General features: G+C 42.8%; 1 protein-coding gene across 1 annotated transcript; it reads right to left on the reverse strand.

Moving 5' to 3' along the window:
- Nucleotides 1-10,791: 10,791 nt before the first annotated feature.
- Nucleotides 10,792-59,292, reverse strand: LOC311105567 (prostacyclin receptor-like; the record flags this gene model as incomplete). Its single annotated transcript, XM_084147752.1, has 2 exons — nt 10,792-11,082; nt 58,465-59,292. 2 exons carry the CDS (start codon nt 59,290-59,292, stop codon nt 10,792-10,794), a joined length of 1,119 nt encoding a protein of 372 aa, XP_084003878.1.
- Between the last annotated feature and the right edge of the window lie 12,797 nt (nt 59,293-72,089).

Here is a 72,089-nt window from a genome sequence, read left to right on the forward strand (position 1 = left end):
TAGTACGATTCAATCTTAGTCCTGTATTGATGCTTTGCCTGTTTGGTTCGTCGGAGGGCATAGCGGGATTTCTTATAAGCATCCGGGTTAGAGTCACACTCCTTGAAAGCGGCAGCTCTACCCTTTAACTCAGTACGGATGTTGCCTGTAATCCATGGCTTCTGGTTGGGATATGTACATTCGGTCACTGTGGGGACGACGTCATCAATGCACTTATTGATGAATCCGGTGACTGATGTGGTGTACTCCTCAATGCTATCTGAAGAATCCCGGAATTTATTCCAGTCTGTGCTAGCAAAACAGTCCTGTAGCTTAGCATTTTAAAAAAAAATGTATTTAACCTTTATTTAACCAGGTAAGCCAATTGAGAACAAGTTCTCATTTACAACTGCGACCTGGCCAAGATGAAGCAAAGTAGTGTAATAAAAACAACAACAATACAGAGTTACATATGGGATAAACAAAAACGTACAGTCAAAAACACAATATATAATCTATATACAGTGTGTGCAAATGTAGTAAGTTATGGAGGTAAGGCAATAAATAGGCCATAGAGCAAAATAATTACAATTTAGTATTAACACTGGAGTGATAGATGTGCAGAAGATGATGTGCAAATAGAGATACTGGGGTGCAAATGAGCAAAATAAATAACAATATGGGGATGAGGTAGTTGGGTGGGCTAATTACAGATGGGCTGTGTACAGGTGCAGTGATCGGTAAGCTGCTCTGACAACTGATGCTTAAAGTTAGTGAGGGAGATAAGAGTCTCCAGCTTCAGAGATTTATGCAGTTCGTTCCAGTCATTGGCAGCAGAGAACTGGAAGGAATGACGGCCAAAGGAGGTGTTGGCTATGGGGATGACCAGTGAGATATACCTGCTGGAGCGCATACTACGGGTGGGTGTTGCTATGGTGACCAATGAGCTAAGATAAGGCAGGGATTTGCCTAACAGTGATTTATAGATGACCTGGAGCCAGTGGGTTTGGTGACGAATATGTAGTGAGGGCCAGCCAACGAGAGCGTACAGGTCACAATAGTGGGTAGTATATGGGGCTATAGTGACAAAACGGATGGCAATGTGATAGACTACATCCAATTTGCTGAGTAGAGTGTTGGAGGCTATTTTGTAAATTACATTGCCGAAGTCAAGGATCGGTAGGATAGTCAGTTTTACGAGGGCATGTTTGGCAGCATGAGTGAAGGAGGCTTTGTTGCGAAATAGAAAGCCGATTCTAGATTTAACTTTGGATTGGAGATGCTTAATGTGAGTCTGGAAGGAGAGTTTACGGTCTAACCAGACACCTAGGTATTTGTAGTTGTCCACATATTCTAAGTCAGACCCGCAGAGAGTAGTGATTCTAGTCGAGCGGCGGGTGCAAGCAGCGTTCGATTGAAGAGCATGCATTTAGTTTTACTAGCGTTTAAGAGCAGTTGGAGGCTACGGAAGGAGTGTTGTAAGGCATTGAAGGTCATTTGACCATCTGACCATTTCTTTATTGACGAGTCACTTTTGCTTCCTGCTTTCGTTTTTGCTTGTAAGCAGGATTCAGGAGGATAGCGTTATGGTCAGATTAGTCAAATGGAGGGTGAGGGAGAGCTTTGTACACATCTCTGTGTGTGGAGTAAAGGTTGAGTCTTTTTTCCTCTGGTTGCACATTTAACATGCTGGTAGAAAAAAAAAAAATATATATATATATATATATTTTTTTTAAATAAGGTCAAACGGATGTGTGTCCCTGCATTAAAGTCCCTGGCCACTAGGAGCGCCGTCTCTGGATGAGCATTTTCCTGTTTCCTTATGCCCTTTAACCAAAAAGCTCTTTGTTAAGGGAAGTGTCTAGCCTCTATGCACTGAAAGGAGTGATGTCCTCTGTTCCAAGTTACAGAAAACAGATGCCTACCTTTCACTGTAGGTTGACTTATTATCGCTGATGGTCATTCTAATTATGCCATGGGTCATTGCCAGAACTGTAATTTCCTGGAATGGAACACCGTCTCTATTAAACACATCACCTTTGGTAAATTAGGTAACAAGCATGTTGCACAGAGAGTAAGACTGTATTGTCCTCAAGTCAGGATATCAGTGTTTGATTTTGTATTCTCGATCAAAAGTGTCTAATCAGCAATGAGGTATGATATCTATGTGTAAAAGTAGAAAACTAGTGTGATTCTCATTCCTGTCAAAAATGTCCAGTGGTTTTGAAAATGAATCTGGAAATAGCCGCAATGATAAAGTATAACAATAATTTTGGTGTTATTAGAACACAGGATGTTCACTCTGAAAATGAGGATCTTATGTGAAATCAGATTAAAAGTGAGTCATACTCGGAGGATCATGGCCTTTTGATCAATAAAAGACATAGACAAGGGGCTCCCCATGTAATAACACTTAGAAAACTGCTGTTTGAAAATCACACTTTGGTAAATGTTCTTTCAACATAAATTCCCTGTTAATCAATAAGTCAATGAATGTCTATTTCTGCTAAGCTTCCCAGTAAAGCAATGAAAACAAGCAAGCATCCCAGAAAACATATGTAGCTTAAGAAACAAGGTTAATGAAATAAATAAATCACTAGTAACAGATGTCATTCATATTTTGACTATCCCTGAAACTCACTTAGATAATACCTTTGATGATACAGTGGTAGCAATACAAGGTTATAACATTTACAGAAATGCCAGTGGTGGAGATGTTGCTGTTTTATATTCAGAACCACATTCCTGTAAAGCTTAGAGAGGATCTCATGTTAAATACTGTTGAAGTAATATGGCTACAGGAATCATCTGCCTCACCTAAAGTGTATTCTTGTGGGAAGCTGCTTTAGACCACCAAGTGCTAACAGTCAGTATCTGGATAACATGGGTGAAATGCTTGATAATGTATGTGATATCCACAGAGAGGTATATTTTCTGGGTGATTTTAAATATTGACTGGCTTTCATCAAGCTGCCCACTCAAGAAAAAGCTTCAAACTGTAACCAGTGCCTGCAACCTGGTTCAGGTTATCAGTCAACCTACCAGGGTAGTTACAAACAGCACAGGAATGAAATAATCAACATGTATTGATCAAATCTTTACTAATGCTGCAGAAATGTGCTTGAAAGCAGTATCCAGATCCATCGGATGTAATGATCACAATATAGTAGCCATATCTAGGAAAACCAAAGTTCCACAGGCTGGGCCTAATATAGTGTATAAGAGGTCATACAATAAGTTTTGTAGTGATTCCTATGTTGTTGATGTAAATAATATTTCTTGGTCAATGGTGTGTAATGAGCGGCAAACAGACGCTGCGCTTGACACATTTATGAAATTGCTTATCCCAGTTACTAATAAGCATGCACCCATTTAGAAAATGACTGTAAAAACTGTTAAATCCCTGTGGATTGATGAGGAATTGAAAAATGGTATGGTTGAGAGGGATGAGGCAAAAGGAATGGCAAACAAGTCTGGCTGCACAACCGATTGGCAAACGTACTGCAAATTGAGAAATCATGTGACTAAACTGAATAAAAAGAAGAAGAAACTACACTATGAAACAAATATAAATGACATAAATAACGATAGTAAAAAGCTTTGGAGCACCTTCATTGAAATTTGGGAAAAAAGGCAAACATCATTCATTGACTCAGATGGCTCATTCATCACAAAACCGACTGATATTGCCAACTACTTTGGCAAGATTAGCAAACTTAGGCATGACATGCCAGCAACAAACACTAACACTACACATCCAAGTATATCTGACCAAATTACAAAAGACAAGCATTGTAATTTTGAATTCCGTAAAGTTAGTGTGGAAGAGGTGAAACAATTATTGTTGTCTATCAACAATGACAAGCCACCGGGTTCTAACAACTTGGATGGAAAAGACCTGAGGATAATAGCGGACGATATTGCCACTCCTTTTTACCATAACTTCAATTTAAGCCTACTAGAAAGTGTGTGCCCTCAGGCCTGGAGGGAAGCAAAAGTCATTCCGCTTCCTAAGAATAGTTAAGCTCCCTTTACTAGCTCAAATAGCCAACCAATCTGCAACCCTTAGTAAAGTTTTTGATTTTTTTTTTACAGTAAACAAATTAACAACAGACTTTCAGCACGCTTATAGGGAAGGTCATTCAACAAACACAGCACTTACAAAAATGACTGATGATTGGTTGAGAGAAATTGATGATAAAAAGATTGTGGGGGCTGCTTTTTACATAAAAAATGTATGTGTTATGGCTTTACATCCCCTGCTATATTGTGGATAAAGAGTTACCTGTCTAACAGAACACAGAGGGTGTTCTTTAATGGAAGCCTCTCCAACATAATCCAGGTAGAATCAGGAATTTCAAAGGGCAGCTGTCTAGGCCCCTTACTTTTTTGAATCTTTATTCATGCATACGCACACACGATAACATACGCACTATACACACACATACACATGGATTTTGCATTGTAGATATGTGGTAGTGGAGTAGTGGCCTGAGGGCACACAGTGTGTTGTGAAATCTGTTATGAACGTGTTGTAATGTTTTTAAAATTGTATAACTGCCTTAATATTGCCGGACCACAGGAAGAGTAGCTGATGCCTTGGCAGCAGCTAATTGGGATCCATAATAAATACAAATACAAATACAAATACAATGGAGTGATTTCGGACGAGAATTCTCCATAGAATCTAACATTGTACTTACGACCCTTTTCAAAGACTCTAAGGCTTCCTTTGCGATGTCACACAATGACACATTAGGGTGCGATTCAATCCATATTGCCGAAGTTCAGCTCTATAGCATGCTTGAAATGTAAAGGTAATTTCCGATTGACCCGACATATGTAGCGTTTACCATGAATGCAGTCTCCGCGAATGCGGAAACATTGCCTTTAAATTTAAATCGCGCTGTAGCGCGGATCTTCAGTGCTACAGATTGAATCAAGCCCTTAGTCTTTGTATCTCTTAACACACCCCCAAGCTGAGGAGGTCAGAGGTCAAAGTATGATCACTGTTTCACAATACAATTTATCAGGAGGAAAGGGAAAGATGTAGACTGAAGGTCTCAGGTGAGGGTCAGGGTCAGGGTTACTGACAGATTAAGTGGGGAAGTTCACCCACTGTAATTAAAATGTGAGTAAGACTGCGAGTTCTGAGGAAGAAAGAAAATGTAAAAAAAAGACAGACAATGAAAGAACAAGAAAATACTCATGTCGAAGTGTATGCTGCTACGTATCAGTCTGGTTCATCTCAGTTCATCACTCCCTGTTCTGTTCGTCCATTCTATTTCCCTCTGGTTAATCAAGGAACACTTTTAATTACAACCTCAGTGAGGGCCAGGACGGCTGTTCATTAGTGCTCTGCTTCAGATAAAGATCCATCACTGTCAAGACTCTGGTGAATCACAGATAACCAGAGTGATGGGCTTCCTGTCTGTACAACAGACCAGGCCGCTGTTCCAAAACTAGAGCCAAGCATCCTTCCATCCTTCTGATCCTCTGTAGCCCAGTTGGTAAAGCATGGTGCTTGCAATGCCCACCAGGATAGTGGGTTCAATTCTGGGACCACCTACAGTGGGGAGAACAAGTATTTGATACACTGCCGATTTTGCAGGTTTTCCTACTTACAAAGCATGTAGAGGTCTGTAATTTTTATCATAGGTACACTTCAACTGTGAGAGACAGAATCTAAAACAAAAATCCAGAAAATTACATTGTATGATTTTTAAGTAATTAATTTGCATTTTATTGCATGACATAAGTATTTGATGCATGACATAAGTGTACCTATGATAAAAATTACAGACCTCTACATGCTTTGTAAGTAGGAAAACCTGCAAAATCGGCAGTGTATCAAATACTTGTTCTCCCCACTGTATATGTAAGTCGATTTGGATAAACGCTACATGGCATTCATTTTTAATCATTGACTTGTCATGACTAAATTAATAAAAGTATTGTGATACATCAGTGATGACCTCAATGAAGGGAGGATGCATTTAGAAAATATTGTAACACTGCCGATGGACCTGGGCACTGCATTTCAGACACATATTTGTTTATAGAATCGTTATATTATGTTAATGAAATTCCTCAGATGTAAAACACTTCTCCAGACATCGCAAGATCTAATCATCTGTAGAGACCTGCGTCAAATGAGTATCTGGAATGCTACTGTCTCAAAGGACAGGCCTGCTGGTTCTACAGACTTGAGCACACAACACACTACTAAACCAGAGTGGTTACATGAAGTATCAGCTATGTGAATAGCCTGTACAAATAACATTCACATTACTTAAGGAGCATTCGTTCGACAAAGTCTTCGTGATAATGATGATAATGAAAGACCATGAAGACAGGCAGAATGCTTTGATGGTATCAGAGCGTTGGCTCTTAGTGGTAAATACATGTAGCTATTGTATGACCATGAAAAGTTATTTTACAAATGAAGGACCATCTTCAACCACTTACTGGAATCACATTACATGGGAATATGATATATGGAATTTGTTGCTGTTTTATGTATGAGCATAAAGTGCTTGTGGCTTGTAAACTAGCTCTCTCCCTTTCTCTTACGCATGCATGCACACGTGCACGCATGCACACAAACACTGCTGGGAAATTAAGCATCTACATCAGTTTAATGTGTCAGTAAAGTTGCTCTACTTCCTACTCATGTTCAAGGTTTTTCCGGTAAGGCTTTGGTAAAGGAGTAGGCTTTGTGGTGACATAATCTATGGTATGTGTTGGGTATGTTTCCTGTTCTCATTCAGATGATAGTCCTTCTGGTGAGGTATGCTGTGGTCTGTGCTAACTCTATACTGTCAGTTCTGTCTTTTAATGACCTATTTTTAGTAGGTTATATACTGTGTCATTGTTATACTATACTGTAACTACCTTTCCTATATGCTCTGCCTGCTTCTTATGCAATCTTTTGAGATGGCATATGGGGAAGTGAAGTTTTATGAATACTTTATGACCGCATATTTATACTTACTGTAAACCATAGAAGTTGATTTGGTGCTAAATGGCATTTCCCTAGTCAAAGTTTGATCTATATTTCTAAGAATCGTAAACATTCATGTCATTATCTCCCAGATGCCATTTTTTTGTGTGTGACTGACTGGCAAGGTCAAAGCATCTGTGTTGTCTAAACCCCAACTAACCCAATTTCCTGTTTATCTTGTCTTGTTCGGGTTTCCTTTATCTGTAAACATATAGGCATACAGTCTTCAAGCTTTGTGAATTCTACAAGACATACAGTATATTTTCCATGTTTCATTTCTGTATGGCCACACAGCATATAACGTTCCCTCCACTTGCCCATCATCACAAATTAAGACATACATGTGGAAAGTAACTCACACCATATACTTTCAATCTTTATTTTGCATTTTAATATTTTTACATAGGAACATGTACAGCAACCTATACATAACATGTCTGTAACATGTATTCACTTTTATTACATTTGTTACAATTGATCCCAATACGGCAAGAACGTATCTGATACCGTATATTCTCAAGTGCAAGAAGCAACACTGGGCACGTGGCACATCATATCTCCGGAAACAAACCACTACAACACACCACGAAACACAACACACTCACATACACAAACACCACAAAACATCCATACAACACAACTGAGAGAACACATAGTAACGTACACAAAAAGGACTTACAACAAGCAAACACAAACGCAGCACTCTTCATGCAATCACTATCAGAGGCTGCGTTTACACAGGCAGCAATCAGATCAGCGCCGAAAAATATCTGATGAGAAAATATCAGAATTGGGCTGCCTGTGTAACCGCAGCCATAGTGACGGGGGAGAAAGTGGACAAAAAAAGCAACAACTTCAAACATCGTTTTGTGAGCTTTTCCAACGACAGAACTACAGATACAGGAGCAGTTCTTATAATGACTACATTCAAACAGACTCATACAGATGTAAGATCTTAATTTGATCACTGCACTGCATTAAATGCAGATGAGCATCGTGATTTACATAAATTCACAGAAAACCCACACTAACACACGGTTATATTAACAGTATTGCACTTTTCATGTAGCCTACTTTTGGCCAGCTAATATCCTAACCACCGATCAAGCAACATTATGAACTAAACATTCAAATCCTGTTGCTGCAGGGTTATTTTGCTGTGACAATATAGGTCAAATTAATTAGCTTGATGAGAAAGAGAGGTACTCTCTTGGGTGAGGAATGTCCATGCAATATATTGTACAACAGAATAGCTCCATAGACACAGGTCGTTCTCAATGAGCCAATAATACACTCTAGCTGTGATGACCTACAACAGCGTATTGATGACTGAAGTGTTGGATGTAAAGGTCTGGAATTGGATTTAAGACATGTCACATGCACATGCATAGGATCCATGATCCATTCATCCTTAATAAAGATAAAGAGATTGACCTTCATTAAAACTTGACCATAGATCCAGGGGACATGCATACATTTACATTTACATTTTTAGTCATTTAGCAGACGCTCTTATCCAGAGTGACTTACAGTTAGTGAGTGCATACATTTTCATACTGGTCCCCCAGAAGAAGAAGCCATCATGTTGTATGAAGGTGACCTGCAGTGACCTAGCCTCGTACGAACCATTCTGATCTCACAAGCTTGCATTCTGTTTCACTACACGGATCCAATCAAAATGGTTCGTACGAGGCTAGCTGTGACCTGCATCCCACACTTCAATTATGTGACAGATCAAAGAGCCATTTTAAGAGCTAAGAGGGCAAAGAGGTTGTCACTAAAACACAGCATAACAAATCACATCTTACTCATTCCTGCATGTTGATTTACTACACGGTTGTGAATGTCATTTGAAGTTAATGACCTGATTGCCTTTGGCATATGCCAGGGCATACTGTCTGTTTTTGATGTATCGTTTTGTACATTTACAAGATGTGAAATAATTCAGGAAGTGAGGAAATCTAAATTCCATAAGCTAGTAAAAGTGGACACCACCATACCATCTTTGGTAAGCTAACGGAAAGATTAGTAGATCTTTTAACAGGAACATTCTCTCCCCAGTTTGGAAATGGTGTCCAGTGATACCTGGACACAAGACCTACATTAGTGCATTTCTTTTCACGGGCTTCACTGTGTGGGTATATACAGTGCCTTCATAAACTATTCACACACCTTGACTTTTTCCACATTTTGTTGTGTTTCAGCCTGAATTGAAAATGAATGATGTTTTTACAAATTTTTACAAATGAATTACAAATGAAACACTTAAATGTCTTGAGTCAATAAGTATTCAACCCCTTTGTTATGGCAAGCCTAAATAAATTCAGGAGTAAAAATGTGCTTAACAAGTCACATAATAAGTTGCATGGACTCACTCTGCGTGCAATAATAGTGTTTAACATGACTTTTACCACACACATACAATTATCTGTAAGGTCCCTTAGTCGAGCATTGAATTTCAAACACAGATTCAACCACAAAGACAAGGGTTTTCCAATGCCTCACAACGAAGGGCACCTATTGGTAGATGGGTACAAAAAAATGGCTGTGATAGGAGAAAACTGAGGATGGATCAACAACATTGTAGTTACTCCACAATACTAACCTTAATGACAGAGTGAAAAGAAGGAAGCCTGTACAGAATAACAAATATTCCAAAACATGCATCCTGTTTGTAATAAGGCACTAAAGTAAAACTGCAAAAAATATGGCAAAGAAATTAACTTTATGTCCTGAATACAAAGCGTTATGTTTGGGGAAAATCCAACATAACACATCACTGAGTATCACTCTTCATATTTTCAAGCATGGTGGTGGTTACATCATGTTATGGGTATGCTTGTCATCGGCAAGGACTAGGGATTTGTTTTAGGATAGAAATAAACGGAATAGAGCTAAGCACAGGCAAAATCCTAGAGGAAAACCTTGTTCAGTCTGCTTTCCAACAGATACTGGGAGACAAATTAACCTTTCAGCAGGACAATAACCTAAAACACAAGGCCAAATATACACTGGAGTAGCTTACCAAGATGACATTGAATGTTCCCGAGTGGCCTAGTTACAGTTTTGACTTAAATCGGCTTGAAAATATATGGCAAGACTTGAAAATGGCTGTCTAGCAATGATCAACAACCAACTTGACAGAGTTTGAAGAATTTTGAAAATAAGAATGTGCAAATACTGTACAATCCAGGTGTGCAAAGCTCTTAGAGATTTACCCAGAAAGACTCAGCTGTAATCACCGTCAAAGGTGATTCTAACATGTATTGACTCAGGGGTGTGAATACTTATGTAAATGTAATATTTCTGTATTTCATTTTCAATAAATTTGCAAACATTTCTAAAAACATATTTTCACTTTGTCATTATGGGGTATTGTGTGTAGATGGGTGAGAATTAAAATATATTTAATCAATTTGGCATTCAGGCTGTAACACAACAAAAAGTGGAATAAGTCAAGGGGTATGAATACTTTCTGAAGGCATTGTACGTCGGCAGAGAGCTCTTTGCCCTGACCTTTGCCCTTCCAGGGATGGTTGTCCATAATGAATCTCTCTTAGTGGTCCTCTCCTGCATACATTCAGTTCAGAGCAGGAGCTTCTGTCCATTTCAGTTGCTTTGAGTTTTTGAGTTTTCAGTGTGTTTGGAGGCACAATCACTCACTTTATCCACTCCTTTGCCGTCTTTTGGTCAATAAAGTTAATTCTCCAAACCCTCTATTCGGAACCCCTTCCCCCATTGTCTGCTGTCCCACATCCATCCATCCCTAACTCCCATCCTCTTTCCTGCCACGGGTCCCCCCCCCCACATCAGAGGGGCTGGCTGGAGTATAGCTTGGGCTGCAGGGATACGGAGGGCGAGGGGTTGGGAGACTCCCTGTGGTCGTCAGGGGGTAAGGAGAAGGTGCAGTGGGCCGTGTTCTTCACCGCTCCCCCAGTGAAGTGGCAGCGCAGCAGCGAGCGGAGGTGGCGGAACACGGACTTGCGGAAGATGATGAACACCCAGGGGTCCACGATGGGGTTGAGGGCCTGGAAACGGAACGCCAGCAGGTTCTCCTGGTCGTCACCCACCGGCTCGATGGCATTGGCGAAACCGGCAATCTGAGGAGGAGAGACAGAGAGAGAGAGAGAGAGTTAGATATTGAGGAGTTTAGTTTATTAGGATCCCCAGTAGCTATTGCACATGCAGCAGCTACTATTCCTGGTCAACATAAAATGTAAAATACGTCTTATGTGTAGGGAGAAAAATCTAGTGCTGGACACTATGGGGTGGTGGAGAGAGTGTTAAGGGGGCGGGAGAAAGAGAGAGAAAGAGAGGAGTAAGGACAAGACACTTGTATAAAATACCATCACATGACAGGACACATGACAGGACAGTACGGAATAAGCCAGGCAGACAGAAAGACAGGCAGACAGGCGGACAAACAGACAGACAGACCGAGGTATACTGGCCACAGAGAGCAGCTGGCACAGAAAGCATCTCAGCCACCCCATTCCAATCCCTTATTTCCTGTGATATATTCAACAAACAGTCCCATAATTGATTACATGGCCTGATTGAGTGTTATTGTGTCACAGCGTAAATGTTTCCCTGTTGCTAAGGCCTGGGAGTGAAAAGTAATAACCCAAAGACGGAGTGGGAGCAGCCCAGAGACCATTACAGGCCTGAGCCTTGCCAAATCACCATCCAGGAGGGAGCAGGAGCAGCACTGCGCTCTCTCCTCTCCACCATGGGCTAACAAGCCAAAACAGACACAATGTCCTGTAATGCACTAACAGACATTGGAGATTATCAAAAGGCGGAGAACATTGTGCAAACACTGTATTTGCATTGCCATATCGCCACAACCACAGACACCGTGGTCCTCTGTAGCTCAGCTGGTAGAGCACGGCGCTTGTAACGCCAAGGTAGTGGGTTCGATCCCCGGGACCACCCATACACAAAAAATGTATGCACGCATGACTGTAAGTCGCTTTGGATAAAAGCGTCTGCTAAATGGCATATTATTATATTATTATTATTATTATACACATTGAACTGATGTTTCTGTAGAAATGTAGTAATGCCTTTTGGAGGGAAGTGAATCCTCACATTGCACAACTGATGTTGTCGAAAGAGTCACTGTACATTTGAGGACACCTCATCACACACACACACACACACACACACACACACACACACGTTATGTTTTTCTATCCTCGTGGGGACCTAAAATGTATTTCCATTCAAAATCCTATTTTCTCAAACCCTTAATGCTAAACCTACCATGACCCTAACCCGTAACCCTAACCCAGACCCTAAACCTAACTCCTAACACTAAACCTAACCACTAACCCTTTACCCTAACCCTAAACCTAAACCTAAACCTAACCCCTAAGCTTAAAATAGCCTTTGTCCTTTACTATCCTTGTGGGGACCTTTGGGGATTTTAGGTCCCAACAAGGATAGAAGAACCAACCCCCACACACACACACACACACACACACACACACACACACACACACACACAGAGAGAGAGAGAGAGAGCATAGCCTGTCTTCCCTCTCACTAGGACCCTTTCTTCCTCTTCAAAGCTGACAAACTCCACTGTGCAGGAAAGCTTCCTAATTAAGGACTAATGATGGCTATATGGGACCACAGCTATTATAATTCATTGCATTCATAGGAGTGGAGGATCAATTATAAACGCAGCATGTTTTCCCTGATTCAGCTGTTGGTCCCATGGCTTGGTGCAGGGCTGCAATGTCACTTATTCATTCACAGTGAAAGGATGAAAGGATGGAAGGATGAAAGGATGGCCTAGGGGTGAAATATGTGTCATCCAATGTAGCACACTGAGGGATAGTGAAGTAAATCTACCGTGCCTCCTGTAGCTCAGTTGGTAGAGCATGGCGCTTGCAACGCCAGGGTTGTGGGTTCGATTCCCACGGTGGGCCAGTATGGAAAACGTATGCACTCACTAACTGTAAGTCGCTCTGGATAAGAGCGTCTGATAAATGACGTCAATGTAAAATTACTGCCATTACTGTAGCCCCAGGCTGAGTTAGAGGAGGTATATGTTATATGGGCTGTTCTCAGAGTCTGAACAGCGGCAGTAAGGGTCAGACACACAGCTTCCAAGACAGTAGAGAAGTTAAGAGGCCTTATACTGTACAGGCTGACCATTGTGGTCCTCTGTAGCTCAGTTGGTAGAGCATGGCACTTTGCTATGCCAGGATAGTGGCTTTGATTCCCAGGACCACCCATTTGTAAAATATGTATGCATGCATGACTGTAAGTCACTCAGGATAAAAGTGTCTGGTAAATGGCATATATTACTACCCAGGCTGACGTGCGACCCTGTTGACTACTCAGCGAGCCGTGACTTGGAGAGCTGGTGACAGCCAGACTAGTATATTACAGCCTGTCCATTGTTGGCATTACAAGGCTTCTAAGAATGATGGTTACAAACTGGGAACCTGTTTAACAGTGATAGATTAATACATAATAAAAACAGTTTTATGGTGACAGTGTCTGGGTGGGATGTCACACATCAGACATACTGACACACACCTAGTGATTGTCAACTCATATTTAATTTTATTTGTAAACTTTATTTGGGTAGGGGAGTCCCATTGAGGTCTCTTTTTTTAAGGAGCCCTGCATTATAAGACCAAGCAATTATACATTCAAGGCAGGAACCTAGGAAACACACAGAAGAATATACAAAAAAACACAATCATGAAAAAGGAAAGAAAATGCAGGAAATGTGATTTGGATGTGTACTGTGAAAAAAGCTTAAGATGGTGTTTGTTGTTACACGTTGCCAAAACATCTCACGAACAACACTGCTTCTGCTGCCACCTTCTCCTTGCCACCCTGCCACATATGGTCCTCTGGGCAGACCTGGTATCCTTTAAAAGGGACACAAATCACGGGCACTGTCACTGAGTGTGGGTTTGGAACGCAGAATAGATGAGAGGCATCAGCTACTCGTTAAACATGCTCCATACTGCTGAATGTGTGTGGTTTATAAGGCTCTGTGACAGACTGCAGCAGGGCAGTCTGGGGGGGGGACGATCCATCAGTAGGAAAAGGCATATACAAGAATAATAAAACACACATACAACCCCACAGACAGCTAAGGATGCATCTACCTGGGTACATTCTGTCTGTGTGGGGGCAAATCAGGGAGGCATGGACACATTATAGGCCATTTGGTGCTGGTGATGGCCTTTGCTATCAGGAAACAGGCCCCATAATGGACGTCCATAGTGGCCTATTAGTCTCCATCTTGGCTCCTGAAGGACTGTTACTCCCCTTCCCCTCAGATCCTGTTTCAATGGGAGGATAAAGTTATGTGTCTGTCCACCTCAGAGACAGCAAAGCAGTGGATCCCAGAGAGAGAGAGAGAGAGAGAGAGAGAGAGAGAGAGAGAGAGAGAGAGAGAGAGAGAGAGAGAGAGAGAGAGAGAGAGAGAGAGAGAGAGAGAGAGAGAGAGAGAGATCACAATGAGTGACCGCATCATTCTTACTTTTTGTATGACATGCAACTCTCTGTGAAAGCAACCACGCAGAGTACCACTTCCTGTTTTCATGTATCTTTTTGTGACTAATGTCTGGATGATACTGTGTTAGTTTGCAGTCTAATGATAAGACAGAGTGACTTTCCTGTGTTTGTAGAAGAGGTTATAGACCAAGGTATGACACCATGGTGTCACTGTCAGTAGCTCAGTGGGCAAATGCAGCATTGACACAACCAGAAAACCAGGTTTGATACCCAGTTGGTGTCAACTCTGTCTCCATCTTTCCTCACTCGTTAGACTTATCAGTCACCACATTGTCTTTGATCTGTATTAGATCTGTGACTCTCTCACTTCCCTCCTTTCCTCAGCCTGTTATTACGGTTCATCCTTTGAATGCAGGCTGAAAGGTCACAAACAAGGGCTAACTTTTGCATCAACGCAGGCGTTCCCCAAGCTTGGAGACTGGCTCATTCAGGGGAGACTTATTCTTATACAGTGGCCATTAATCTATGGTGGTCCATGGGGGTCTTTCTATACACTATTCTAGGAAGCCTGATTGCCTGAGAGTTTTTATCTACTTAGTACTGAGAAAATGTTGTGTGTGTGGGTGGGTGGGTGGGGAAGGTAGCTGGACTTTGTATGATCAATACCCTTTTTAACCCTATTCCCCATAGCAAAACGATTATGGAGGAAAATGTCTAGACGTCTAGCTCTCAGACAACGTGCATGTGCGATCTGTGTGTATGTGCATTCTATCTGTGGAATCACTTGGTCTGTCAATACATTCCGTCTGTCCATCAAAATTAGAACCAGTCTACACAATCCTTTTGTCATCTGTCTGGGGAATCATTGTGTGTGTATATGTATATATGTGTGTGTGTGTGCGTGCATGTGTGTATGCATGTGTGTGTGTGTGTTAGAAAGGCCAAAGGCTATAGAGAGTACAATGCAGCCATTAGACTTAACACGTGCTCTGCAGGCTTCTGTGTATTGACTGGTAACAATAGGAGAGTTATTACCCGGAAGGCTCAATCCCCAGGTGGGGACTGGACCTGCTGTGTATACACCAGCAAGGAACTAAAGCTTTATTTAAGTATCCAACTACACGATACATGGATGACCTGTTAAAGTGGAGGGTGTATATAGCCTCTAATGTACCCTTACTGGAAAGAGTATTATGCTCTAAGGAGGGGCACAGTTATAGAGGTAGGCACAATATCGATCAGGCAGGCGCCAGCACAAATATACCATCAGTGCCTGTGGTCTGTTCATAACTCTACTGAACCTGGCAATAATACAGATACTGGCCATCGCAGACCAGAGCTAATACAAGGTCGATATCTCCTCAGTCAAAGGGCAACTTCAGAAAGAGGGAGAGAGGGAGGGAGAGCATTCTCCTTCAGCTCATCACAGATTATTATGACTCAACCCAATTAGGAAACCGCAATCAAGCTCCATTGTCATCCTGTGCTTTCTTGGCAACTATCTGCATATTGTTGATAATTATTGGATAATTATCCTTGTATGATAAATCATTGTTACGCAGTCTTTCTAACAGATGCATATTGAAGTAACAAGGAACAGGTGTTTTCCAGTAAATATGACACTTTCACTGACTTTATAGACCCATGTTTTCTCCCATCACAATGTTTTTGAAAACATCTACTTAAGTCTTGTTTTTCTAGCCCTGGGAACATGTATGCACGCAACCGCTCTCACACTCACACAGATGTGATATCACTCTCAGTGAGTTAGGAGTGGTGTGACAGCTTGGCTTTGACATCTTTCCACCCACTCAGACTAACCCCTCTTATTGTGTTTATCTTCTTTCAGTTCCCGCTCTCTTTCTTCTCCCCTATTCTCTAATCCCCCTCTCTCACTCTGCTTCATTCCCCATCTCTTCCCTCCTTACAAGTCTCTCCATCCTCTCTCCTCTGTTATGATCTCCTGTTTTTTTATTGTTGCCATTATCATGATCTCCTCTCACAAGCTCATCCCTCTCTCCTCTCCTTCCACTTCCACTTTCTCTCAATCGTACCTTGGTCTGCTTACACTCTCCCCTTCAGAAAGCCAGAACGCTCCTGTTCTCTTTTGTTACCACTAAGGGGAACTGAGGAAGGTGTTGTAAAAAAGGACATTAAAGAGGAAGAGAAACTTTAGCACATGTCATTATGGTGGCGAATGAGGAAGACTGGGTGTACCATAAGAACGTACAGTGGCTTGCGAAAGTATTCACCCCCCTTGGCATTTTTCCTATTTTGTTGCCTTACAACCTGGAATTAAATTAGATTTTTTGGGGGTTTGTATCATTTGATTTACACAACATGCCTACCACTTTGAAGATGCAAATTACTTTTTATTGTGAAACAAACAAGAAATAAGACAAAAAAAAAAAGAAAACTTGAACGTGCATAACTATTCACCCCCCCAAAGTCAATAATAATAATAATAATAATAATAATAATAATAATAATAATAATAATAATAATAATAATACTTTGTAGAGCCACCTTTTGCAGCAATTACAGCTGCAAGTCTATTGGGGTATGTCTCTATAAGCTCGGCACATCCAGCCACTGCTCCAGCTCCTTAAAGTTGTGTGGGTTCCGCTGGTGTACAGCAATCTTTAAGTCATACCGAAGATTCTCAATTGGATTGAGGTCTGGGCTTTGACTAGGCCATTCCAAGACATTTAAATGTTTCCCCTTAAACCACTCAAGTGTTGCTTTAGCAGTATGCTTAGGTTCATTGTCCTGCTGGAAGGTGAACCTCTGTCCCAGTCTCAAATCTCTGGAAGACTGAAACAGGTTTCCTTCAAGAATTTCCCTGTATTTAGCGCCATCCATCATTCCTTCAATGCTGATGAGTTTCCCAGTCCCTGACGATGAAAAACATCCCCACAGCATGATGCTGCCACCACCATGCTTCACTGTTGGGATGGTGTTCTCGGGGTGATGAGAGGTGTTAGGTTTGCGCCAGACATAGCGTTTTCCTTGATGGCCAAAAAGCTCAATTTGAGTCTCATCTGACCAGACTACCTTCTTCCATATGTTTGGGGAGTCTCCCACATGCCTTTTGGCAAACCAAACGTGTTTGCTTATTTTTTTCTTTAAGCGATGGCTTTTTTTCTGGCCACTCTTCCGTAAAGCCCAGCTCTGTGGAGTGTACGGCTTAAAGTGGTCCTATGGACAGATACTCCAATCTCCACTGTGGAGCTTTGCAGCTCCTTCAGGGTTATCTTTGGTCTCTTTGTTGCCTCTCTGATTAATGCCCATCTTGTCTGGTCTGTGAGTTTTGGTGGGCGGCCCTCTCTTGGCAGATTTGTTGTGGTGCCATATTCTTTCCATTTTTTTATAATGGATTTAATGGTGCTCCGTGGGATGTTCAAAGTTTCTGATTTTTTTTTATAACCCAACCCTGATCTGTACTTCTCCATAACTTTGTCCCTGACCTGTTTGGAGAGCTTCATGATCTTCATAGTGCCGCTTGCTTGGTGGTGCCCCTTGCTTAGTGGTGTTATAGACTCTGGGGCGTTTCAGAACAGGTGTATATACAGTTGAAGTCGGAAGTTTACATACACTTAGGTTGGAGTCATTAAAACTGGTTTTTCAACCACTCCACAAATTTCTTGTTAACAAACTATAGTTTTGGCAAGTCGTTTAGGACATCTACTTTGTGCATGACACAAGTAATTTTTCCAACAATTGTTTACAGACAGATTATTTCACTTATAATTCACTGTATCACAATTCCAGTGGTTCTGAAGTTTCCATACACTAAGTTGACTGTGCCTTTAAACAGCTTGGAAAATTCCAGAAAATGATGTCATGGCTTTAGAAGCTTCTGATAGGCTAATTGACATCATTTGGGTCAATTGGAGGTGTACCTGTGGATGTATTTCAAGGCCTACCTTCAAACTCAGTGCCTCTTTGCTTGACATCATGGGAAAATTAAAAGAAATCAGCCAAGACCTCAGAAAAAAAATGGTAGACCTCCACATGTCTGGTTCATCCTTGGGAGCAATTTCCAAACGCCTGAAGGTACCACGTTAATCTGTACAAACAATAGTACGCAAGTATAAACACCATGGGACCACGCAGCCATCATACCACTCAGGTAGGAGACGTGTTCTGTCTCCTAGAGATGAACGTACTTTGGTGCGAAAAGTGCAAATCAATCACAGAACAACAGCAAAGGACCTTGTGAAGATGCTGGAGGAAACAGGTACAAAAGTATCTATCACCACAGTAAAACGAGTCCTATATCGACATAACCTGAAAGGCCGCTCAGCAAAGAAGAAGCCACTGCTCCAAAACCTCCATAAAATAGCCAGACTACGGTTTGCAACTGCACACTCTGGTCTGATGAAACAAAAATAGAACTGTTTGGCCATAATGACCATCGTTATGTTTGGAGGAAAAAGGGGAAGGCTTGCAAGCCGAAGAACACCATCCCAACCGTGAAGCACGGGGGTGGCAGCATCATGCTGTGGGGGTGCTTTGCTGTAGGAGGGACTGGTGCACTTCACAAAATAGATGGCATCATGAGGAAGGAACATTATGTGGATATATTGAAGCAACTTCTCAAGACATCAGTCAGGAAGTTAAAGCTTGGTCACAAATGGGTCTTCCAAATGGACAATGACCCCAAGCATACTTCCAAAGTTGTGGCAAAATGGCTTAAGGACAACAAAGTAAAAGTATTGGAGTGGTCATCACAAAGCCCTGACCTCAATTCTATAGAAAATGTATGGGCAGAACTGAAAAAGGATGTGCGAGCAAGGAGGCCTAAAAACCTGACTCAGTTACACCAGCTCTGTCAGGAGGAATGGGCCAAAATTCACCCAACTTATTGTGGGAAGCTTATGGAAGGCTACCCGAAACGTTTGACCCAAGTTAAACAATTTAAAGGCAATGCTACCAAATACTAATTGAGTGTATGTAAACTTCTGACCCACTGGGAATGTGATGAAAGAAATAAAAGCTGAAATAAATCATTCTCTCTACTATTATTCTGACATTTCACATTCTTAAAATAAAGTTGTGATCCTAACTGATCTAAGACAGGGAATTTTTACTAGGATTAAATGTCAGGAAATGTGAAAAACTGAGTTAAAATGTATTTGGCTAAGATGTAAACTTCCGACTTCAACTGTATACTGAGATCATGTGACAGATCATGTGACACTTAGATTGCACACAGGTGGACTTTATTTAACTAATTATGTGACTTCTGAAGGTAATTGGTTGCACCAGATCTTATTTAGGGGCTTCATAGCAAAGGGGGTGAATATATATGCGTGCACCACTTTTCCGTTATTTATTTTTTTGAATGTTTTTTCATTTCACTTCACCAATTTGGACTATTTTGTGTATGTCCATTACATGAAATCCAAATAAAAATCCATTTAAATTACAGGTTGTAATGCAACAAAATAGGAAAAACGCCAAGGGGGATGAATACTTTAGCAAGGCACTGTATATGACATGTTGCAATGTCAGTAGAATGTTTCAGCAATAGGCTGGGTAGGTGTTTGCCATTTGATCTTCTCAGGGGTTTTTCAGATCTGATGATCAGAGCAACTTTCATCTTCCTAAAAACTGCTGTCTATTGTTTTCCTGAAATACTCCTTCACTCACAGGACGATGATAATGGGAGAACGCTGAGGCACAAATCACATCCAGAAGGAAGGAGGAGGGAAGTCTGACTGAGTCACAGAGGATGAGGGAAATGAGACAGAGATCATAGCCCATCTACTCCAGCTACACAGGGTGGGACTAGGACAGACAGACAGAGACCGGAAGGGACAAGAACAGACCAGGAGTGACCAGGACACCCCAACAGAGGGAAAACGGGAGAAAACATTTTAACACACGGAGGAAGGTTGTCCAATAAAAACGCTCATGTTTGTTTTGTGATTGAAAATGCTTTCTCCAGTTTTGTGCCCAAATTAGACTAGAAGAAACCTGGCAGGAAATAGCAGAAATATAAATATTTTGAGGGGTCACAGAGGAACACCAGACCGTTCCCCAGAGTCCCTTCCTCTGTAGCATAGAATCTCTATACATAGTAAACCCTGTGGTGCTGATTTCTGACTGTCACTCTGATGTACAACTGTGATTACCTAGCAGGTACATGTCTTTGCATGTCTTTTGCTATTAAAACTGTTGGCATGTGAGAAAGGCAGGTAGTATGTGAAGAGTTTGTTACATCACAATCTGTCACTGTACCCACTTCACAAGCCCTGACATGTAGACTTTCGTTAGGATTTTCTGTGACTAATGGCTTCCAGAACACACCAAACTTGTCCCTGCACCTCAACACACTACTACAAACAGGGCTAATATAGGGGTGTGTTAAGTAGGACACACCGTAGCAAAATGTTTTGAAATGTTCTGCAACAGAAAATGAAAATGGTTGTTTCTTATTTGAGTAGTTCTCGTAGCACCTCCCCCTTTCACTCAGTTTCTAAACGTTTTCTCGCTACTGAACACGAACCAGGGTTACCATTAGGCCTCTTCAATATAACAACTGCAACAGCCACCCACTGACTGCCTCAGTGACAGGGCTGCTCCAAAACATGTGCTACAGTCTTCCTGAGTTTGTGTTGGCATTGGGCTGGTCGTGGAGTAACAACGAGTTTTCCCTACAACTAATTGATGAGTAAACTTTACAGCTGTTTCACATGTTCGCTCAAATTAGAGACAGCTACAAATGTAAACAAAGAACCGCTATGAAGAGGGAAAGAAAGTGTGAGAGACAGAACAAGGCTTTAGGGCTTGGCAGGCCATTTGTTGTGGTATGCAGAATACATAATCGACTCAATAATTTGCCAAGGCGCAGTGATGGGGGAAAGACAGAGCATGAAAAACAACCATACAGTGAGGGAAAAAAGTATTTGATCCCCTGCTGATTTTGTACGTTTGCCCACTGACAAAGAAATGATCAGTCTATCATTTTAATGGTAGGTTTATTTGAACAGTGAGAGACAGAATAACAACAAAAAAATCCAGAAAAACGCATGTCAAAAATGTTATAAATTGATTTGCATTTTAATGAGGGAAATAAGTATTTGACCCCCTCTCAATCAGAAAGATTTCTGGCTCCCAGGTGTCTTTTATACAGGTAACGAGCTGAGATTAGGAGCACACATTTAAAGGGAGTGCTCCTAATCTCAGTTTGTTACCTGTATAAAAGACACCTGTCCACAGAAGCAATCAATCAGATTCCAAACTCTCCACCATGGCCAAGACCAAAGAGCTCTCCAAGGATGTCAGAGACAAGATTGTAGACCTACACAAGGCTGGAATGGGCTACAAGACCATCGCCAAGCAGCTTGGTGAGAAGGTGACAACAATTGGTGGGATTATTCACAAATGGAAGAAACACAAAATAACTGTCAATCTCCCTCGGCCTGGGGCTCCATGCAAGATCTCACCTCGTGGAGTTGCAATGATCATGAGAACGGTGAGGAATCAGCCCAGAACTACACGGGAGGATCTTGTCAATGATCTCAAGGCAGCTGGGACCATAGTCACAAAGAAAACAATTGGTAACACACTACGCCGTGAAGGACTGAAATCCTGCAGCGCCCGCAAGGTCCCACTGCTCAAGAAAGCACATAAACAGGCCCGTCTGAAGTTTGCCAATGAACATCTGAATGATTCAGAGGAGAACTGGGTGAAAGCGTTGTGGTCAGATGAGACCAAAATCGAGCTCTTTGGCATCAACTCAACTCGCCATGTTTGGAGGAGGAGGAATACTGCCTATGACCCCAAGAACACCATCCCCACCGTCAAACATGGAGGTGGAAACATTATGCTTTGGGGGTGTTTTTTCTCCTAAGGGGACAGGACAACTTCACCGCATCAAAGGGACGATGGACGGGGCCATGTACCGTCAAATCTTGGGTGAGAACCTCCCTCCCTCAGCCAGGGCATTGAAAATGGGTTATGGATGGGAGGAGTGGGACAAAATCCCTCCTGAGATCTGTGCAAACCTGGTGGCCAACTACAAGAAACGTCTGACCTCTGTGATTGCCAACAAGTGTTTTGCCACCAAGTACTAAATCATGTTTTGCAGAGGGGTCAAATACTTATTTCTCTCATTAAAATGCAAATCAATTAATAACATTTTTGACATGCGTTTTTCTGGATTTTTTTGTTGTTATTCTGTCTCTCACTGTTCAAATAAACCTACCATTAAAATGATATACTGATCATGTCTTTGTCAGTGGGCAAACGTACATAATCCGCAGGGGATCAAATACTTTTTTCCCTCACTATATGTGGTAGACTGCTTCCCCTTTAACTGGGATATATTGTCTCTGTGCTTTGGTTTAGTATTCAATTACCTCTACTCCTCCATGTCCTCTCTGTCTTATCAACACTAAGAGGATAGTATGTGCAGTCTATATTCACAGAAAAACGAGTCAGAATTTCACCCTGTAAAAGTGAGGAAATGCTTTCATCAACTGCGCACAGATGTAAATTCAACGTGTATTCAAATCAAATCAAATTTTATTGGTCACAGACATGTGTTTAGCAGATGTCATTGTGGGTGTAGCAAAATGCTTGTGTTTCTAGCTCCAACAGTGCAGTAATATCTAACAAGTAATATCTAACAAATTCACAACAATACACACAATACACACTCATCTAGAGTAAAGGAATGGAATTAAGAATATATAAATATTCGGACGAGCAATGTCAGAGCGGCATAGACTAAGATACAGAATAGAATACAGTATATACATATGAGATGAGTAATGCAAGATATGTAAACATTATAAGTGACTAGTGTTCCATTATTAAAATGGCCAGTGATTTCAAGTCTATGTGCTTGTGATGGCTATTTAACAGTCTGATGGCCTTGAGATAGAAGCTGTTTTTCAGTCTCTCGGTCCCAGCTTTGATGCACCTGTACTGACCTTGCCTTCTGGATGATAGCGGGGTGAACAGGCAGTGGCTCGGGTGGTTGTTGTCCTTGATGATCTTTTTGGCCTTCCTGTGACATTGGGTGCTCTAAGTGTCCTGGAGGGCATTATAATCTTCCCACGGTGATGTGTTGGGCAGACCGCACCACCCTCTGGAGAGCCCTGTGGTTGCAGGTGGTGCAGTTGCCGTACCAGGCGGTGATACAGCCCAACAGGATGCTCTCAATTGTGCATCTGTAAAAGTTGTGAGGGTTTTAGGTGCCAAGCCAAATTTCTTTAGCCTCCTGAGGTTGACGAGGCGCTGTTGCGCCTTCTTCACCACACTGTTTGTGTGAGTGGACCATTCCAGTTTGTCAGTGAGGTGTACGCCGAGGAACTTGAAGGTTTTCACCTTCTCCACTGTGGTCCCGTCGATGTGGATAGGGGGGTGCTCCCTCTGCTGTTTCCTGAAGTCTACGATCAGCTCCTTTGTTTTGTTGACGTTGAGTGAGAGGTTATTTTCCTGGCCCCACACTCCTAGGGCCCTCACCTCCTCCCTGTAGGCTGTCTTGTCATTGTTGGTAATCAGGCCTACTACTGTTGTGTCGTCTGCAAACTTGATGATTGAGTTGGAGGCGTATGTGGCCACGCAGTCATGGGTGAACAGGGAGTACAGGAGGGGGCTGAGCACGCACCCTTGTGGGCCCCCAGTGGGGACAGCAGACTGGGATAGGGAGAGATTGAATATGTCCGTAAACACTCCAGCCAGCTGGTCTGCGCATGGTCTGAGGACGCGGCTAGGGATGCCATCTGGGCCGGCAGCCATGCGAGGGTTAACACGCTTGAATGTCTTACTCACGATGGCCATGGAGAAGGAGAGCCCACAGTACTTGGTAGCAGGCCTCATCGATGGCACTATCCTCAAAGCGGGCGAAGAAGGTGTTTAGCTTGTCCGGAAGCAAGACGTCGGTGTCTGCGATGTGGCTGGTCTTCCCTTTGTAGTCCGTGATTGTCTGTAGACCCTGTCACATACGTCTCGTGTCTGAGCCGTTGAATTGCGACTCCACTTTGTCTCTATACTGGCGTTTTGCCTGTTTGATTGCCTTGCGGAGAGAATAACTACACTGTTTGTATTCGGCCATATTCCCAGTCACTTTGCCATGGTTAAATGCGGTGGTTCGCGCTTTCAGTTTTGCGTGAATGCTGCCATCTATCCTCGGTTTCTGGTTAGGGTAGGTTTTAATAGTCACAGTGGGTACAACATCTCCTATACACTTCCTGATAAACTCTGTCACCGTACCAGTGTATATGTCTATGTTATTATTGAAGGCTACCCGGAACATATCCCAGTCCACGTGATCAAAACAATCTTGAAGTGTGGATTCCAATTGGTCAGACCAGCGTAGAATAGACCTTGGCAGGGGTACTTCCTGTTGGAGTCGTGATCAGATTTGCTGAAGGGAGGGCAGGGGAGGGCCTTGTAGGCATCCCGGAAGTTGGAGTAGCAGTGGTTGAGTGTTTTAGCAGCGCAAGTACTACAATCAATGTGTTGATAGAACATCGGTAGCGTTTTTCTCAAATTTGCTTTGTTAAAATCCCCAGCAACAATGAATGCAGCCTCAGGATATGTGGTTTCCAGTTTGCATAAAGTCCGGTGGAGTTCTTTGAGGGCAGTCGTGGTATCGGTTTGATGGGGAATATACACGGCTGTGACTATAACCGAAGATAATTCTCTTGGGATGTAATACGGTTGGCACTTGATTGTGAAGTGTTCTAGGTCGGGTGAACAAAAGGACTTGAGTTCCTGTATGTTATCATGAAACAAACACCCCCGCCCTTCTTCTTCCCAGAGAGATATTTATTCCTGTCTGTGTGATGAACTGAGAACCCAACTGGCTGTACAGACTTAGACAGTATATCGCGAGAGAGCCATGTTTCCGTGAAACAGAGTATGTTACAATCGCTAATGTCTCTCTGGAAGGAAATCCTCGCCCGGAGCTCATCAACTTTATTATCCAGAGACTGAACATTAGCGAGTAATATACTCGGAAGCGGTGGGTGGTGTGCCCGCCTCCTGAGTCGGACTAGAAGACCACTCCGAATACTTCTTCTCCGCTGCCGATGTTTTGGGTCAGCCTCTGGGATCAGTTCAATTTCCCTGGGGGGTACAAACAAAGGATACGATTCGGGAAAGTCGTATTCCTGGTCGTAATGCTGGTAATGCTGGTGAGTTACAGCTGCTCTGATATCCAAAAGTTCTTCCCGTTTGTATGTAATAACAGAAAAAAAATCTTGGGCTAATAATGTAAGAAATAACACATAAAAAAACAAAATACTGCAATGTTGACTAGGAGCTAGGAGCACGGCGCCATCTCTATCTATTCCACGTTAGTTGAAAGTAATTTAATTGAGATGACATGGAAACAACGTTGATTCAACAGGACCAATTACTATATTGGCACAATGTGTATATTCTGTTAACACATACTCAAATAATGTTGTTGACCCGTCCTATACTTGTATTTGTTGCCAAAGCATAAATTGGAGAAAAAACACTTCAAAAACCCCACCTCATTTAAAAAATGCTTGCTATTTCCTCATGATGTCATACTTCTGAGGAGGATGAGCTGGCCAAAATCAAATCAAATCAAATTGTATTTGTCACATGCGCCGACTATAACAGGTGGAGGCCTTACCTTGGAATAATTACTTACAAGCCCTTAAACAACAATGCAGTTTTAAGAAAATAGAGTTCAGAAAATATTTGCTAAATAAAATTAAGCAAAACATAAAACAAAAAAGTAAAAAATAAAATAACAATAACGAGGCTATATACAGGGGGTACTGGTACCAAGTCAATGTGCGGGGATTCAGGTAAGTCGAGGTAATTTGTACATGTAGGTAGGGCTAAAGTGACTATGCATAGATAATGAACAGTGAGTAGCAGCAGTGTAAAAATAGTCTGGGTAGCCATTTGATGAATTGTTCAGCAGTCCTATGGCTTAGGGGTAGAAGCTGTTAAGGAGCCTTTTGGACCTAGACTTGGCACTCCGGTACTGCTTGCCGTGTGATAGCAGAGAGAACAATCTGTGACATGGGTGACTGGAGTCTTTGACAATTATTTTGGGCCTTCCTCTGACACTGTCTAGTATATAGGTCCTAGATTGCAGGAAGCTTGGCCCCAGTGATGTACTGGGCAGTACGCATGTCACGCCCTGGCTCTGGGGACTCTAATATGTTGAGCCAGGGTGTGTATAGTCTATGTGTGTTCTAGGTTTCACTTTCTGGGTTTGTATATCTATGTTGGCCAGGGTGGCTCCCAATCAGAGACGGCTGTAGCTCGTTGTCTCTGATTGGGAGTCATACTTAGGTAGCCGTTTGGCATTCATTTGGTGTGGTTTCTTGTTCGTATTTGGTTTGTGTATTACCATTGACTGTCACGTCATCGTTTTGTTGTTTTGATCGTGTGATCAGTCTATAAATAAATATGTTCGCCTTCAACGCTGCGCCTTGGTCCTCCTCTATATATGACGAGCGTGACAGAAGAAACCACCAAGACTTGACCAAGCAGCGTGTCCAGGAGCCATCGCCAGGGAGATCTCTAGCAGATCTCCTTCGCCTCCTCGACTGGGTCAAGCCGAGTGAGGAAGAGAAGGGCTTGACATTGAGGCAGAAGGGCGAAAGGCTGGCGAGGGACATGGAGACCTGGTCCACGGGTAGGAGAGACGCCCAGAAATTTTTTAGGGGGGGGCTAACGCCGTGGACGACGGGCCAGCAGGAGACCGCGGCAGAGCGGCCCAGCGGGTTGGCAGAGGAGGCCGCCAGGTTACGGGGGCCACTGGTCGAAGAGGGGGTGGAAGGTGTAGAGGCACGGTGAGAGGTACTGGGGTGTGTTACCAGTCCGGTCCGGCCCATTCCAGATCCCTGCGTAGGACCAGTGGTGTGTGTCCCCAGTACGGTCCGGCCTGTTCCTGCTCCCCGCACCAAGTCAGTGGTGCGCTTCGTCAGCCCGGCTCGGCCCGTTCCTGCTCCCCGCACCAAGTCAGTGGTGCGCTTCGTCAGCCCGGCTCGGCCCGTTCCTGCTCCCCGCACCAAGTCAGTGGTGTGCTTCGTCAGCCCGGCTCGGCCCGTTCCTGCTCCCCGCACCAAGTCAGTGGTGCGCTTCGTCAGCCCGGCCCGTTCCTGCTCCCCGCACCAAGTCAGTGGTGCGCTTCGTCAGCCCGGCTCGGCCCGTTCCTGCTCCCCGCACCAAGTCAGTGGTGCGCTTCGTCAGCCCGGCTCGGCCCGTTCCTGCTCCCCGCACCAAGTCAGTGGTGCGCTTCGTCAGCCCGGCTCGGCCCGTTCCTGCTCCCCGCACCAAGTCAGTGGTGCGCTTCGTCAGCCCGGCTCGGCCCGTTCCTGCTCCCCGCACCAAGTCAGTGGTGCGCTTCGTCAGCCCGGCTCGGCCCGTTCCTGCTCCCCGCACCAAGTCAGGGGTGCGCTTCGACAGCCCGGCTCGGCCCGCTCCTGCTCCCCACACCAAGCCAGTGGTGTGCGTCGTCAGTCCGGCACGGCCCGTGCCTGTTCCCCGCACCAAGTCAGGGGTGCGCTTCGACAGCCCGGCTCGGCCCGCTCCTGCTCCCCACACCAAGCCAGTGGTATGCGTCGTCAGTCCGGCACGGCCCGTGCCTGTTCCACCGGTGGCCGTGTGATAGCAGAGAGAACAATCTGTGACATGGGTGACTGGAGTCTTTGACAATTATTTTGGGCCTTCTCCGGCACCGGTCAGATGCTTCACGCCGGAGCTAGAGCAATCCGCTCCACCAGTGTGCAGTCCAGCTCCGGCCAGCGGGGCCAGACCGGACCAGGGGTACTTTGGGGGGTTGGAGAGGGAGCGGGGTTCAGGCCCGGAGCCGGATCCGCCGCCTAAGCGGAGTGCCCACCCGGTCCCTCCCCTGTGGTATTTGGTGGGCGCGGTCGGAGTCCGCGCCTTTAGGGGGGGGTACTGTCACGCCCTGGCTCTGGGGACTCTAATATGTTGAGCCAGGGTGTGTATAGTCTATGTGTGTTCTAGGTTTCACTTTCTGGGTTTGTATATCTATGTTGGCCAGGGTGGCTCCCAATCAGAGACGGCTGTAGCTCGTTGTCTCTGATTGGGAGTCATACTTAGGTAGCCGTTTGGCATTCATTTGGTGTGGTTTCTTGTTCGTATTTGGTTTGTGTATTACCATTGACTGTCACGTCATCGTTTTGTTGTTTTGATCGTGTGATCAGTCTATAAATAAATATGTTCGCCTTCAACGCTGCGCCTTGGTCCTCCTCTATATATGACGAGCGTGACAACGCACTACCCTCTGTAGAGCCTTACGGTCGGATGCCGAGCAGTTGCCATACCAGGCGTTGATGGAACCGGTCAGGATGCTCTCGATGGTGCAGTTGCAGAACTTTTTGTGGATCTGGCAACACATTCCGAATATTTTCAGTCTGCTGAGGGGGAAAAGCCGTTGTAGTGCCCTCTTCACGACTGTCTTGGTGTGTTTGGACCATGATAGTTTGATGGTGATGTGGACACCAAGGAATTTTAAGCTCTCGACCCGCTCCACTACAGCCCCGTCGATGTGAATGGGGGCATACTCTGCCCTGTTTGATGGTTCGTCTGAGGGCATAGCAGGATTTCTTATAAGCGTCCGGATTAGTGTCCCACTCCTTGAAAGCAGCAGCTCTAGCCTTTAGCTCGGTGCGGATGTTGCCTGTAATCCATGACTTCTGGTTGGGGTACGTACGGTCACTGAGGGGACGACGTCATCGATGCACTTATTGATGAAGCCAGTCACTGATGTGGTGTACTCCTCAATGCCATCGGAAGAATCCCGGAACATATTCCAGTCTGTGCTAGCAAAACAGTCCTGTAGTGTAGCATCCACATCATCTGACCACTTCCGTATTGAGTGAGTCACTGGTACTTCCTGCTTTAGTTTTTGCTTGTAAGCAGGAATCAGGACGATAGAATTATGGTCAGATTTGCCAAATGGAGGGCGAGGGAGAGCTTTGTACGCGTCTCTGTGTGTGGAGTGAAAACTCTCTTGGTAGATGGTTTGGTCAATAGCTTATCATGAGGTACTCTACCTCAGGCGAGCAATACCTCGAGACTTCTTTAATATTAGACATTGCGCACCAGCTGTTATTGACAAATAGACACACACCACCACCCCTTGTCTTACCGGACGTAGCTGTTCTGTCCTGCCGATGCACGGAAAACCCAGCCAACTGTATATTATCTGTGTCGTCGTTCAGCTACGACTTGGTGAAACATAAGATATTTAAGCAATAAGGCACGTGGGGGTGTGGTATATGGCCAATATACCATGGCTAAGGGCTGTTCGTAGGCACGACGCATCGTGGAGCGCCTGGATACAGCCATTAGCCGTGGTATATTGGCCATATACCACAAACCCCTGTGGTGCCTTATTGCTATTATAAACTGGTTACTAAAGTAATTACAGCAGTAAAAATACATATTTTGACATACCCATGGTACACTGTCTCATATACCACAGCTGTCAGCCAATCAGCATTCAGGGCTCGAACCACCCAGTTTATAAAACAGTTTTTAATGTCCAGTTGGTAGGATAGTCTCGAACGGAGCTCATCCAGTTTATTCTCCAGTGATTGCACGTTGGCCAATAGAACAGATGGTAGAGGCGGGTTACCCACTCGCCGATGAATTCTCACAAGGCACCCAGATCTGCTCCTCCTGTATCTCCGTCTTTTCTTCATGCGAATGACGGGGATTTGGGCCTGGTCCGGGAGCAACAGTATATCCTTCACATCAGACTCATTAAAGAAAAAATATTTGTCCAGTTCGAGGTGAGTAATCGCTGTTCTGATATCCAGAAGCTCTTTTCGGTCATAAGCGACGGTAGCAGCAACATTATGTACAAAATAAGTTACAAACAATGCGAAAAAACACACAAAATAGCACAATTGGTTAGGAGCCCGTAAAATGGCAGCCATCGCCTCCGGCGCCATTCACCAATCAGCGGTCTAGAAGAGGATGAGCTGGCCAATCAGCGGTCTACTCGCTTGAATATTTTTAATGACCGGTACAGTATATTCCAGTCTTCTGTGATGTATATAAAGTGTGATATTGGGATACAAACTCAAAGTGTAATACATTTCAACTCTACATCTGGCATGGTACAGGTGTCTTCTTTTTTTTAAGCCTATAACTATGAGTTGTATACTTTTGTTTCCAAGTAGATTTGTTTAAGACTACCAATAAACACTGTGTGACCCTGATTTAGCCCACTGCAGTAAAAGGTTTTAACTACCATTTTGTGGAAGGAAAATATTTCAAGGGGGGGGGGGGGGGGGGGGGGGTGTACTTGTACATCAAGCTGCCTCACTCTACAGAAACAGGATAAACAGGCTTCTGCTCCTATGAGCCCTTCTGGATTGCACAAGCCAAGCCTTGTGCAAGGCTTATCAGCTGGGTGGAGCTGGCAGCACACAGGTGCTGTGCTGGAGTACAGGGGCATCTCAGGTGAACTCACACACACACATTTACATTTTACATTTTAGTCATTTAGCAGACGCTCTTATCCAGAGCGACTTACAGTTAGTGAGTGCATACATTATTTTTTTCATACTGGCCCCCCATGGGAATCGAACCCACAACCCTGGCATTGCAAACGCCATCCCTGCCGGCCAAACCCTCCCCTAACTTGGACGACGCTGGGCCAATTGTGCGCCGCCCCATATAATGATGACACATGGAGGGCATAAGGGTGAGTGTGGACCAGAATGATACACACATTGACTGTCACACACTAAAACAAACACACAGACCTATAACTTTCCTCCTTCACATGCACACACATACACACAGTGGACACCTGAGGTGATTGATCAGGGACATAAAGTGTGATCCAAACACACAGTTACTGATTAACACACAGCAGGTACACAGGAACAAACCTGGTGTCATTAACCTGATGCTGGTGTAAAAACCTGATCACAGTCTCCATCTGTCACATAGATGACATCCCACTGGGCACAGACGTCAATTCAACGTCTATTCCACATTGGTTCAACGTAATTTCATTGAAATGACGTGGAAACAACGTTGATTCATCCAGTGTGTGCCCTGTGGGATGGCTATGAAAGGAATTGTTGAGAACTCAGGGACATGTCCTCTGCAATGCCCACCCATTACCCTCTGGACCTCTTCATTACTGATGGTTTTACTAAACCTTCCCTTTAAATACAGCCACAGCCACAGCCACACACATCCCTGAAGGGATTTAGCTTGAAACCAACTGAAACCAACAGTCTCATGTTAGAGCAACTATGCTTGGTTGTTTATTGCTATGTATTTAGCAACATAAAAATTAGTATCTCATAATTAAGTTGAATTTCAAGGGAACTGAATGATGGTCCCTTGGCTCCTTTCAGGGGGAGGGGGCACATAGCAGCAGTTTTGGCAAGGCCAGTAATGGGATGTGTAAGGGGGTGAGAGGGTTTTTAGCTGGAGTGTAGTAGTAAACAACAACTATGGGTCTGTGGTCCCTAAAACCCAAAGACGCAGATTCCGCTATGGGTTCCTGGTTGCATGGTTCCAATTATTAGAATCGTGCAGTCCCCGCTGTCTGCATTCTCTAGCTCTGAGCGTTCTACGGGCGGAACATGTGTTCGCCACATGAACCAATACTTCTACAATGATCAGAGAGATTTAATAAACAGAGATTTAATAGAAACACTCCCTAAACAGCCATTAAATAAATCTGCATGTACAATGTAAGAGATGAAAATAAAGGGCACAGTATTCCCTGCTGGTTTTACGATATAGGATTAATGGACCGGGTCCATCTATGTTTTAATGGTATGCTTGTTTACTAAATGCAGGGAAACTTAAAACCTAATATTGAACTCGGAAATGACATAATATTTGTAGCTGGGGAATTTCTTTTAAGCCAATATTCCAATAGGACATGCCATGGTGAATCATTATGACTGATTGACTGTTGGAATTCCTATGTCTTTTTACAAGGGTGTAAGTGTTACGGACATGAGTCAGGCTCATAGTCTGTGATGAAGTAGTCCTTTGATAATGGCGAATTTCCTCTTGGTCTAGCGGTCAAGACATATAACTCAATATTCCAATAGGACATGAAGAGTTTCATTCAAAAACACTATATGTCCATTTTCAGAAATGTTGGTAAATTAGCTTTTATTGTTTAAAGAAATTATGAAAGAGATTGGTTCATTTTTCACTCTCTAATCATGGCATGGGGTTGTTCAATGACAGACATGTATTTGTTTAAAATCTTTCACTTTCAGAGAGACAAATAATAATGCTTTTTTTTGCAAAATACTATATATCTGCCTCACTCTCAGAGAAATAAGTAGTACTGCTCAGTTTTACACAGTCAAATGTAATAAATAACTACATTTTTTATAAAGAAATGTACAAATTATACATTTGTGACATCAATATAAAAATTGTACATTTACATTTGACATTTTAGTCGTTTAGCAGATGCTCTTATCCAGAGTGACTTACAGTAAGTGCATTCATCTTAAAATAGCTAGGTGAGACAACCACATATCACAGTCAAATATACAGGATGCAAACATTCCGTTCCAGGTAACCAATAAGGATGTATAGCGTTTTGCAAAAAAACATATTTCATACACATCTAAAAGATATAAATAAAATATCTGAGAAAAATTATATTTTTTGACACACATGAAGGTACCCATAAGCAATCACTTCTGATGAAAAAAACATAAATGTGAAACATTTTTGAAAATAGCGTTTTGGAAATGAACTCTTCACATGGTGAATCATTATGACTCTGTTTGACTGTTACAATTCCCATTTCCCTTTACAAGGGTGTGAGGAAATCCAAGGAAATCCACAAAACTTCCCACACTTTCGCCAATAATTCAGAGAAACCTGGATTATTTCCTAACAGAGAAATGCTCGCAGTAACTCGCGGTAAAAAGAAAAAGCTAACTGCAACAAGGTCTGTACTGCAGTGAACTCAAAACCCAGAAGTTGTCCATATCAGACAGTATTGCATGCTGCTTTATAGCAGTGGTTCACGTGACTTGGCCACATGACTCCTGGGTTAGTTATAGGGTTTGTTTAATGTGTGTGTGCAGTATTTCACTTCTATATGTGCATGTCCTGGGATAAGGAGGGTGAACCAACACCTCATACAAGTGGCCTATTGCTCTACACCTACCGCTGTATATCCTGTCGTAGGGCTTTTTTTTACTACTGTAAACATTGACTGTTCTTGTCTGCACCAAGGTGAATCTTAGTTTTGCACGCTGTCAAAATGTCCTCCCACCTGTGACGAGTTGAGTTCCCACAAAAGTTAAAAGTCTACAGCCACAACAAAGTGCAGCATCAAATAGAAGCCCTTGGTGGTGGCCAAACAGATGCTCATGCTTTTTTCTCTCAGTCGGGAAAACAGGTGACGGTCCAGAAAAATAATTCAGTGTCAGATCTGATTGATGACTGCTTCCTGGATGAGACTATGAGGTCATCACTTTATGCCAGCAGCTGCCACTGTGGACTCTACACAAACCAGCTGTGCTCCTTCTTAACTGTTACCATCTCGCTCACTCTCTCTCTAACCTCTGATTCCCTCTAACTTGACTTTCTTCCTCTCTCTGTGTATGCCGTATCTCTTCTAAACCCTCTCACAGTCTTTGTCCCCCACTCTTTGACAAAATCAACCGTCTGTCCTGCTGCACCCTCCTCTACACACTAGTTTGAACCAGGATTCTGCTGTCGTACTGTTCTTATTGCAGTCAAATACCAGTAAAGGTAAACACAGGGACAAATCCTCACAGGTGTGGTGCTTCAAGGTGCAGACGACTGTGCTAACAACCTCTGTTTTGATGGATGAACAAAAGGCTCTGGAAAAATGTGTATGAGCCAAAGGAGAATAAAAGGAGCATAGAAATTGAGTGATGGGTTTCTGTGTGGGAAACTAAAGAGTAGGAGGGAGATTTCACACTCTCAATCATTTGAGCAGCATAGTCAGATGAAGTGCTATGAAACTCCCCATCTGTCATAAAATGTCCCCTAATCTCATCCATAAAGCTACACTTCATCTCCCACACTAGCCTGCAACACTAAGCTGGACTTGCATCACACACAGCAGGGACGGGTCTATGAAGAGCTTTAGCTTGGGCAGCTAGTATCAATACAACCAGTCACTACAAAGATACAGGCGTCCTTCCTAACTCAGTTGCTGGAAAGGAAGCTCATGGATTTCAACATGAGGCCAATGGTGACTTTAAAACAGTTACAGAGTTTAATGGCTGTGATAGGAGAAAACTCAGGATGGATCAACAACATTGTAGTTACTCCACAATACTAACCTAACTGACAGAGTGAAAAGAAGGAAGAAGTATTCCATGCATCCTGTTTGCAACAAGGCACTAAAGTAATACTGCAAAAAATGTGGCAAAACAATTAACTTCTTGTCCTGAATACAAATTGTTATGTTTGGGACAAATCCAATACAACACATTACTGAGCACCACTTTCTATATTTTCAAGCATATTGGTGGCTGCATCATGTTATGGGTTTGCTTGTAATCGTTAAGGACTGTTTAAAGTGTTTAACATGACTACCTCATCGCTGTACCCCACACATACAATTATCTGTAAGGTCCCTCAGTTGAGCAATGAATTTCAAACACAGATTCGACCACAAAGACCAGGGAGGTTTTCCAATGCTTCCCAAAGAAGGGCACCTATTGGTAGATGGGTAAAAAAAAGCAGACACTGAATATCCCTTTGAGCATGGTGAAGTTATTAATTACACTTTGGATCAATACACCCAGTTACTACAAAAATACAGGCGTTCTTCACAACTCAGTTGCCGGAGAATAACGAAACCGCTCAGGAATTTCACAATGAGGCCAATGGTGACTTTAAAACAGTTACAGAGTTTAATGGCTGTGATAGATAATAATGGCGCCGGAGGATATGGCTGCCGTTTTATGGGCTCCTAACCAATTGTGCTATTGTGTGTGTTTATTCGCGTAATTTGTAACTTACTTTGTACATATTGTTTCTGCCACCGTCTCTTATGACGTAAAAGAGCTTCTGGATATCAGGACAGCGATTACTCACCTCGTACTGGACGAATATTTTTTTTAATGAGTCGGATTTGAAGGATTTACTTCAGACACCTGACAAGGCCCAAATCCCTGTCATTCGCAGGACAAAGAGACATCGGGGACGTAGGTCGGGGTGCTTTGTAAGGATCCGACGGCGAGTGGGTAATCTGCCTCTACCATCAGTCCGATTAGCCAACGTACAATCATTGGCTAACAAAATAGACAAGCTACGATCATGAATATCCTACCAACGCGACATTAAAAACTGTAATATCATGTTTCACTAAGTGGTGGCTGAACGACGACATGGATAACATACAGCTGGCGGGGTTTACGCTGCATCGGCAAGATAGAACAGCTGCCTCCTGTAAGACAAGGGGTGGCGGTCTGTGTATATTTGTAAACAACAGCTGGTGCACGAAAGCTAATATTAAGGAGGTTTTGCTCGCCTAAAGTAGAGTATCTCATGATAAGCTGTAGACCACACTATTTACCAAGAGAGTTTTCGTCTATACATTTCGTAGCTGTATATTTACCACCATAAACCGATGCTGGCACTAAGACCGCACTGAATGAGCGGCGCTCCTAGTGGCCGGGGACTTTAATGCAGGGAAACTTAAATCCGTTTTACCTAAAAAACACTCTAGACCACCTTTACTCCACACACAGAGACGCGTACAAAGCTCTCCCTCGCCTTCCATTTGGTAAATCTGACCATAATTCTATCCTCCTGATTCCTGCTTACAAGCAAAAACTAAAGCAGGAAGCACCAGTGACTCTGTCATTAAATAAGTGGTCAGATGACGCAGATGCTAAGCTACAGGACTGTTTTGCTAGCACAGACTGGAATATGTTCCGGGATTCTTCCGATGGCATGGAGGAGTACACCACATCAGTCACTGGCTTCATCAATAAGTGCATCGATGACCTCGTCCCCTCAGTGACCGTACGTACATACCCCAACCAGAAGCCATGGATTACAGGCAACATCCGCACTGAGCTAAAGGGTAGAGCTGCCGCTTTCAAGGAGCGGGACTCTATCCCGGACGCTTATAAGAAATCCGCTATGCCCTCCGACAAACCATCAAACAGGCAAAGCGTCAATACAGGACTAAGAATAAATCGTACTACACCGGCTCCGACACTCGTCGGATGTGGCAGGGCTTGCAAACTATTACAGACTACAAAAGGAAGCACAGCCGCGAGCTGCTCAGTGACACGAGCCTACCAGATGAGTTAAATTACTTCTATGCTCGCTTCGAGGCAAACAACACTGAAGCATGCATGAGAGCATCAGCTGTTCCGGATGACTGTGTGATCACGCTCTCCGTAGCCGATGTGAGTAAGACCTTTAAACAGGTCAACATTCACAAGACCGCAGGGCCAGACGGATTACCAGGATGTGTCCTCCGAGCATGCGCTGACTAACTGGCAAGTGTCTTCACTGACATTTTCAACCTGTCCCTGACTGAGTCTGTAATATCAACATGTTTCAAGCAGACCACCATAGTCCCTGTGCCCAAGAACACTGCCTAAATGACTACCGACCCGTAGCACTCACGTCTGTAGCCATGATGTGCTTTGAAAGGCTTGTCATGGCTCAAATCAACATCATTATCCCAGAAACCCTATACTCACTCCAATTTGCATACAGCCCCAACAGATCCACAGATTATGCAATCTCTATTGCACTCCACACTGCCCTTTCCCACCTGGACAAAATGAACACCTACGGGAGAATGCTATTAATTGACTACAGCTCAGCGTTCAACACCATAGTGCCCACAAAGCTCATCACTAAGCTAAGGACCCTGGGACTAAACACCTCCCTCTGCAACTGGATCCTGGACTTCCTGATGGGCCCTCCCCAGGTGGTAAGGGTAGGTAACAACACATCTGCCACACTGATCCTCAACACAGGGGCTCCTCAGGGGAGCGTGCTTAGTCCCCTCCTGTACTCCCTGTTCACCCGTGACTGCATGGCCAAGCATGACTCCAACACCATCATTAAGTTTGCCGACGACACAGCAATGGTAGGCCTGATCACCGACAACGATGAGACAGCCTATAGGGAGGAGGTTAGAGACCTGGCAGTGTGGTGCCAGGATAACAACCTCTCCCTCAACATGATCAAGACAAAGGAGATGATCGTAGACTACGTGAAAAAAAGGGGCAAGCGGCACCGGAGCGCCAAGTCTATCTCCAAAAGGCTTCTTAACAGCTTTCTTTGGAAAGGGTTCTACATGGAACCCAATAGGGTTCTACCTGGAACAGAAAGGGTTCTACCTGGAACCAAAAGCGGTTCTTCAATGGGTTCTCCTATTGGGACAGTCGAAAATCCCTTTTTTGTTTCTAGATAGCACCTTTTTTTCTAAGAGTGTAGCGCTGAACTGCGCATGTGCAGGCCATCAAATCAAAGGCACTCCTTTGATATAAAGTTGTTTTTGACAAAAATGAAAACGTGTCAGTTTGTCACTTTCACCAGATTGGAGTAATAACATGTTCAACCACTTAAGACATTGGCTCGAATCTAGGTTGTGTTTGTGAAAATGAACAACTAAGGAAGAATGTTTCACTCTCATTGACTTCTCAAACCCCAAACTGGACTGTTTGGTCTGTTTCGCAAGTGTTCCCCGATGTCTCGCAATGTTGCGCCTCTGGGTTTAGAAACTCTGTGGTAATACTGCAAAAAATGTGTCAAAGCAATTAATCCATTCAATTTATTATGTGACTTGTTAAGCACATTTTTACTCCTCAACTTATTTTGACTTGCAATAACAAAGGGGTTGAATACTTATTGACTCAAGACATTTCAGCATTTCATTTTAAATTAATTTGTTAACAATTTCGAATAGCATAATTCCACTTTGACATTATGGGGTATTGTGTGTTGGCCAGTGACAACAAATATCAATTTAATCATAGCCATAGCCATAACACAACCAAATGTGGAAAAAGTCAAGGGGTGTGAATACTTTCTGAAGGCAGTGTATCTCCTTGAATCTACAATTTATGTTCTTAACCCTGGGCAACATGGACCTGGGAGGCTCACTAGGATATTGGTATCAACAGTACTCCACCAATTATCAATTGTTCAACTCAATACTTCTTGTATTCCCTTAAAATGTTTTTTTTTCTTCTTTTTTTACATAAATGCACTGTAATTTCATCTTTAAAACTGATTTATTTTCTCTCTAATAATGGCAAAATGTGTAGAAATACAGGATATTAGCTTTAGAGCTGCAACAAGAAAAGGTCTCTCTGCCCCAAGAAAATATGTGTTGAATTGCAAGAAATTAGCTTGAAAATTGAAAACAAAATCCTCCCCAGGGCCCGAGACTTGGTTAGTCCGGCCATGCACTGCCAAAGGCAAAGTAAAACTCCTTGTATAGTATTTTTATGTCACTCAGGTGGTGTTCTGATTATGAGGGGGTCCCTGATGAAAAGGGGTCCCCGGCCCCAAAAAGTTTGAGAAGCCCTGGTCTAAGATCCCTCCCAATGTGTTTTCCAATTGGTCTCATCCTCACAACGGGAGGAAGCCGGAGTATTGAAAACAGGGGTGGCAATAATTTTGACCTCTATCTTTTTTACATGTTTGTTTTGTATTACTTGTGCAACAAAAAGTCTTTATCTGACCAACTGCATTCATAAACATGTTTTTGCATACAATTTGCTCAATATTTGTGTTATTAATTTTATGCACTCTTTTTAAAGAGTGCCAATAATTTGGGACCTGAAAAGTGTCCCTTTAAAGTGTCCCTTTACTTTTTCCACATTTTGTTACGTTACAGCCTTATTCTAAAATTGATTAAATTGTTTTTTTTCCTCATCAATCTACACACAGGTTTTTAGAAATTGTTGCTAATTTATTGAAATGGAAAAAATGGAAATATCACATTTACATAAGTATTCAGACCCTTTACTCAGTACTTTGTTGAAGCACTTTTGGCAGCGATTACAGCATCGAGTCTTCTTGGTTATGACGCTACAAGCTTAGCACAACTGTATTTGGGGAGTTTCTCCCATTCTCCTCTGCTGATCCTCTCAAGCTCTGTGAGGTTGGATGGGGAGCGTTGCTGCACAGCTATTTTCAGGTCTCTCCAGAGATGTTTGATCTGGTTCCAGTCGGGGCTCTGGCTGGGCCACTCAAGGACATTCAGAGACTTGTCCCGAAGCCACTCCTGTGTGGTCATGGCTGTGTGCTTAGGGTCGTTGTCCTGTTGGAAGGTGAACCTTCACCCCAGTCTGAGGTCCTGAGCGCTCTGGAACAGGTTTTCATCAAGGATCTCTCTGTATCTGATCTCTTTGCTCCGTTCATCTTTGCCTCGATCCTGACTAGTCTCCCAGTCCTTTTTGCTGAAAAACATCCCCACAGCATGATGCTGACACCACCATGCTTCACCATAGAGATGGTGCCAAGTTTCCTCCATTTACATTACATTTTAGTAATTTAGCAGACGCTCTTATCCAGAGTGACTTACAGTTAGTGAGTGCATACATCATTTTTCATACTGGCCCCCCGTGGGAATCAAACCCACAACCCTGGCGTTGCAAACGCCATGCTCTACCAACTGAGCTACATCCCTGCTGGCCATTCCCTCCCCTACCCTGGACGAATTGTGCGCCGCCCCATGGGTCTCCCGGTCGCGGCCGGCTACGAGAGAGCCTGGATTCGAACCAGGATCTCTAGTGGCACAGCTAGCACTGCGATGCAGTGCCTTAGACCACTCCGCCACTCGTCCTCCAGATATGACGCTTGGCATTCAGGCCAAAGAGTTCAATCTTGGTTTCATCAGACCAGAGAATCTTGTTTCTCATGGTCTGAGAGACTTTAGGTGCCTTTTGGCAAACTCCAAGCGGGCTGTCATGTGCCTTTTACTGAGGAGTGGCTTCCGTCTGGCCACTCTACCATAAAGGCCTGATTGGTGGAGTTTGCAGAGATGGTTGTCCTTCTGGAAGGTTCTCCCATCTCTACAGAGGAACTCTAGAGCTCTGTCAGAGTGACCATCGGGTTCTTGGTCACCTACCTGACCAAGGCCTTTCTCCCCCGATTGCTCAGTTAGGCCGGGCGGCCAGCTCTAGGAAGAGTCTTGGTGGTTGCAAACTTCTTCCATTTAAGAATGATGGAATGCACTGTGTTCTTGGGGACCTTCAATGCAGCAGACATTTTTTGGTACCCTTCCCCAGATCTGTGCCTCAACAGAATCCTGTCTCGGAGCTCTACGGACAATTCCTTCGACCTCATGGCTTGCTCTGACATGCACTGTCAACTGTGGGACCTTATATAGACAGGTGTAGGCCTTTCCAAATCATGTCCAATCAATTGAATTTACCACAGGTGGACTCAAGGATGATCAATGGAAACAGGATGAACCTGAGCTCAATATCGAGTCTCATAGCAAAGGGTCTGAATACTTATGATTAACCTCTGTAAACACAGCCACTTCTCTGTAACTCCATCTTCCACCAGACCAGTAAATCAATCTATACCCCAAATAAACCACCAGCTGGTAAGGACCCCCTGTTAGTGCAATCAGTAAATAATTTAACAAATGAGTCCCGAGCCATCAATTGATCAGCATGCAAGACTTCAGCTGATTGCTCCACATCTTAATGAAGACGCAGGGCTACCAGAAGTCAATAGGACTAACAGTGTGGCATCATGGTGACGTCTGAGTTTTAGGGTTAGGTTTACGGTTACGGGTTTGGAGAGTGTCCCTCGATCACCTCTATCGATTTCCATCTGACACGTTTAATCTAAAACAGCTCTATGCACTATAGAAGTGTTTTCAGGAATCTCACAATATGGAGACAGTCCGCCAAGGGCTAGAGAAGCACATTGCAGAATGCATACATATTAAAGGGCCCGAAGTGGAGACTGTCGGGAGTCAGAAGTGAGCCATTTGCACACAGTGTTGGGAAGTAACTGATTAGATGTAATCAGTTACATGTATTCTGATTACCAAAAAAATGGAACCGTAATCAGTTACAGTACCAGCAAAAATATTGTAATGAGATTACAGATGCTTTTTTTTGTTCTCTCAATGACATTCAACTCAGCGTTGAAAACCTGAGCGAAATCTATGGAGTGATATTTGCCATTAGGGTGACTGACTGGGTCAATGAAACACATAATTGGGTTGATCCCTGTGGCCCTATGGCCCTCTCTCAGAAAACAACAGCTTGGGGATGTCAAGGGAAATTATTTGTTTGTCTCATCTATTTCTTCCCCCTCTCTCAGATAAATTAGTCCTTCCTCCATTACTCTATCTTTCTCTTTTCCTAATGAGGATGCCTTTAAGGTGATTGTGATCTCAGAGAGGAGGAAGAAGGATTGAGCTCCATCCTGTTCTGCCATCTCTCTCTCTCCCTCTGTCTCTTCTTCTCCCTCCCCAAACCTCAGTTTCCCTCTCTTTCTCTCTCACTTTGCAACATCTGTTCAAGATCTTCCTGCACCTATTCACCACTGGCAATCATTTTCTTGATGCCAACGACAAAGGATGGGTGGGTGGACACATCCTGCAGGATATACAGTATCCTTCCTGCTCCTGTGATACGTTTGCGTTAATCCCTCTCTGTGCCACACGTTGGAAGTGCGAGTACTGGGGCAGGTGGAAAATGTGACGCACCAAACATCACCACATCTGTGGTGGCTGAGTCTGTGCACTGCCAAACCCCTTCTGAACCAGTTGTCTGTTAGCAGTTAGGTATTAAGACTAAACAGAACATTGTGTTTCACTGAGACATAACATAACAGCATTTAAAGATAACAGCTGGGCCTGGGATCCTTTGGACACAGCAATTACTACTAGATCTAGAGGATGGAGACAGGCACAGAGACCCTGCTACACTGGTGTGTGTGATTCCTAATTCATTCAGAGACGGAATTCTCATTGTTCAGGTCACAAAGGCTGGCTTTATATCACTATACACTGACCTTTCCACCAGAGACCTGGATGAGCCTGACAATAGGGTGATCTATTTCTATAAGCCCTGCCTAGAGCACCTGGGACTAAATGGAGGCTCTGGATTGTCTAAGTGTTTCACTCACTCTCCCCTTTACAGTATTCTCTCCATCCAGTAAGGCCTGAACTTTAATATGGATGGATGATTGGATGACTTCTCCCCACAAATGCTACACTAGCTATTATTGAGAGGTGAATGCCTTTCTAAGGCCAGTTGGCAATACATTACCAGAGTACAGCTCTCCTCACTTTACAAGCTAATCTTTGCCCAAAGTTTTGACTTCTTTCCCACTCAGATCCCACAGTCGGGATCTGCTTAGTTCATGTGATTACATTGTGATTTCCAGAGTTAAAGAGAAGGACATTTCTCATGCTGGCACCCATGAACAAGGTAAGCTAGCCTCAATGGCTGTCCAATCACTGGAACATTACAAAAGCCTTTACCATTATCCTTTGAACGTTACGGAGGTCACAGATATATCATTGCAGAAAAACAGGTCAATATTGTACTGCTGAGCAAGGCAAAGTACGAAATGTCAATCTAGAACCTGAGTCCTTCAACCAAAGCATATTTTGGCCGGGCCCATAAATGGTGGTTTGGATCGATGTGGATAGCTGTTTTGCGTATGTGGGTGCCAATGTTAACATTTCAACAATTTTGTGCTTACTGTACACTAAAGTGTTATGGAAGTGCCTAGTAGAATCACTGATCCCACATCCCTCTTTCCTAATTTCAACCCTGCCCTCTTTTGACCTCTGTATTGATGAGTAACCTGAAGTGCCCAGATTGCTGCTTCACCCACATGAAAAAAATACTATAGTATACTATGGTATAAATACTATAGAATTCACTGTAGTGTTTTTCCCACAGTTGATTTATTCAAACCAAGCTGCTTACCTATTGCAGATTCAGTCTTCCCAGCCTGGTGCAGGTCTACAATTTTGTTTCTGGTGTCCTTTGACAGCTCTTTGGTCTTGGCCATAGTGGAGTTTGGAGTGTGACTGTTTGAGGTTGTGGACAGGTGTCTTTTATACTGATATCAAGTTCAAACAGGTGCCATTAATACAGGTAACGAGTGGAGGACAGAGGAGCCTCTTAAAGAAGAAGTTACAGGTCTGTGAGAGCCAGAAATCTTGCTTGTTTGTAGGTGACCAAATACTTATTTTCCACCATAATTTGCAAATAAATTCATTAAAAATCCTACAATGTGATTTTCTGGATTTTTTTTTCTCAATTTGTCTGTCATAGTTGACGTGTACCTATGATGAAAATTACAGGCCTCTCTCATCTTTTTAAGTGGGAGAACTTGCACAATTGGTGGCTGACTAAATACTTTTTTTCAGATTTTTGGTTTAGATGTCACCTAAATGTCTTATCACTGTTCAAATGGGAATACAATGTCAGATATTTTGTTTCTTTATAAAATTGTCAATGTGCTTCATCTAATAGCACAACCAAATGACCTGGATTGCAGTTGAGATTATATTAAAGTACATAGTACAAGTGATCAATGCTGTTTCAGATTTTTATAGCATTTGTGCAAATTTCCAAAGTCCTGAGAACTTTGCATGCTATCTTGAACATGCATAAGATCTATGATTACTTAAAAATACATTTATTGTTACAGTAACCTCACAATGTAGCCATGATGTGTTACTCATTTTAAGGTTAAATAAATACTGTTATATTAGTCTGTAAGATAGCCTTAACTTTAGACTCTTTACTTTATTACAAAGGTAATATTGAATTTGGTTGTATTTGGTTGACAACACAACCAAATATTAACATTTAAAGGAGAAGTATCTACTGCTTGGATAGTTCCATCTGAGCCACTGGCTTAATCCTATTCTATAACTTTAATTTTTGGTTGAGATGAAGAAGTGAATCCAACATATAATTTGTTAACAAGATCATAGGCTATTTACTGTATTGCAAAAGTGATTTTGAATATTGTTTGGTTGTCAGTGCAACCAAATGTAAACATTTGAAGCAGATGTATCTTTTGCTTGGATAGTTCCCTCTGTGCCACTGAATCTGGCTTTAATTCCAGTTTTTCTAGAAATTAATAATTTATATGTTGGATTCACGTCTCCATTTCAACCAAACATCTACGTTTATGAATGGGACTAAATCAAATCAAACTTTAAATGTACTTTCAATGAAGTTTCATTTGATTTAGTCCTATTCTTTAACTTACATTTTTGGTTGAGATGGAGACGTGAATCCAACATATTTTATATTAACTTGTAAATTCCATTTGAAATCAACCAAAGCTTGAAACCCTAGGCCTATATGTATTGTCTATTTTTTGTTTAATCCTGTGCTGAATTTAAACAATAGCTGTTAATGGATTCCCGAAATGCTATAGCCCTAAATAGCACCATTGATGATATATGATGGAAAAGGTATGGTTACATTTCCTTTGCTCTGTTGAACCTACCATTTGCAATGACTTTGATTGCAACAGTGAATTGATGAAGTGGCGATTTCTCAACAATCATTCTCACGATAGCACTTTGGTAATAGTGAGAAATGTCAAAGCAGGGCTGGGTTAAAACATTGGATGGGAGATCAAAAAGATAGCTGTAGATAGGTGATCAACACTCCAGCAGGAGGTACTTCCCAGCCTATAATTTTTTTCTCATAGTGGATATTATCTGAAATTGTTTCAAAGGTACAAATTCAACATATGTTATACAAGGTTTGTCTATGTTGAAAATTGGTTATCATGATGACATAATCCTGTGGGTGAAATTTACGTTGATGACTTTTTAAAAACCCAATATATTTTCCACATAGATTCCACGTCACAATACAGTGACAAATTACGCTGAAACAGCATTGACTTAACCAGTTTGTGCCCAGTGGGGTATGTATTCACACCCCAGAGTTAATACGTTGTGGAAGCACCTTAGGCAGCAATTACAGCTGTGAATCATTTTGAATAAGATTCCACCAACTTTGCACAACTCTTAGACTGGATCATACAGGAGCACTCAACATCTCTTTGAGAAGCCATTCTGGTGTGTCTTTGGCCTATTTTTTTTGCAATTGTCCCGCTGAAAAAGAAAACTCTATCCCAGGTTTAGGTATTGAGAAGACTGAGGCAGCATTTCCGCTAACATTTTACCTGGGCTCTTACTCCTTTCATATTTATTTTGATCATGACATACTACCCAGTGCCTTCTGGTGACAAGCATACCCATAACATAATGCTGCTACCACAATACTTGAAAAATACAGAGGGTTTCACTCTGTGTTGTACTGGAGCCAGTACTTTTTAATTTAGGCCAAAAAGTTTATTTTTTTGCCATGTTGTCTTGCAGTATTACTTAACTGCCTTGTGGCAACCAGAAATTATGATTTGGAGTGGCTTTTTCAACACAGGCGTCCTTCTTTTGACTTTGTCATACAGGACATCAATTTGGAGTGAAAGCAATGTTGTTGAGCCTCTGTATTTTCAAGTATTGTGGTGGCAGCATCATGTTATGGGTATGCTTGTCACCGGCAGGGACTGGGGAGTTTATCAAAATAAATATGAAAGCTCAAATAAGAAGTTAGAGGAAACCCTGCCACGGTCTTCTGGATACCTAACCCTGGTATATTTTTCAGCAGGACAATTACACACACTTTAATGCCAAAGACACACCAGAATGGCTACTCCAAGAGGTGTTGAATGTTCCTGAATGGTCGAGTCTCAGTCTTGACTTTAGTCTGCTTGAAAATCAGAGACAAAGTTTGAATATTGTTGTCCATCAATGACTCCCAACCAAACTTACTGAGCTTGAGCAATTTTTACAAAAACAAATGTATATATGTTGCCCTGAGAGTTGTGCAAAGTTGGAAGAATCTTATTCAAAATCATTTACAGCTGTAATGGCTGCCAAAAGTGCTTCCACCAAGTATTAACTCTGGGGTGGGAAGACATTCGCAATCAAGACATCTTTTTTTTATTATTATTATTATTAATTTGGAAAATGTTCTATAATTGTTCCTTCATTTTTCCTTCACAAATGTGGAGTAGGTTGTGTTCATCTGAAAAAATAAATAATCTAATTTAATACATATTTTGGTCTAAGGCAGCAAAATGTGAAGACTGTGCAAGGGGAGTGTAAACTTTCACTAGGCACTGTATGTCTCAGCCCCCTCCTATTACATCTACAGTGCCTTGCAAGGGTATTCACATTTTATTGTGTTACGAAGTGGGATTAAAATTGATTTAATTGTAATTTGCTATAGACAATCTACACAAAATACATGTAATGTCAAATTTTAAAAATATTAATAAAATATATATAAATAAAATAGAGTCCTTGCATAAGTATTCAGCTCCCTGAGTCCATACGTGTTAGAAACACCTTTGGCAGCGATTACAGCTGTGAGTCTTCTTGGGTAAGTCTCTAAGAGCTTTGCACACCTGGATTGTGCAATAATTGCCTATTATTCTTTTCAAAATTCTTCAAGCTCTATCAAGATGTTGGGGATCATGGCTAGACAGCAATTTTCAAGTCTTGCCATAGTATTTCTAAAGCTGCAATATGTAACTTTTTGGGCGACCTGACCAAATATACATAGAAATGTGAGTTATAAATCTGTCATTTACATTGAAAGCAAGTCTAAGCAGTGGTAGATCTGTTCAATATGCGTTATTTCTATGCTTACCATTCTTAAGTTTAGTTTTTGCACCTTTTACTTCGGTTTTGTACACCAGCTTCAAACAGTTGAAAATACAATGTTTTTGGTTATGGAAAATATATTTCACAGCGGTTTAGATGGTAGAACGATTTTCTACACTATACTTGCTTGTTTTGTCAAATAAACTGAAATTAGGCAAAGTATTAGAATTGTAACAACCAGGAAATGGCAGAGCGATTTCTCCATAGTGCATCTCTAACACCCTAGAGTCGATGTCCGCCCCTCCACAGAAATCTAATTAACATTATAAAAAAATCCCCATAAAAATCTGTCAGTTTACAGTGGATTCGTAAAGTATTCAGACCACTTCATTTTTTCCACATTGTTATGTTACAGCCATATTCTAAAATTGATAAAATAATTTTTTCCCTCATCAATCTACACACAATACCCCATAATGACAAAGCGAAAACAGCTTTTTAGAATTGAAGGTCCCCAAGAACACAGTGGCCTCCATCATTCTTAAATGGAGGAAGTTTGGAACCACCAAGACTCTTCCTAGAGCTGGCCGCCCGGCCAAACTGAGCAATCTGGGAAGAAGGGTCTTGGTCAGGGAGATGACCAAGAACCCGATGGTGACTCTGACAGAGCTCCTGAGTTCCTCTGTGGAGATGGGAGAATCTTCCAGAAGGACAACCATCTCTGCAGCACTCCACCAATCAGGCTTTTATGGTAGAGTGGCCAGACGGAAGCCACACCTCAGTAAAAGGCACATGATAGCCCGCTTGGAGTTTGCCAAAAGGCACCTAAAGGACTCTCAGACCATGAGAAACAAGATTCTCTGGTCTGATGAAACCAAGATTGAACTCTTTGGCCTGAATGCCAAGCGTCACATCTGGAGGAAACCAGGCACCGCTCATCACCTGGCCAATAACATCCCTACGGGGAAGCATGTTGGTGGCAGCATCATGCTGTAGGGATGTTTTTCAGCGGCAAGGACTGGGAGACTAGTCAGGATCGAGGGAGAGATGAACGGAGCAAAGTACAGAGAGATCCTTGATTAAAACCTGCTCCAGAGCGCTCAGGATCTCAGACTGGGGCGAGGGTTCACCTTCCAACAGGACAACGACCCTAAGCACACAGCCAAGACAACGCAGGAATGGCTTCTGGACAAGTCTCTCAATGTCCTTGAGTGGCCAAGCCAGAGCCCGGACTTTAACCCGATCGAACATCTCTCTGGAGAGACCTGAATATAGCTGTGCAGTGACGCTCCCCATCCAACCTGACAGAGCTTGAGAGGATCTGCAGAGAAGAATGGGAGAATCTCCCTAAATGCTTCAACAGAGTACTGAGTAAAGGGTCCGAATCCTTATGTACATTTAATATTTCAGTTTTTTTTTTTATATATATAAATTTGCAAACATTTCTAAAAACCAGTTTTTGCTTTCTCATTATGGGGTATTGTGTGTAAAAAAACAACAACAACAACAATTTCATCAATTTTAGAATAAGGCTGTAACGTAACAAAATGTGGAAAAGGTGAAGGGGTCTGAATACTTTCCGAATGCACTGTAAGCTACAGATATCTGTTTTTTTTGCATTGAATGCATCTCAATCCACCACATCCACGGTGAAAGAGGACAGAGCTAGAGCGGTGTTTGTCAGACCATGAGACATCCCGAAAATCGGTCTTCTCACAAAATCTCCTGTAGCGTCCGAACGGTTTGGCCTACAAACTATTATGACCCCTCTATGGAAAGATGAGACTCTCACGAACACAATGGTATTTTGCTCTACAACCCCCACAAATGTCTTGGGACTCGTCTGAAGTCGGTACAGCCAATCTGCTAACTTCTGTCTGTAGCATCCAAACCTTTTGGGCTACACACTAATATGTTATTTTGCTCTAGGTTGCCCACAGGCCTCACAATACTCGTCTGAAGGTCGCCCGGTGTCAGTTGAAAAAATGTATGTAAGTATACAGTTGAAGTCTGAAGTTTCTTGTTCTTGTTAACAAACTATTGTTTTGGCAAGTCGGTTAGGACATCTACTTTGTGCATGACACAAGTAATTTTTCCAACAATTGTTTACAGACAGATTATTTCACTTATTCCAGTGGGTCAGAAGTTTACATACACTAAGTTGACTGTGCCTTTAAACAGCTTGGAAAATTCCAGAAAATGATGTCATGGCTTTAGAAGCTTCTGATAGGCTAATTGACATCTTTTGAGTCAATGGGAGGTGTACCTGTGGATGTATTTCAAGGCCTACCTTCAAACTCAGTGCGTCTTTGCTTGACATCATGGGAAAATCTAAACAAATCAGCCAAGACCTCAGAACAAAAATTGTAGACCTCCACAAGTCTGGTTCATCCTTGGGAGCAATTTCCAAATGCCTGAAGGTACCACGTTCATCTGTACAATCAATAGTATGCAAGTATAAACATCATGGAACCACGCAGCCGTCATACCGCTCAGGAAGGAGACGCCTTCTGTCTCCTAGAGATGAACGTACTTTGGTACGAAAAGTGCAAATCAATCCCAGAACAACAGCAAAGGACCTTGTGAAGATGCTGGAGGAAACAGGTACAAAAGTATCTATATCCACAGTAAAACGAGTCCTATATCGACATAACCTGAAAGGCCGCTCAGCAAGGAAGAAGCCACTGCTCCAAAACCGCCATGTAAGTCGCTCTGGATAAGACTAAAATGTAAATGTAATAAAAAAGCAAGACTACAGTTTGCAACTGCACATGGGGACAAAGATCATACTTTTTGGAGAAATGTCCTCTGGTCTGATGAAACAAAAATAGAACTGTTTGGCCATAATGACCATCGTTATGTTCGGAGGAAAAAGGGGAATGCTTGCAAGCCGAAGAACACCATCCCAACCATGAAGCACAGGGGTGGCAGCATCATGCTGTGGGGATGCTTTGCTGCAGGAGGGACTGGTGCACTTCACAAAATTGATGGCATCATGAGGAAGGAAAATTATGTGGATATATTGAAGCAACATCTCAAGACATCAGTCAGGAAGTTAAAGCTTGGTCACAAATGGGTCTTCCAAATGGACAATGACCCCAAGCATACTTCCAAAGTTGTGGCAAAATGGCTTAAGGACAACAAAGTCAAGGTATTGGAGTGGCCATCACAAAGCCCTGACTTCAATCCTATAGAACATTTGTGGGCAGAACTGAAAAAGCGTGTGTGAGCAAGGACGCCTACAAACCTAACTCAGTTACACCAGCTCTGTCAGGAGGAATGGGCCAACATTCACCCAACTTGTTGTGGGACGCTTGTGGAAGGCTACCCGAAACGTTTGACCCAAGTTAAACAATATAAAGGCAATGCTACCAAATACTAATTGAGAGTATGTAAACTTCTGACCCACTGGGAATGTGATGAAAGAAATAAAAGTTGAAATAAATCATTCTCTCTACTATTATTCTGACATTTCACATTCTTAAAATAAAGTGGTGATCCTAACTGACCTAAGACATGGAATTTTTACTAGGATTAAATGTCAGGAATTGTGAAAAACTGAGTTTAAATGTATTCCGACTTCAACTGTATATGGAGACTGTTTAGTGCCAAAAATAAGGGGTTAAATACAAATGTTTCCTGATGTTTCTTATATCGCTCAGATATAGGACAGACACTTCAGAACAAACTTCCTTAAGATTATATCTGTTGTTCCATGTAGTGAATCTGTTATTCAATGTGTTTATATGGGATAATAGCAATAAGGTCAAATAAACATTTTCATCAAATATTTTTTGGGGGATACTTCAAGCGGTCTTAAAATTCTAAATCAAATAGCAAAATGATCCTGGGTATGAAGTTCTTAAAACAATTCCATATATAGCATTTAAAAATCATGTCAACCCCTATTATTTCACACAGAGTGAGCTTTTTATGTGATTTGTTAAGAAACATTTTACACCTGAACTAATTTAGGATAGCTTAAGCAAAGTGGCTGAATACTTATGTAACGACTATATTTTATGCTTTTCATTTTTTTAGTAATCTTTTTTTTTAATCAAAAAAATCTTCCACTTTAAAATTAGAGTATTTTGTGTATATAGTTGACCAAAAATCACAATTAAATCCATTTAATCCCACTTTCTAACACAATAAAATGTGAAGAAATCAAAGGGGTCTGAATACTTTTGTAAGGCACTGTAAATGACCAATGACATTTACAATCAGATCGATAAAAGACTCAGACCATCGATTGTTCATCAGTGAACAGGACTTCAGCTCTTATACACATCAGACAGATGTATTACATACAAACACAACCTTCTCCCAAAACGCTATCACATCTTGGTGTGATAGATCAGCCACAGTGACATACAATAGCCCTCAGAGCGGCAAGGGCGATCGTTTAATGATACCAATCTATTCTGCTCTGTGTCACAAACGCTTTACACAACCACATGCAGGATGTAAATCAAGCAGGGTGAAAGGGAATTGAAGGCCATATGAACAGCGCTGAGAGGCCTAGCAAATTACCATACTGCACGCAGCTGCTGACTGTGTCAGCTGGTGCAATGTCTGCAGTCCTGTTATGTCATATATTGTTGTACCTTTCACCTTTTCACACCTGAAAAAGTCCCTCCTCAGTAAACCACAAAGCAAATATTATAAAAACCTACAGACTCCATCATCATTGGTCTGAGCCTGTAATGTTAATTAAACAACCACATTTTCTGTCTGGATTAAATTTACTGTTGGGGAACAAGACTGATTCTAACCACTATTACACGCAGAAACTAGTGCACAATAACAGAATTAAGCTGGGACTCCTATTTTTCACTGTATTGCAAAGTTAAACAAACCATACAACTCTATGCACAGGGACTACTTTGAACAATTTCCACTGAAAACTTTCCAAAAATAAATTTACTCAAAGAACAGTACAGATGGAAAGTTTGGTTACAGAATGACGGTAAAATCTCCCTCAGTTTTTTATGTGACCGCGTTTTCCAAAAATTCTGTTAAATATCTACAGTGGGGAAAAAAAGTATTTAGTCAGCCACCAATTGTGCAAGTTCTCCCACTTAAAAAGATGAGGGAGGCCTGTAATTTTCATCATAGGTACACGTCAACTATGATAGACAAAATGAGAAAAAATATTCCAGAAAATCACATTGTAGGATTTTTAATGAATTTATTTGCAAATTATGGTGGAAAATAAGTATTTGGTCAATATCAAAAGTTTCTCAATACTTTGTTATATACCCTTTGTTGGCAATGACACAGGTCAAACGTTTTCTGTAAGTCTTCACAAGGTTTTCACACACTGTTGCTGGTATTTTGGCCCATTCCTCCATGCAGATCTCCTCTAGAGCAGTGATGTTTTGGGGCTGTCGCTGGGCAACACGGACTTTCAACTCCCTCCAAATATTTTCTATGGGGTTGAGATCTGGAGACTCCAGGACCTTGAAATGCTTCTTACGAAGCCACTCCTTCGTTGCCCGGGTGGTGTGTTTGGGATCATTGTCATGCTGAAAGACCCATCCACGTTTCATCTTCAATGCCCTTGCTGATGGAAGGAGGTTTTCACTCAAAATCTCACGATACATGGCCCCATTCATTTTTCCTTTACACGGATCAGTCGTCCTGGTCCCTTTGCAGAAAAACAGCCACAAAGTATGATGTTTTCACTCCCATGCTTCACAGTAGGTATGGTGTTCTTTGGATGCAACTCAGCATTCTTTGTCCTCCAAACACGACAAGTTGAGTTTTTACCAAAAAGTTCTATTTTGGTTTCATCTGACCATATGACTTTCTCCCAATCCTCTTCTGGATGCACTCTAGCAAACTTCAGACGGGCCTGGACATGTACTGGCTTAAGCAGGGGGACACGTCTAGCACTGCAGGATTTGAGTCCCTGGCGGCGTAGTGTGTTACTGATGATAGGCTTTGTTACTTTGGTCCCAGCTCTCTGCAGGTCATTCACTAGGTCCCCCCGTGTGGTTCTGGGATTTTTCCTCACCGTTCTTGTGATCATTTTGACCCCACGGGGTGAGATCTTGCGTGGAGCCCCAGATCGAGGGAGATTATCAGTGGTCTTGTATGTCTTCCATTTCCTAATAATTGCTCCCACAGTTGATTTATTCAAACCAAGCTGCTTACCTATTGCAGATTCAGTCTTCCCAGCCTGGTGCAGGTCTACAATTTTGTTTCTGGTGTCCTTTGACAGCTCTTTGGTCTTGGCCATAGTGGAGTTTGGAGTGTGACTGTTTGAGGTTGTGGACAGGTGTCTTTTATACTGATAACAAGTTCAAACAGGTGCCATTAATACAGGTAACGAGTGGAGGACAGAGGAGCCTCTTAAAGAAGAAGTTACTGGTCTGTGAGAGCCAGAAATCTTGCTTGTTTGTAGGTGACCAAATACTTATTTTCCACCATAATTTGCAAATAAATTCATTAAAAATCCTACAATGTGATTTTCTGGATTTTTTTTTCTCATTTTGTCTGTCATATTTGACGTGTACCTATGCTGAAAATTACAGGCCTCTCTCATCTTTTTAAGTGGGAGAACTTGCACAATTGGTGGCTGACTAAATACTTTTTTACCCCACTGTATATTTACTCCGAATTAAGATTCAAAGATGTCTGCAGAAAGAATGGGGCGTCAGCTATGATATGACACCTTAAGTTAGAAAAAATCACTTTTGGTTATTGAACTACAGTAAGTGAAGTGGATTAACATCCGATAACACCTGTCAAACTCATTCCAAGGAGGGCCAAGAGTCTGCGGGTTTTTGCTCCTCCCTTGTACTTGATTGATGAATTAAGGTCACTAATTAGTAAAGAACGCCCCTCACCTGGTTGTCTAGGTCTTGAAAAGAAAAAACTAAAACCTGCAGACACTAGGCCCTCTATGGAATGAGTTTAACACCCCTGCAATAACAGAATGATGGTAACAGAATTGCATCATGGGTCATAATTATGAAAGTCATTCTCTTCATGGTGATGTATCCTGAATAGGTACATGAAGGTAGAAAAATGTAATATCCTCCTTTGCATGTTTGGGTATTATTCTACACACTGGCTATTATTCTAATGAGCTCCGCCCCCAAACAAGACCAAATTTGGTTGGTCCGGACTGGACCAAATCTGTACCAATCATAAACGTCTATGTTTCACAAGTGTGGACATCACAGACCAGCACAGTAGAATACAGTACAGCACAGCACAACACAGCATAGCACAGTAGAGTAGAGTATAGTACTGTATTGTACAGTACAGTACCATACAGTAAATGATACTGTACTCTACTCTAGTGTGCTTTACTGTACTGTACTGTACTGACCTATACTCTACTCTACTTTTCTATACTGTACTGTACTGTTCTGTACTGTGCTGTCCAAACTTGTGAAACAGACACCAGTTGAAATAAAAATTGTTATTTACATTTGATTGTGTTGTCAACTAATGTGAATTCAACATGAAATCAACAAAAAAAATCTATATGACATTGGATTTAGGTTAAAAGTTGGGTGAAAAAAATACGAAATGTCCTTATATTAATGACTTTTTGCTAATCCAATCAGTTTTCCACATATATTCAACATGATATTGATTTTATTAAACTGTTGAAACGACGTGGAAACATTGTTGATTCAGTGGGCTTTGGTTTGGTTCAGATTTTAACTGACCAAATTTTTTACTGACTACTTTTCTACCTTCATGTACGTCCAGTGTCAGTCGGTGCTCAGTGGGTGAAAGGTCTGGTTACAGTAAATGGAAAGAAAAGGGGCTCATGGGTAGGTGTCAGTTAGAGCTAGGAGAGGTAACATTAACTGGAGAGAGAGAAGAGACACTCTTGCTTTGACCACCCTGCGACAGAAAGAGAAAGAAAACAGTTATGAGCAGAGCATAACAGAATGCCAGTGGAAGAGAGGATAGTAGCAGGTCACCCAACTGTGAATTCCCATTGTAGCCAATTCAGTTGCTGTCATTCTGTTACTGATTTGGAAACAGAATGACACATTTTAATCACTTAATAAATCATAAACCAAATTGCTTTCCGTAAAAACACGAACTAATTGTTATGTCTACCTTTACTTGTTACTTCTGTAAACTTTCATTATTTTTGGTGACAGAATGACAAGACACTAGGCAATATTTCTTAAACTTACAGAAGGCAAGAGCCCTTTTCCATCTGTTTGACCAGAAAGCCTTTCCTTATTCCACATTTTTAGGATGGAAAATGGTTGAATAATTGATATATGCCTTTTATTTTATTTTTTAAATAGACTCTTAGCTTTCATTTGACACCAAATTTGATATGCTCCTATGAACTTCACGTTAGTGGTCATGGAGCCTTTTATACAGAAATGCCCTACACTGTATCAAGCAGCATCAGTTCAGCTGGCTCCTCATCTCTCTCTCTCTCTTTCTGGTTTTCAACCTCTCTCTCCTCCCTCCCTCACGCCATCCATCCCTTGCAGAGTAGACAGACTGAAAGCAAACTCATCCTCCTCTTATCAGCCAAATGCACCATATTTATCTCTTCTTTCCATCTCTCTCACATTCACTTGTTCCAGCTAGCCTCACTAGATTACATTACTTGTGGTGGTGCTAAAAGCAGACCGCTGAGAGAAAAGCATCTATTCTTCAGCGCCTAGCATTGTGCTCTACTGTATAGTGTTACATTACTGTGTTTGCATTCCATTAATAAGAACTGGACAGAGAGACGGCGGCGTGCCTGTGAGTCTGTACTGTGTGTATGTGTGCTCAGTATTGACAGAAGTGGTTAGCGTATTACGTAAACTAGACTCTCTATCCTATTGCCACTCTACCATATTAAAGAGGGAATTACAGAAACTATAGTCGTTTCTTTCCTCCATCCTGCATGTCCTCTTGCTCAGGTTTCCATCATGTTCCAACAGTCTTTCAACTCCAGAAAGGCATGCAGTCTTACGCTCTAACCCCACATCCTAACTACAGGACTGGGGCTGTAGGCCAAGCAGCTGTGCTTAGCTGAGCGGAGAGAGAGACTACTGCCTTGACATGCACTGGGCTGAGCTGCACTCATCTCATCCTATACACACTCCTCCATTACCTCGCTCTCATACACTCATATTCACATTCACATACATACACACGCATGCACACACACACACACACGTGCGCACGTACAGTACATACACCCCCCTCACACACACCACACAGACACACACACACCGGCAGTGTGGCATGTTGGAGGTGGTGTATGAGTCAGTCAGTTGGGTGAATCCTTAATAAACAGGCTATTCAATTATTCACCAGATTAACGGCCTCGATGTGACACTCAGGATGTGTCCTGGCTTAAATGATTTCCCTTAGGCAGGGGCGCTCCCCCCCTCCCCCCTCCATTTTGCCATGATATCTGAATGAAAGTGACTAACAAAATCAATGGGGGCCCCCTGAAGGTCAGGGCCCTTGGGTACGTGCTCTGCGTGCCTGGTCGCTATTCAGCCATGATTACTGCAAGTTTAGATAGCTGGCTAGACTAACTTACCAATCAACATTTTTTTGTTGTTGACATGGCTAATTGACTGACTGTCAGTGACCGACATAACAAGAGAAAAATTGCTGACGCTCAACCAAATTTCGAACTTGCACCTTGTGTATTCTACTATTCTAACTCTCAACAGTAAGTTGAGACCCAGACTGAGTTCCCTTTTTTTTCTTCTAAAAATAAATATATATTTTTTGGGGGGGGGTTGTGGGCCCCCTAGCGGCATGGGGCCCTAAGCGACCGCTTATGTCGCTTACGCCTGGAGCCGGCCCTGATCAGGTATCACAGGCTCAGGCCCAACCTGCAGGGGAATCTTTCTTACCATCTGCATGTGAATCAAACTGACTGTATCAACACATTTAGTAGTATTTGGTTAGATTTTAATTTGAACAAGTATGCCAAATCATTGCTGGAGGGTGGAGGAAACCATCTGGTCCAAGAAGTGACTCAGGAGTCAGGACGTGCCTTTATATTTCCCTAAGGTATCAACCACAGATCCTGACTGAGATTGCATTAAGAGAGTTCCTTCAAAACCTCTGTCAACTTTCTGTCTCATCATGGAGTATAACCCACAGGCAGCAGAGAGACCTCAGGGAGACAGTTGGTTTTGAATGACTCAAAGAAAAGGGCAACAGTTGACGTTCCAGTCAATTACCCTCATTACTTGTAGTTACTCTTTAACTACTTTGGCATCTGGAATGTCATTACTCAACTGTACTTAGTAGCACAAATCAATGATTGAACTTAAATCAAAGGAAACTGGCAAGCTTATTTAGTGTGTAATCAAGGATAGCAGGCATATATCTTTACACTCAACCAGTGACTTTCAGCAAAACATAGATTGTTTTGGTTTCAACCCTCACTTTATCAGTATTTCAACAAATGTCCATATGTATGTCCGTGTGTCTGTGTATCCGTGTGTGTGTCCGTGTGTATATAGTATGTGTGTGTTTGTGTGGTAGTAACAGCCAGAAGGGACAGAGACAGGAGGGTGCCTCCCCAGCTCAGTGTCAAACCCAGTGAACAGCACCCACAGGTAGGGATAGCCCAAGCAGAGACCCGCCCAACAGCCCTCTGGGAAGGGAGGGGCCAGATCCAGTCCTCCAGGGCTGGCAGGTTTAGCACACACCTCTCAATTAGAGGAGCAAAACATAAACGGCCGGTTTTATTTACGATCCAAATAATGATTGTCTGGTTACGCAACCAAGGGATAAACCTCTCTGGGTGGTGGATATGTCATAACGAACGGCCCCATGGGAGTATAGGAGAGGAGACTGGCCCCGCTTATTTTTTGAAACAGTTTCCTTGGAATAATGGTTTCTCCCACATCTGATACTTCCTCAAAAGCAATGCGGTTCTTATTTTCACTTCAATATCAAGACACCAAAGCGATCTAACATTCTGTTTACACAGAATGCTAACATTATGTGTGCATAGAGTGAGATCAGGAGCTGAGAGAAGTGGTTTTGAATGTCTAATAGCTACAGTATGACAGTGTACTGTAGGGTCATGACTAGGTATCAGACAGAATCACATACAGAGAGATCCAGACAGAGAGGATAAGACAATTGAAGAGACGCAAAGAGTCAAAGACTCAGAGTTAGTCAAAGAAAGAGGTCAGTCAGTCACAGGAAAAGTGAGTAAATACAGTGACAGTCACACTGAGAGTTTGAGTCACAGATGATAAGTCACAGAACGTGTGTCACATAGCCAGGGGCCACACGTACGCACACAAAAACATGCACACACATAAACAAACACACACAACAACAAACACACATGGATATGGGTCAGACATAGAGAGGTCAGAGGTCAACTCACAGTGAGCGGCAAAGAGCAGACAACGAAGATGACCGTCATGGAGGCCAGCAGCATCAGGTGGTCCATCTCCTCCTCCCCCTGTCCGAACCAGCCCAGACTCATCCTCCTCTTCCTCCCTCCGTTCACCACCGAACCACGGCGTGTCATCTGGCTGCGGTGCATCCGGCACAGGCTGACGATCACCGAGCCGTTGCACACAAACACTGCCACGATCAGCAGCGCCATGACCGAGGCGTAGGACAGCGAGAACGCCAGAACCTTCCTCTCCTCGTCCGCCCCCTCGCCCGCCGCCTCCATCTTGATGAAGCACCACGTGCCGGGGCAGTACTGCTTGTGGCGGCCGTAGCCAAAGAATGGCAAAACACAGAAGGCGCAGGTGAAGATGTAGATGAGCAGGAGGGCCACCTTGGCGAAGCTGCGTCGGACACACTTGGAGTAAAAATAGGGGTGGCTGATGGCCAGGCAGCGCTCCACGGCCATGGCACACAGGATGAGCATGGAGGCCAGGCCGAAGAAGGTCATGGCAAAGGCGAAGAGGCCACAGAGTCCCTGGTCCCCAGTGAGCCCCAGCAGGGATCGCTGGCGGGCGTAGCACACAAACACCAGGGGGCTAAGGAAGCAGGTTCCCAGCAGGTCTGTCAGGGCCAGCCCCGTCACCAGGATGCAGAAGACGGAGGACTTGGTGCGCCGCTCCTTCTGGTGGACCCCTAGGATGGCCAGGGCAATGAAGTTCCCCATCACCCCCAGGATGAACATCACTGTGCTCACCACCGGGTTCCCGTTCGTGTGGATATGGGTGCTGTTCTCGCAGCTCTCGTTCGACAGCATGACTGGAGGTTCAGTGTGTGTGTGTGTGTGTGTGTGTGTGTGTGTGTGTGTGTGTGTGTGTGTGTGTGTGTGTGTGTGTGTGTGTGTGTGTGTGTGTGTGTGTGTGTGTGTGTGTGTGTGTGTGTGTGTGTGTATGTGTGTGTGTGTGGGTGGGTGTGTGTGTGTGTGTGTGTGTGTGTGTGTGTGTGTGTGTGTGTGTGTGTGCTGTGTGTCAGGCTGTAAGTATTGTGGTGTGCCCCCTCAAGCTCTTGAAGTCACCCTTTTTCGGCAGCAGAAGAGGCTAGGGTAAGTGTTAGGACCCATTCCACTGGGCAAAAACTGGTTGAATCAACGTTCTTTCCACATCATTTCAACCCAATAATTTTATCTGATGACCTTGAATCAACCTGGAAAACTGATTTGATTTGAAAAAAGTCATCAACATAAGGGAATTATGTCTTTTTTTCACCCAACCTTTGACCTAAATCCAATGAAATGTTTTGTTGATTTAGGTTGAATTCAAGTTAGTTGACAACTCAACCAAATGTAAATCAAAACTAGACCTTGAACTGACATCTGTGACCAATGGGATGACATTGCTGAGTCAGTGTGATTCAGTGGAGTTCACCAAAATTCCTCTTGTTGCTCTTCTATAAAGTTTCCAAAGTCTCCAAGGTATAAAAACGGTTCTAAGTCCTATTTTTAAAGAAAACATGCAACTATTTAGGGCTCCATTGCGCAAAATGTTTATCTATGCCTATAGAACCCAGAATCGAGGTAAGGGCAGTTCAAACGATATTCACATTCATGAGTAATAAATAAACACTGTGTATAGGAACGAAACAAGCTCTCAACTCTTACCAGACGGCTCTCAACTTGCGACAAATATCGACTGCCACTCCTTATTTTTTGATCAGTCTATCCTACAGTCCCCGTTAGCGACAGTGCAAACGCTATAGTATTATGTCCTTCCTCTGAAACTCAAATTCTCCGACTGTCGCACGCATCTGTCTGACAGCTAATGATAAAGTGGTTAGTGCGTGTGTCACTTTCTGCTCTCTCTCTCGCTCTGTCTCGCCCACGCGTAGCCTTTTCTCTCTCTCTCTCTCTCTCTCTCTCTCTCTCTCTCTCTCTCTCTCTCTCTCTCTCTCTCTCTCTCTCTCTCTCTCTCTCTCTCTCTCTCTCTCTCTCTCTCTCTCTCACACTTTCATTCTTTCTCGCTCTCAGTCTCCGAGATTGTTAAATGTACTACTTTAGGTCAGATAATTTATTAGAAATTATACATGTTTCATAGACCGTCCGTTTTTCCGAGGTGATTTTGGTAGGTTTTCAAATGTTTCATAATTTACATATGGCACAATCTTTTTCCGCTTTCTTTTCTCTAACCATTACACTACCAATAAAACATTAAGAGGCAGGGCCGCCTATGGATGAATCACAAGGACCACTCTGGAGACCACCTTCAAGAAGCCCAGTGACGAACCATAGTGTACTATAGCCTATATAACTATTTTAAAAAACAAAAACATATCTGAGACATTTAATTACTTAAAGTCATTTTTCTTTTGAATCTATTTGAAATAGACCTAATTTCTTTGCCTGTGAAGGAATTATTTATTAATCTGATACCTCATCCATGGGCTAGAATTGTGTCATTCCATGTATAAGATCATTAAGAATGTTTTAAATATCGTTCTAAAAATGTTTAGAATTCAGAGGTTTTTGGCCAGAATACAGAATTCAAGCCACAATTCCAATCTCATTATGATGCAACAATAAGGCTACATTCCTTGGCTAAATATTAGAACCCTAGAATGTTACAACAACCAGAAGGACCAACGAAAAAAACTGTATCCATTCACTAAACCATAACTTCTCAAGTGTATACTTTTTAAACTCTTTGTTATTGGACAGAATTCGCAGAGGTGAGACTGAATCTGGAGACTGAATCCGGCCAACAGCTGGTCAAAAAATAATAGCCTTAATGTGTAAAAATGTTTCAGACTTTTATGTAAATCAGTAAAAGTAGGCCTACTCACTAGCATTTACTAGATTTTACGAATTATCAGGAGGGTAACTGAAGTTTGAAATCTGGCATGGTCAGAAAGTTAAGGAAATAATTGAATATATGTATATATATATATATATATATATATATATATGTGTATATATATATATATATATACATATTTCTCATACATATTAATACATGTTTCTCCATGCAGAGAGGGGTCAGTGAGATGGAGAAAGGCAACAAGGTGAGGGAGGAATGACAGAAAGAAAGACAAAGAGAAATGGAAGCTGAGAATGAGAAAGGAGATTGAGACTTGTAACAAGGTAGACCACAACCGATGGAAGCTGCAGAGAGAGGTGTTGGAGGAAGTCAATAAGGTGAGGGTGGAACCAGAGCAAAGAGAAAGGCTAATTGAAGAGTTGCTGAGACAGATCAGAGAGACTGAGGCTTCTATTGAGGTACACCACTACCAATGGAAGCTAGAGAGAGAGTTGTTTGAGAAACAGAGAGAAAGCACAGTGTCAGACAGAAAAAGATGGAGCTCAAGATGGCAAAGCTGAAGGTTCAGAACATACTGAACTTGGACACGTTAGGAGAGGTGACAGTGGAGAGTACTAAGCTGTTAGCTTAGAATGAAAGAGAGAGAAATGTTGAGAGAAAGCTTAGTTGCAGACAAAGAAAATATAGAAGTCAAGATGACAAAGGTGACAATGCAGAACACTGCACTTGGCCAAGATAGGGAAGTTGACCATGGAGAACACATTTACATTACATTTTAGTCATTTAGCAGACGCTCTTATCCAGAGCGACTTACAGTTAGTGAGTGCATACATTATTTTGTTTTTTATATTTTTCATACTGGCCCCCCGTGGGAATCGAACCCACTAGCTGAGAATGAAAGGCAGCGAGAGGTGTTGGACAAACAGAGAGAAAGTGCAGTGGTTATGGGAGGTGACAGTGGAGAACAAGAAGAGACTGTTAGCTGAGAATGAAAGGGTGGAGAAGGAGAGGGTGAGAGAGAGGAATGGATGGAACCTCATAAGAAATGGTTTGGAGACAGCTTTGGCCAAAGCAGACCAGGAGAGGAATCAGACCCTAGTAGCCTGGACGGAAGACAGGGGCAGATGGACAAAGGCCAAGGCTGGCCTACGAAGCCTCTGGGATCAACGGGGGAAAGATGGATGAAGGAGAAGGAGATTAAGAGGAGGAGCACGCAGGCAGCAGAGGAGTGGATGCTTGAGCTGAGAGAGAAAGAAAGCGATAGAGGCTCTGGAATGAGAAAAGAGGAGGATTCTGTGCCTGCATGGACAACAGAAGAAGGGATGAGAGATGGAAAAGGGAGAGATGGAAAAGGAGAGGTTGGAGCTTACTGGGGAGTGGGAGAGAAAGAACAGTGAAATTGAGAAAATGGCAGCGATTACAGCCTCGAGTCTTCTTGGGTATGACGCTACACGCTTGGCACAACTGTATTTGGGGAGTCTCCCATTCTTCTCTGTAGCTCTGTCAGGTTGGATGGAGAGCGTCGCTGCACAGCTATTTTCAGATCTCTGCAGAGATGTTCGATCGGGTTCAAGTCTGGGCTCTGGCTGGGCCACTCAAGGACATTGAGAGACTTGTCCCGAAGCCACTCCTGCGTTGTCTTGGCTGTGTGCTTAGGGTCGTTGTCCTGTTGGAAGGTGAACCTTCAACCCAGTCTGAGGTCCTGAGCGTTCTGGAGCAGGTTTTAATCAAGGATCTCTCTGTACTTTGCTCCATTCATCTTTCCTTCTATCCTGACTAGTCTCGTAGTCCCTGCCGCTGAAAAACATCCCCACAGCATGATGCTGCCATCACCATGCTTCACCGTAGGAATGGTGCCAGTTTTCCTGCAGATGTGACGCTTGGTATTCAGGCTAAAGAGTTCAATCTATTCAAAATTTACCACACGCGGACTCCAATCAAGTTGTAGAAATATTTCAAGGACGATCAATGGAAACAGGATGCACCTGAGCTCAATTTCGAGTCTCATAGCAAAGGGTCTGAATACTTATGTAAATAAGGTATTTCTGTTTTTTATTTTTAATACATCTGCAAAAATTTCTAACAACCTGTTTTCACTTTGTCATAATGGGGTATTGTGTGTAGATTGATGAGGAAAAACAACAACAATGTAATACATTTTAGAATAAGGCTGTAACGTAACAAAATGTGGAAAAAGTCAAGGTGTCTGAATACTTTCCGATTGCACTGTAAATAGGATAATGTTGGTCATGAAGTCAGTCTCGTCCAAAACTGAGTTTTATGAGACTTGTGGTTGTGACTGCATCAAAACAAAATTAAGGTTGGGTTTGTTTCAAACCTTCCCACAGCTGGCAGCACACAATTAACCATCATTTCGGAGTGCAGCTGCATGCGACCAGAGATACTGGATATAATTACAGATTATCTATTATATTGACCAAATACTTAAGTGGCCGCTATAACAATGAAAATAAATGCCTTCAAAAATGGAAGGCAGTTGGGAGGAGGCAAGATCAGGTGGTACCATTCTAGCCAATGAGAGGGCAGATACGTGTGTATCAACAGGCAAAACTCAGATATAAAGTGTTTTTTCTCAAAGTTGCCGGCATGTCATGTGTCCTACTTATATTAGTACACTCGTAACAACCTAAGCATTATGAAACTTATTTTCATCAAATAAGCTACACGTAGCAAATAAGCCATTACATTTTTTGTTAACCAAATTCGACACTCTCTCATTGACCTCTCTCAAAACTCCTCGCTTGGTGAACTAAAAAAATGTGAATAAACGCCACCTGCTGGAGAAGACAGATTTTGGGCCCAGTTATCCTTGTCACTTCGCCTCTTCCTCGCTGATAAAATGACAAAATGCTTGGATCTCCGCCCTAACAGTGGGATTCATTGTCCGCCCATTCCCCTCTGGATTGGTGGATACATCTCGTTATTTGAATACTTTTTTGTATATTCGATGAGGGGTGTTGACATCAACCGCCTGTATTGAATGGAGAGTAAGATGCTAGCCTCATGAATATGCATAGACCATCTCGATTTTCAACAAGGACAACTCCGATATAAAGTGTATTTTCTCAAAGTTGCCGGGATGTCACTTATATCAGTACACTCGTAACAACCTAAGCATTAAGAAACTTCTATTAGATCAAGCCTCACATATCAAATAGCGATTCCTTTTTATCTTGACTAAATTCAACACTCTCTCACTGCTCCCCATGCAAAAACTCCTCACTTAATAATAATGATCTCTTAACATGGACAGATTTTGTGTGGGGTAAACCCTCTTGCTTCGCCTCTTTGGCAACTCGATCATAATGCCTGTGGTAAATGTGGGTTAATTTTGGATATCCCTATGCGGCTAGTTACGGACCATCGGTAATTTACACTGTGTACATGGGACAATATTTTTTAAATTACAATAGCTCAATTTCAATAACTAAAAACCTCAAACCAACTTTAAATTGTAGAAATTCAAATTTAAATATTGAAAGCATTTAATGAGAAAACTAAAAGGTTGTCTCATTTACATTGTGTAATTTATTGACGGTTCCTGACTAGCCCCAGAGATAGCCTATCCAAAATAAAAGCTTATTTGCCACGGTCGCACACCAGCCGACTGAAGCTAATTGTCTAAATAATTTCTCTAACTCTTCCCACCTGCGAACAAACACACAAGACTCCCACATCAAACCACACCCCGAAACCAACTCGTGTTAGAATTCAGTCATGGCCACTAGCATTTCTTAATGAATCAAATCTAAAATCAGTCCGAATCAGGAAGTGCAGTCGCCCTTTAAGGTTAGTGTTAGGAATAAGGGTTGCGGTTTGGTTAAGGTAGTACACTTCTTTGAATATTCTAATAGAGACCATTTATGTTGAATTTAGGCCATTGCTGTTGACCAAAGGTAGCCTATAAACAATCCAGGGATACACTTTATTTGGATAGTCCGGATTTTCCATCTGAAGATGGTCTACAGATGGTTATACTATCAACACACTATCCTGAACAAAAATATAAACGCAACATGTAAAGTGTTGGTCCCATGTTTAATGAGCTGAAATAAAAGATCCCCGAAATGTTCCATACGCACAAAAAGCTAATTTATCAAACATTTGGTGCACAAATTTGTTTACATCCCTGTTAGTGAGCATTTATCCTTTGCCAAGATAATCCATCCACCTGACAGGTGTGGCATATCAAGAAGCTGATCAAAACAGCATGATCATTACACAGGTGCACCTTGTGCTGGGGACAATAAAAGGCCACACAATGCCACAGATGTCTCAAGTTAAATGGGAGCGTGCAATTGGTATGCTGACTGCAGGAATGTCCTCCAGAGCTGTTGCCAGAGAATGTTAATTTCTCTACGATAAGCCGCCTCCAACGTCGTTTTAGAGAATATGGTAGTACGTCCAACCGGCCTCACAACCGCAGCCCACGTGTAACCACACCAGCCCAGGACCTCCACATCCGGCTTCTGCACCTGAGGGATCGTCTGAGACCAGCCACCCGGACAGGTGATGAAACTGTGGGTTTGCACAACCGAAGAATTTCTGCACAAACAGTCAGAAACGGTCTCAGGGAAGGTCATCTGTGTGCTCGTCGTCCTCACCAGGGTCTTGACCTGACTGCAGTTCGGCGTCGTAACCGACTTCAGTGGGTTAATGCTCACCTTTGATGGCCACTGGCACGCTGGAGAAGTGAGTTCTTCACAGATGAATCCCGGTTTCAACTGTACCAGGTAGATGACAGACAGCGTGTATGATGGCTTCGTGTGGGCGAACAGTTTGCTGATGTCAACGTTGTGAACAGAGTTCCCCATGGTGGCGGTGGGGTTATGGTATGGGCAGGCATAAGCTATGGACAACCAACACAATTGCATTTTATCTATGGCAATTTGAATGCACAGAGATGCCGTGACGAGATCCTGAGGCCCATTGTTGTGCCATTCATCCACCACCATCACCTCATGTTTCAGCATGATAATGCATGTCCCCATGTCTCAAGGATCTGTACACAATTCCTGGAAGCTGAAATTGTCCCAGTTCATTCATGGCCTGCTTACTCACCAGACATGTCACCCATTGAGCATGTTTGGTATGCTCTGGATCGATGTATACGACAGCGTGTTCCAGTTCCCGCCAATATCCAGCAACTTCGCGCAACCATTGAAGAGGAGTAGGACAACATTCCACAGGCCACAATCAACAGCCTGATCAACTCTATGCGACAGAGATGTGTCGCGCTGCATGAGGCAAATGGTGGTCACACCAGATACTGACTGGTTTTCTGATCCCCGCCCCTACCTTTTTTTAAAGGTATCTGTGACCAACAGATGCATATCTGTATTCCCAGTCATGTGAAATCCATATATCTGTTGATAAGCAACTGCTTGCTAAGGTTAGCAAGCTACAGTTAGGGTTAGGTTTAGAATAAGGGTTAGGGTAAGGGTTAGGGTTATGGTTACGGCTAGAGTTAAGTTTAGTGTTAGAGCTAGAGTTAGGGTTAGTAGAAAGTTGAAATGTTACTGATAGTCTGTTGAGCGTCTACAGATGGACTATCAAAATAAAGTGTTACCCAATCCAGTCCCATTGATGTAAAAATAAGTAACACCATGCACATTGGATAATCATGAATGCAGTCAGTTTACTCTCTGGTATATCTGACCTTACCAGTGCTGATTTATAGAATTTTGCATGTGTTTGTTTGACCTACGGCTTGCCCTAGGCTATGACATAGGAATGTTCTACCAGCGCTTTACAACCGGTATAAATATCTGCCGTCATTATTATTATGCACAGATTGAGGGAGATCAAGAGAGAGAGAGAGAGAGAGAGAGAGAGAGAGCAGACCCTGTGCAGTGTAGCAGTTTTAACAGTGAATTTGCCCTCCTAATGGCCAGTCAAACATGTTCCCTGGTGTTAATGCCTGTGTAAACCACTGCTAATTTGTCACTTGTGTGTGTGTGTGTGTGTGCACTTGTGTGTGTATGGGTTTGCCTGTACCCATCACTGAGATGCGGAGTGAGGAGATTAATTCAAGTTCTAAAGCTTCCTGGCAGAAATGAGCCATAGCCTCCACACTCTTCTCTGCTCTCCTCTCGTCTGCCCAAATGACCCATTCCAAACACTCCCGTGGCACTGGTCTGTAATGAGGATGGATGTGTGCGGATATTCTAGATGCTACCCAGGTGTTGCAGACCATAGTGCCATCACTTACAGTGGCTTGTGAAAGTATTCACCCCCCTTGGCATTTTTCCTATTTTGTTGCCTTACAACCGGGAATTAAAATTGATTTTTTGATGGTTTGTGTCATTTGATTTACACAACATGCCTACCACTTTGAAGATGCAAAATATTTTTTATTGTGAAGCAAACAAGAAATAAGACAAAAAAACTGAAAACTTGAGCGTGCATAGATATTCACACCCCCCAAAGTCAATACTTTATAGAGCCACCTTTTGCAGCAATTACAGCTGCAAGTCTCTTGGGGTATGTTTCTATAAGCTTGGCACATCTAGCTACTGGGATTTTTACCCATTCTTCAAGGCAAAACTGCTCCAGCTCCTTCAAGTTGGATGGGTTTCGCTGGTGTACAGCAATCTTTAGGTCATACCACAGATTCTCAATTGGATTGAGGTCTGGGCTTTGACTAGGCCATTCCAAGACATTTAAATGTTTCCCCTTAAACCACTTGAGTGTTGCTTTAGCAGAATACTTAGGGTCATTGTCCTGCAGGAAGGTGAACCTCCGTCCCAGTCTCAAATCTCTGGAAGACTGAAACAGGTTTCCCCTCAAGAATTTCCCTGCATTTAGCGCCATCCACCATTCCTTCAATTCTGACCAGTTTCCCAGTCCCTGCCGATGAAAAACATCCCCACAGCATGATGCTGCCACCACCATGCTTCACTGTGGGCATGGTGTTCTCGGGGTGATGAGAGGTGTTGGGTTTGCGCCAGACATTTAGTCTCATCTGACCAGAGTACCTTTTTCCATTTGTTTGGGGAGTCTCCCACATGCCTTTTGGCGAACACCAAACGAGTTTGCTTATTTTTTTCTTTAAGCAATGGCTTTTTCTGGCCACTCTTCCGTAAAGCCCAGATCTGTGGAGTGTACGGCTTAAAGTGGTCCTATGGACAGATACTCCAATCTCCGCTGTGGAGCTTTGCAGCTCCTTCAGGGTTATCATCCATCTCTTTGTTGCCTCTCTGATTAATGCCCTCCTTGCCTGGTCCATGAGTTTTGGTGGGCGACCCTCTCTTGGCAGGTTTGTTGTGGTGCCATATTCTTTCAATTTTTTTATAATGGATGTAATGGTGCTCCGTGGGAAAGTTTCAGATATTTTTTTATAACCCAACCCTGATCTGTACTTCTCCACAACTTTGTCTCTGACCTGTTTGGAGAGCTCTTTGGTCTTCATGGTGCTGCTTGCTTGGTGGTGCTCCTTGCTTAGTGGTGTTGCAGACTCTGGGGCCTTTCAGAACAGGTGTATATATAGTGAGATCATGTGACAGATCATGTGACACTTAGATTGCACACAGGTGGACTTTATTGTGACTTCTGAAGGTAGTTGGTTGCACCAGATCTTATTTAGGGGCTTCATAGCAAAGGGGGTGAATACATGTGCACACAACACTTTTCCGTTATTTATTTTTTAGAATGTTTTGAAGCAAGTGATTTTTTTCATTTCACTTCACCAATTTGGACTATTGCATGAAATCCAAATAAAAATCCATTTAAATTACAGGTTGTAATGCAAAAAAATAGGAACAACGCCAAGGGGGATGAATACTTTTGCCAGGCATTATATAACGGTGTGGTGGTGTGAGCAAGGCCGTTGGATTTTTATTTGAGCTCTGATGTTTAATGTGCCTTTGATGTGATTTGATTTGGCGCAGAGAATATCTAACGATGGCTGTCAGAGAAAATGGTTTCCTTGGCATGTAACATGTATTTTCTGTCAAGGTGTTTTCATTTAGCCATTTATACCAATGGGAATTGTACTCAACAGATGTTAACAGATGTTATGTGGAGAGTATGGGGAAGTCTTTATTGGCCTGACTCACTTCCTCACTTCCAGGTGTGTGTGCCTGCATGTGTTTGTGTGGTTCTTATCACAGACGGGAGAACTGAGCTTCACCTCCTCCACCCGTTTGATCAAAACATTACTCTGCTTCATCATATATGTCTCATCTGCACCCGGAGGCACTAGTTTGTCCCACAGAGCTCTTTTTTACAACATCTGGTATATGATGTAGCCAACAGTAGGACACACAGTATCCAGGAATGATCAGTCAGTCTGGAAGCCTATTTGCCTGTCGAGGCTTGTTACAGGCTCTCATTATAAAATATTTATTTGCCCACGGAGTGTGTTGGAATTATTAGGAAAAATTGAAAAATCAGCAGCAGCTTCACAGTAAGTGCACCTGCTACCGTTCTCCATAGTGGGTGCTTTTCCATTGCGGAATGCTGCAGTCAAACAGAACCCATCATCGCTGCCAAATTAGTAATAACATTTGGGTAGCTCTGTTTTGCCTCTGCAGCATTCTGTTTACCTTTCACCCTTTAAGAAGTCATTTTCTGGACTGTAATGCATTGAATGGTAGGCCAATTTTTCACCCAATGGTTGTTGGGTTGTGGTAAGAGTTTGTTTCTTTAACCTATGCCCCTTCATACAGCTAACTGGTTGTCATTTGAATGGGCTGGCCCTGCTTCTTAGTTATGTGACACACAGCATTTCGCTTGAGGTACTGGCCAAAAAGATGCTGTGAAACAATACAATAGGGCCTGCACTTGGAAATGCTCAAACACACGCAGTACCTTTGTTGTAGCAACAAAGACTGTACCAAAACTTTTGATGTGGAGCATTTTCCTCATGTCAGCCATATTCTCTTATCAAACATGTAAGCAGGGCATGCATTAAAGAAATGCTAAGGCCTCAACCCCTTTCCCCCGATCTGTCCATCCCGTCCCTCTATCATTCCCCCATGCTCCCTGGCACCATGACAGGATGCCTAGGAGTGTTTACAAGTCTACTGCCCATAAAGCAAAACACAGTGGCATCTTTTAAATAAACACCACCCAGACAAAGCCATAGAGAGGGCATGGGCCATGGAGAGAATAGACACGCAGAACCAGGGAGACCAGCATAAATATACCAACTACCACACCAATGTCATAACTCTTACGTTATTTACATAGCCCCATATTGATATAGATGGTTGCAGACAGTTGGGGCTATACGTTGATTCATTGCTGAACCTCTGTGTCTGTTGGAGTACTGGGTCTTTAATGTACTGTAGTTTATGACTTAGCTGAGGATAATGGTAGAGGTAGAGTATGTTAAACCTATGCCTGTTGCACCAGGGTCATTGGGTTTACTCTCGGAGATGAACATGTTTGAAGAACATACACTATTGATTGGTATCTATTGATGTCTTCGGTTATTACTGTTAGGCTTCATTGGTTGAAGAACAAACAGGTTAGGTAAGTGGTCCGATGGCTGAGTATTGCCAGAGACCAAAGCAGAAATAGAAACAGAAACGTGAAAATATACTATTGGATTTTTGTTTTAAATATTACTGACATTAAATATCTCTCTGAAATGATTTAACAAGAGGCCTGGCATGGGACATCAGCGCTGTTGGTAACAAAGTAAACACCAAAGGACTTTGTGTGCATCTCAGGTTTGGCCGCACAGAGATGGTGTCCCTGGCCGGGAGTTAGCCTGGGAAAAACGAAACTCCAGAAGAATGCTGCTGTTTCTTTGAAGTCTGCTCAGTGCTCTGCTCTGCTCACTCACATATGGTGACATCTCACCTGTGATCTGTTCTAGTATATTAAGACTGGTGTGTTATGGCCTTCGTCAGAGATTAGAGTAGAAGCTAGTCGAGGTTCGCAGTAGCAATAAATACAGCAGGTCTGAGACATCTGGTGATACGTGCACTCTCTCATGCATGCATGCAAGCCCACACAAGCACATACACAGGCATGCACACCCGTGAGCACACACACACACAGACAGATGTTGGTGAGCCATCCAGCCATTAACCACAACAGGACCGTGCATTCTAATGGTATGATGCAGACACACCTGCATAGCTAGACGTCTCGAGCTCCTATCTGGCCAAGGAGAGAACATTGGACTTGTATTGTTCATAAAGGCCACAGGACATCAGTCCTTAATAGTCGATATTGAGGTTAGCAATTGAAGCTAGACAGGAATGTTAGAAAGGATGTGGGAATGTCACTCAAAATAAACCCAGAGTGGTTTATGCCCTCATACATACCTGACTGACTGGAGCTGCTTTGACCACAATACTGAAAGTCCTCTAAAGAAGAGCTGTGATTGGATTTACATATTGTTTCACTGACATCAACCCAGGTCCCTTTACGTGGGTGATGTCCCTCTGTGAAATCGTTCAGTAAGGTTTGATGAATTGACTTTCACGTGGTTTCAGCACAACTCTCAAACTCATTAACGTTTTGTCCCAATACATCTTTGTTTGCCACACTACCTGACCGTTCAGTAAATCTCAGTTGAGTTTGATGAATAATCTAACAAGTCGCTCTAAAAGGTATCCCCATTCATCATAAAGTCATGAACATCCAGCCAATTGCTTTGTTTTGGCTCAGGCATAATCAGTGGCTGTGGCTGTTTTCTGGGCCCTGTGTTTGTTCCATCTGGGTCAGGGTAGAGTTTAAGATAGATTCCCCTGTCTGGTGAACATTGTTTCCCTGCCTCGGCTGACTCAGAATCAAAACAGGCCCTCAGTCAAGATGGATGATGTGG

The sequence above is a fragment of the Coregonus lavaretus genome, assembly GCF_964263955.1.
Source record: "Coregonus lavaretus genome assembly, chromosome: 30".
Classification (NCBI taxonomy): domain Eukaryota; kingdom Metazoa; phylum Chordata; class Actinopteri; order Salmoniformes; family Salmonidae; genus Coregonus; species Coregonus lavaretus.